General features: G+C 35.9%; 5 protein-coding genes across 5 annotated transcripts; 4 read left to right on the forward strand and 1 right to left on the reverse strand.

Annotated features, from left to right (window-relative positions):
• Positions 1-4,342: 4,342 nt before the first annotated feature.
• On the forward strand, positions 4,343-6,243 carry LOC132609795 (early light-induced protein, chloroplastic-like). Its single transcript, XM_060323952.1, has 2 exons — positions 4,343-4,612; positions 5,639-6,243. Exons 1-2 carry the CDS (start codon positions 4,463-4,465, stop codon positions 6,023-6,025), a joined length of 537 nt encoding a protein of 178 aa, XP_060179935.1. The 5' UTR covers positions 4,343-4,462; the 3' UTR covers positions 6,026-6,243.
• Positions 6,244-10,177: 3,934 nt separating this feature from the next.
• On the forward strand, positions 10,178-11,729 carry LOC132609815 (early light-induced protein, chloroplastic-like). Its single transcript, XM_060323975.1, has 3 exons — positions 10,178-10,491; positions 10,662-10,748; positions 11,255-11,729. The coding sequence occupies exons 1-3, from the start codon at positions 10,339-10,341 to the stop codon at positions 11,609-11,611; spliced, it is 597 nt and encodes a 198-aa protein (XP_060179958.1). The 5' UTR covers positions 10,178-10,338; the 3' UTR covers positions 11,612-11,729.
• A 2,769-nt stretch (positions 11,730-14,498) lies between these two features.
• LOC132609816 (early light-induced protein, chloroplastic-like) lies at positions 14,499-16,020 on the forward strand. Its single transcript, XM_060323976.1, has 3 exons — positions 14,499-14,802; positions 14,924-15,010; positions 15,560-16,020. The coding sequence occupies exons 1-3, from the start codon at positions 14,659-14,661 to the stop codon at positions 15,914-15,916; spliced, it is 588 nt and encodes a 195-aa protein (XP_060179959.1). The 5' UTR covers positions 14,499-14,658; the 3' UTR covers positions 15,917-16,020.
• A 3,821-nt stretch (positions 16,021-19,841) lies between these two features.
• LOC132610006 (aldehyde dehydrogenase family 7 member A1-like) lies at positions 19,842-23,043 on the forward strand. The gene is made up of 7 exons (XM_060324247.1): positions 19,842-19,998; positions 20,515-20,695; positions 21,588-21,764; positions 21,865-22,029; positions 22,377-22,517; positions 22,629-22,671; positions 22,795-23,043. The coding sequence occupies exons 1-7, from the start codon at positions 19,934-19,936 to the stop codon at positions 22,857-22,859; spliced, it is 837 nt and encodes a 278-aa protein (XP_060180230.1). The 5' UTR covers positions 19,842-19,933; the 3' UTR covers positions 22,860-23,043.
• Positions 23,044-33,330: 10,287 nt separating this feature from the next.
• LOC132611120 (endochitinase 3) lies at positions 33,331-34,862 on the reverse strand. The gene is made up of 3 exons (XM_060325531.1): positions 34,337-34,862; positions 33,947-34,100; positions 33,331-33,864 (listed from the first exon to the last, which is right to left on the reverse strand). Exons 1-3 carry the CDS (start codon positions 34,779-34,781, stop codon positions 33,471-33,473), a joined length of 993 nt encoding a protein of 330 aa, XP_060181514.1. The 5' UTR covers positions 34,782-34,862; the 3' UTR covers positions 33,331-33,470.
• Between the last annotated feature and the right edge of the window lie 31,849 nt (positions 34,863-66,711).

Consider the following 66,711-nt stretch of genomic DNA (forward strand, 5'->3'; position numbering starts at 1 on the left):
GACAACATAGGTGTATGATCTTGCTTTGATTTTTATCAAATAATTCGAGGACTCATTTCTGATGGATTTGTCCGATTGGCTAGCCACCATACCCTGTACTCACGAGTCATTAAAGGCGAACTACCTTCTGATGGGCGCACCGGAATTATGACTTTTGAAGAGGGTCCAAGGCGAATTGAAGAATTCCAAAGTTGTGCTAGTGTTAGAAATGTGCCATCGTATTGTCGCTCCATGAGGTCTCCAGGGATGTCTTGACAAAAACCAAATTGTCTGCTAAACCTATAAGGACTATAGGACTCCACGATGAGATCCGTATCATGTCTAAGTGTAACGTAGCTCGAGCGAAGGCTTATGATTGTATCGTTCCATAAATCTGAGAGATCGCCAGTATCGGTGAAGTATAATTCCCTACCTTGTAGTAACGCCAAATGATGGAGGTGGCGGGCATCATCTTGTTGAAATAACTTTCGGGCGTCAGAAAAATTGAAGTATTTGGCCATCTTCTCGCCAGAAATCTTGCATAAAGGTATACTCCGATGTGAGTGATTGGCACGATGATGGGTCTTAAAATATTCTCCTAGCCAGCCATATATATAGTGTATGGGGAAAACTATATTCACCTACTTCAAGTCTGGAGAAGTAGAGATCTCTCTCAAGCCACGATATATGCTCGCAAGGACTGGGACTACCAAAGAGAATTTCTCTCCATGAGTCATCAAGCTCGCCACTTTAAGAATGCTAGCACGCACGTAGTCAATTTTCTTATGGGGGAGAACAAACTTGCAGTGCCAACATGTTAGGAAAGCCGACAAATTTGTCTCATCTCTAAGTGAATCTTCCACTCCTAGCTCGACGAAGGGGGCATGCTCCTCATCGGTTCGTGGTAAGTAATTCATGTCAATATGCTCGGAAGGATTGCAATTCAATCTTGGATTCGTTGCACGACCCTTTGACGCCCTTTGCGGAGGCTCCGTGTACCTGCTTGGTCCTCTAAACCAAAATTTCACCCAATCATAGATGGACACCTCATGACGGCCACCATCGGCAAGTTTGTAAAAGGCTGAAAACAAGTATAGACAGCTCTTGAGGAGCCATGGTTTCCCCTGATTGTCCATTTGCGTCAATTCTTTCGCTGAAGGAAGAACTTCATCATAAAAAGATCCGTGAATGGGAAGTGCTGCAATTGTTCGTAAGTCCCAAAGTGAGCTAGACATCTCCTCGACGAAAGTGGAAAGTGTATTGGTAGATGGACGCCAAAACTCACAAAAAGCATGCAGTACGTTGTCATCATAATCATATGTAAACAAAGAAGCGTAGATGGCATCGTAAAATTTGACACGCTCCAAGACTTCCTTATAGCGAGGAAGCACATCTTCCACCCACTCCCAGTAGCCAGGTGTGTAGCAAACTTTGCCGAAACCAGAAGGCGGGACACTCCAGTTGTTGAAACATCCATTGGGATGAGAAGATTCGGTGGGCGCGACTTCTCGATGAATTGCGGACTTCAACAGAGCGACGTCCATAACAGTGGCCTTGCCTGAGAAGTTTCTTATGATGTCGTTGGTATCCTTTTTAGACCATTCAACAAGATGAAGCGTAGAAAGCTCTCCATCAAGTGAGAAGGCACTGATCACTGGAGGTTGAACCTCCAAGGCAAGGACTTTGGCGTTCGAATTTCGTTTGTCGCTCACTATCTGTAGATGAGGACGTGGCGTATCGCGGTCACAAAAGTGCATCATCTTTGTTTAAAGTTAAAGCCGTACAGATGCGCCCAAAGACCTGCAAAATAAATTTTAAAAAAAAGGGACAGGTAAGTTTCGTAGAGCATGTCCAAAGCCAAGAAAGCAAAACCAGATTATGTGGCTGATTAAAAAAATTATACCTGAGCCAATATAGAAGCAATTTGATTGTGGTTTTCGTATATGACGTAGCTCTATGAGTTTTCTTTCCGACGCCGGAAACCGTTCGTGATTGCAATGTTCCTAAGTCAAGATATAAGATTTTTCGTCAGGACGCACAAGACTAATAAACTAGCGAATCGGAATTCAAGGTCTGATTCTCGATCAATATCTGAGCAAATATAGAAATAATTTGGTTGTAGTTTCTACGTGCGATGTATCTCTACGAGTCTAGTTTCCGAAACATCAAGCGGATCATGATTTCGACGTTCCTACATCGAGATATGAATTTTCTACCACAGACATGTAGGGCTGTGAAGAAAGTGACAAAAAATCATATTGAAAGAAAATTACCTGATAGAGATGGGTTCAAACCAGATAGAGGGTGCTACAAATTGATGCTCAATAACCATGAGAAGACGAGGTATTTATAGGTGTCCAACAAAAGAAATCCTTGTTCTAGTTGGAGCCAAATTATGGAAAGTTTAGGCTTATACATGGAAAGTTTAAACTTATGGAAAGTTCATATTTTCTCCTAATAAATCACAAGGAAATACCATGCAAATATAGAAAGTGTAGGAGAGTTATATATGTTGGTAATATGATTTGCTCAGGACTCAAAGCGTCTTCCTGATTGACGACGCCAAGTGAAAGAGAAGCGCATCTCTATTTTTAAAGGTCTGAAAGGCGGCTATATAGCTAAAGTCGGTATGGACGGTAATTAGCATTGTCCAAAATCAACTGGGTGTCCTAATTCCTTTAGGAAAAAAAAAACGAATCAGCTTTGGAAGTCTCCTAATCATATACAAACTAGGAGAACACAATTCGGGAAAATATATTACTAAGAGGGTTAGTACATTGGCATACAAGGAAAAGTCAAACCCCATTTGAAAAGTATGGTTTAATATAGCATGGACAAATTTTCACAAGAGACATCACGTGAACATTTAATTCAAAGTCCATCATATTCTTACTTGGTGTGGCATAACATTGCAATTACAGCATCAAGTTAATACTTCAAGCCTAGTCTACAAAAGTTTGGACACTCCGACAAGCCTTGAAGCAGGGGGCATTTGTAGATGATGAAATTTTATTAAAAGTAAATTCACAAGAAATTCGAATTATATTAAATCCAAGGTATATTAGTCCGAACAAATATTATGGGCTAATATAATTGGATTAATTGCTTAAGTCCAATTGGTATGGATTTAATTGAAAGGCCAATTCAATTGGGCTAGTCTATCTTGTCGGACTTCACATGATGAGCCCACTCTATTAGCCCAAGGTCTGTGCCACGTATCAAATGTCGTGGCGCTCCAGGTCAAGTCAAGGACTAGTCAAATCACGCCACGTGCATAAGTGACGCAGCATGCCAAGACAATAGAGGAACCAATCAAATGTCGCAAAGTGTTCAAATGACAAGGTTCAATCAATCATATACAAACCCTAGCTCTCCCCTGCAACTATAAATTGGGGTCTTCACAAAGCCAAAAAGCAAAAAAAAAAAAAAAAAAAAAAAGACAGAAAGAAGCTCTCAGCCGCAAGTCTTCGCTCCAAGTGGTGAGATGCAAGTTTCCATACCTCTATGTTTGTGATTAAAGCTCGGCTCCGCAATCGTAGGGAAGTCTCAACAACAAGTAATTCGTCCATTCAAGAACAATCAAAGCCCTTGATTGACGGCCGTATCGTGAGGAGAAGAATCAGAGGATTACATCTTTTTATTTAAGATTTCATAAAGATTGTAACCCCCGCACAAATTCTTGAAATCAAATATTATTCTTTGTCGCTATTTTTCTTGTCTTGATTATTATTTTCAGGAACGAAAGATTAGTCGTTACAGACTCATCGACTATATCTATCCTGCACTCTCAGCTGGAGACACGGGACAATGAACTAATTTGAGAGACGCCCCGAAATGTTGAAGGTTTGATTCAAGGCTTGGAGTTCATATATATAGTAAATAACATGATGACTTTGTTGTTGATTCCCTGCAATTTATATTGTTTGGACTTTTTAAAAATGTTATCGGACTCTTTAAAAATGTTATTGTAATTTGCAGGATTGCCCTTTGCTGGAGGTGGTCTTTGTTTTTTGCCCGTCAAATCAGTGGTTTTTAAATTTTTAACAGAGAAAAAATTTAAACCGGAGCCTAGAAATTTTAGGCAAAGGATAAAAATTAAAGTTTAATAATTTAAGGGACAAAAATAGTGCACTTGAAGGTCACTCCACACCAAAAAATGGACACATATGGGGTGAAAGGGTAAGCCACATCATCCTGTTACTATTGGCAAAAAGCCCAATAAGTCGACATGACTTAGGTATCTTAAAGGCCCAAATTTAATTACGTGGCTCCACAAATATCCACCCCTTTTTGTCTTCTCCCTTTCTTACCCTTCGCCCATGCACTATAAATATATCCACCAACCTAACAAGGCAAGCATATCAAGTTGAGTAATTTCGTTCGGTAACTTAAAAAGTCTTTCTTCAGTGTTTTGCTAATCCTTAGTCTCTGCTAAGATAACAGGAAAACATTTTTTTCTATTAGTGAGTTTTTGTGAGGAAAAATGACTTCATTTGCCATGCAATCCACGATTTTGGGAAGTCCAGTCACAAGTTTTTCACGGAGTAATAATAGCCTGAATAAGTTTGTTCCTAGCTGTTACTTGCCACACCTTGAGAAAAATTCACGTCTTCGTGTTAAGTGTATGTCCGAGGTCAGTATATAAATATAAACTTTTTTTTGGATTGAACAAAAGTAGTACTCTATCTGTATCAATTTATAAGACATATTTCGCTTTTCGAGAGCTAAATAAGTATTTTTTTTACCACGATTAATTCGTATTCCCTTTTAAATATTTTAGATTGTTAATATTGTTACTTATAATACTTTTTATTGTTAATTATTATGACTTATAATACTTTTTATGTAATTTTTAAATATATAAGTTATTTTTAAAATAATTTAAAGATTGTATGTCCGAATTCACGTCAAAACAAAGAAGTTTGACTCTCGGAATTCAAATTATTTCCTCCGTCTCAATTTGTTTGATGCTTTTCGCTTTTCAAGACTCGTTTTCAAACGAGTATGTCATAGAAATTTGGACAGTACCTTTTTGTAATTTACCATGCATAAACAGTACTAAGTATATGGTTGATATTTTAATAGTCTGATAATAAAATTAGTGAATTTTTGAGCGATTAGTGATATTAAACATTAATGAAAAAAGCTGGAGGGTGAGAAATTGGAGCAATCCGCAAGCCCTAATTTGACTGATGCTGCTGCTACCCCACTTTTTTCAGAAGTTTACATATCTCACATTAATTAAGTTTTTTTAAGTGGATATTTCTATAACAAGATCTTTTGAGAAAAAAGATCTTGGTAAGTATTCAATTATGTAAAATAATACACGCAAGTACATGAACAATATTGAAGAGAGATTATTTACTACTGTCATCAGTCCTTTGATTAAAATTTTCCTATATATAGTACGAGTATTCGTTTTCTTAAACATCAGAAAAGTTAAATCTTGCCTTCTCTCTCAGTGAATTTTAACTTGTGATACGAGAATTTAGTTACTACTCCGATCAGTCTTATTTTTTTTTTATTTCAAATTACTAATTAAGTTTTATTAAAAGTTCTGCCTGTTAGTACCTAATAAGTAACTTAATTGTGTAAATATTTTTATGTTGTCATGCATAGAACAAATCTAACCTTTCTTTTCTATTCGTGTATGTAACAGCCAAAGCCAAGCACCAATTTCATCGACGTGCCAAAGCCAAGCACCAATTTCATCGACGTATTCTCATTCAGTGGTCCAGCACCTGAGAGGATCAACGGTAGGCTAGCAATGATTGGATTTGTAGCAGCCATGGGTGTTGAGCTAGCCAACGGTGCTGATTTATCCGCTCAGTTATCAAGTGGTGGATTTTCTTGGTTTTTGGGAACAAGTGCTTTGCTAACTTTGGCTTCACTTATCCCACTGTTCCAAGGAGTTACTGCTGAATCCAAATCTGGTCGGATAATGAGTTCTGATGCTGAGATTTGGAATGGAAGATTCGCTATGTTAGGTTTAGTTGCTTTAGCTTTTACTGAATATGTTAAAGGAGCTGGCCTTTTCCAAGTCTGAATGTAAATTCTTTAGCTTAAGTTAATATTTTGTTTTTAATTAGTAATATAAAGAATATATCGATTGAAGATATCTTCAGTAATGAGATTATAAAATATTTTGTTTCCTAAGTTTTTTAAGATTGGTTCACGTATTTGGACTATAGATTTGAATATGTGTAATCTCAACCTTGTTTCGGGTTCATTCTAAATGAAGCATAAAAAACAAGTTATTTGAAATCTTTAAGGATCCAAAACTGGTGTACTATTGAATCCAAAGGCTTCCTTTTAAAAAATAATTTTTGAGGCGTAATTTTGTTAAAATTGAAAACTCAGGGAAAAAACAAAAAAGAAATATATAGTGAGAAAGCCATGTAAAAATACTGGAGAAAAGAACAGTAGCAACAATAATGAAACGATAACTAAAACAAAAATGAAATGATAACTAAAACAAAGGAAACAACAAGTGGTACTAAAAATCTAAGAATAATATAGTAATAATAATAATAATAATAATAATAATAATAATAATAATAATAATAATAATAATAATTAATAATAATAATAATAATAATAATAATAATAATAATAACAGTACTGATAAGAGAAATTAGACAACGCTCTACTTACTAACCTTCTATCCTAATTTTAGATCACCAAATCCTCCTATTTAGGATCATATCCTCTATAAGCTGCTGGTGCACCATGCATGTCATGTCTAATCACTTATCAACGATACTTTTTCGGCCTATTTCTTCCTCTCCTCAGACCTGCGTGACTCTTATCTTGTTCCGAGTATCTTTCATTCCTAATTCATCTCTCCACGTATGCCTACACCACATCTGACTTAGGAGCAAGTCACTGTCAATATGTGTTCACTCCACCTAGGCTGGAGAAAGGTTAATTTAATTTACAACAAAAAAGTTATTTGCACGTAGTATTTACATCAAATTTTATAAGTACAATTTTTTTTTCATATAAATTCTTACCATTTAATTATGTTATGTAATAATGTTTTCACTTTAATTCATAACTTTAAAAGTTCAATTGCTTGATCTGATATCAACAAACTTAATCCAAGTAAGTATTTTCTTGATTAATCCTCAATCAATATTAGGCAAGAAAACTGCGCCAAGTGTTGAACTCTTTACACTCAATGGGGTGGATGTGACATTTCTGGATGAACATTCAATTTCATTGTGTTACACAAATTCAATTTCAATGTCGACATGACGACATGTACGCATAAAGTTTTTTACACTGCAACACGTGCGTCCCAATACGTAAAGAACAAATAGTTACATGTCATTATGACATTATAGTTCTTGCATTTCTGAATCGTTAACAATTGACAAGTTTCGCGCACCCTTATGTTTGTGAATAGTGATGAAGGGTTGGACTGGCTCTTGATTAAAGAAAAAAAAAATCATTGGATTTTATCTTGGATGGTAGATTGCTTAAGAATATATGTTTACAAAATCAATATAGCTCAACAGATCATGGGATTTTAATTAGGACGTACTCAAAACGTAAATATTCAGTAATATAAAAAATATTACATACTCTTAGCAGTTGATTACAATTAACATGCAAATGTCAAATAAGGAGTTATAAAAGATTGCTACAGCCTACATATAAGGAAATCATCCGTAAATGAAGTCAGCCATAACCCATTACGTTATCTTCCTACTCTTTGGCTCATATATATCTTTTTTTTTTTTTTTAACAATTACTTTTTGGCTCATAACCTTCCTATGTTTTTGCTCATTAAGATATTTTCTATAGCTGCTCCATTACATTATCTTCCTACTTTTTCGCTCAATTTTTTTTAACAATTACTTTTTGGCTCATCACATTCCTATTTTTTTGCTCATTAAGATATTTTCTATAGCTGCTTTTTAGACGTTCCCCCTTTCTACTTCCTATATTGGTGGGTTTCATTGTTCATTGAGGGACAATAAAATCATAGTTTTGATTCAACACAATGGAAAATGGGTAGAGTACAATAAAACTTTTATTATTTTATACATAGAAAAATATCATTAGTATAATTTTGTTACACCTTATATAATATATTTTATATACGTATAGTTTTACTATACCTTGTATAATAAAATTATATACCTGGTGTTAGTCGTGTAATTTATTATACCTTGTATGATGAATTTTATATACCTCGTATAATTTTTTGCGTGAACTAAATTTTATATATGTTGTTATACCTCATATAATAATTATCTTTTGGATGTATTATTTTGAAATGTATTTGCTGGATATTTTTTCTAACAAATGTTGCTTCTTTTTTGAACTTTTAATGAATTTATATTACATAAAGTTAACCTTGCGCAAATCCTCGACACTCACATAGGAAAGATGGAAATGAACAAGGAGATGAGTAGTGGCAGATGAGGTGTATTGGTTGAAGAAGAGAGAGAAGTGAGAAAGATGTAGATATTTATCTTAAAGAAAAGACAATGATAATAAAAAGGAATTCAACCTTTAAAGAAGGAAGATAAATGATAGCGTAATACAGAATTAGCAATTGAGTCCCTGATTTAGGGGGATCTGTTTTTTTGTAGCATATAAAATTTGCTATTTTTGAAGGACTTCAAAAGTTATGCTAATTATGTGCTTAAATCTAAAAGCGTGACCTATGTTGTAATTTTCTCCTTATCTTCTTTTATCAAATTACTAATTTACACTTGTGGAGTTAGTAAATTGACTTTAAGCAATCTGACAATATCCTCAAATAAACTCCAGAGTCCAGATATAAAGATTTCAAGCATAGCGGTATTTTATTGGTTTACCCGACATCTTCAAACATATTTCGCGTGTAGCGGTGTAAGGGTGAATAGAACCTAAATGCAGTTTTAAAAGTTATATGTTCATTATACAAGTCGAGGCGGAGGCAACCTTTTAGCTATATGTCCGGCATCTATTCAATAATTTTAGGTCAAATCATGTATTTATATGTAAAAAAATCATTTAATATATAGTATAAATAATATATTCAGAATTCAAAAAATAAAAAAGTTATGATACAGAACCCATAAATCATAAATTTTAGCTCCGCTGCAGCTATAGTTGTCCTTATTATCAAAAAATAATGATATATCAATATTCTGTATATAATAATTTAAAATTCTAAATTTTCTGTGTAAAAAATAGTTTTCATTGATAAATATTACTCACTGTCTCAATTTATGTATCATACTTTCCTTTTTAGATTGTCTCAAAAAAGTCTTATACCTTAGTATTTAGAAATAACTTAATTTTAAGTTTCTCATTATACTTTTAGTGAGCTAATTTATAGGCCATACAAATATAAATGACTTATTTTTTGCTTATAATTTTTTTAAAAAACAATTATTTGTTTTTAATTAAATATAGTTACATAAATTGAGACAAGCAGAATAGTATTCCATAATATCATAACATGATGAATTTAAGAAAGGTGTTGCGGAGAAATAATGGTGGTGCATTTACGTACCAAGTATTTACACATTTCTAATGCAAGAAAGAAAGGGGACCAATGCTAAAGTATTCCTAATAACCCGCACTACTTTTGTCATGTACTACCTTCATTACCAATTTACCCCTACCCAAGACTTGCCCTTCAAATGGGCTGGTCTTTAATGTTGTCTTTAAACAACCGAACCTGTTCAGTGTGTATAAGTTTTTTATGGTAGCGAGGCATAGCGTATGCAATACGATGATGTGAAAATTATAAATTTATGCCTTGTAAAAAAATTATTTATTATGAGAGGCAAAAGTTAAAGATTGACACAAAATAAGGGTATAAGTGTCAATAATTGTAAAGAAATGGATCATGAGCTTAACTCAACTCAAAAAATTAATTCATGAGGAAAGGAATGTCAAGATCATATAAAGAGATCACCCATCTCATTAACCACCAATGGTAGTTTTTCATTCTTGAACAATGACCCAAATCATGCAATACAAGTTGTTGTTCCAGGAGGTTCTAGACATCATACTGGGTGAATTGGCAGGCCACATCACCCTGTTACTCTTGGCAAAAAGCCCAATGAGTCCACGTGTTGGGTAGCTTTTAGAGGCTCAAAACTGAATTACGTGGCTCAACAAATATCCACCTCTTTGTATTCTCTTCTTACCCTTCCACCACGCACAGTATAAATGCCCACCGACCTCGCAGTGTAATTATATCAAGTGAGTTAATTAGTTTGGTCCACTAAAGAACACTACTACACTAGTCTTTCTTCACCAGTTTCTTACTTCCTCGGTGTTTTGCTAAGTCCTTGCTTTTTATCAGGAGTAAAGCATTTTCTATATTTTTTGAGTTTTAGAGACGTCAAAATGACAACTTCATTTGCCATGCAATCCATGATTTTGGGAAGTCCAGCCACAAGTTTTTCACAGAGTAAAAATGGCTTGAACCAGTATGTTCCAAGCTGTTACTTGCCACGCCTTCAGAAGAGTTCACGTCTTCGTGTTAAGTGCATGTCTGAGGTCAGTGTACATAACATAAACTCTCTTCATATTGATTTTTGTACATACGTAGTAGCCTTTTTTATTGGTATAGTTTGACCTTTAAATATTTTGGTACTGCAAAAAGTTTGTTATTATTACAAGTATTCTTGAATAAGGAGATATCTTATTAGAACAGTTGAAAAATGCAGGAGGGTGAGAAATTAGAGCAATCCACAAACCCTAATTTGACTGATGCTGCTGCTACACCCAAGCCAACACCTCCTCCTATTGCAAAGGTTGGTATCTTTTTCAGAAGTTGATGTCTCACATTAAGCATATTTTTTAGGTGGATTTCAGATTTCCATTTCAACTTTTGACAAACCAATTAATTTAGATCTTTGTTATAAGTAATGTTCGATTATGTAAAATAAATTTATAATACTACTCCAATCGCAAGTACATGACGGAAGACATATTGTTTGCTACTCTCTGGTAAGCAAATTGAAGAATCACTACCTTAATTTCGTTAAAAATTTCCCATGTATCTTTTTTAAACATGAGTCGAAGTTTAGTTATGCAAGTATATATCTTGGCGGGATCTATATTCCTAAATTTCAATAAGTGAACTGATTGTGTAAATATGTTTTGCATAGTGTCATATAAAACATCAACTCTAGAAAAATACGAGATAACTCTATACAGTTATAGGATCTCCTAAATTTCTCATTATGCAAGAAGCTGTGCTCTGAATCATGTGTACATTAATTTTGACATTTCTTTTCTATTCCTGTATGTATAACAGCCAAAGCCAAGCACCAATTTCATCGATGTATTCTCATTCAGTGGTCCAGCACCTGAGAGGATCAATGGTAGGCTAGCAATGATTGGATTTGTAGCAGCCATGGGTATTGAGCTAGCCAACGGTGCTGATTTATCTGCTCAGTTATCAAGTGGTGGAATTTCATGGTTTTTGGGAACAAGTGCTTTGCTAACATTGGCTTCACTGATCCCATTGTTCCAAGGAGTTAGTGCTGAATCAAAATCTGGTGGGATTATGAGTGCTAATGCTGAGATTTGGAATGGAAGATTTGCTATGTTGGGATTAGTTGCTTTAGCTTTTACTGAATATGTTAAAGGAGCTGGCCTCTTCCAAGTTTGAATGTTTATAAATTTTGCTCGAGCTTATTTGTTGTTTTTGGATTTTTGATGTAAAGAATATATCAATGTAAGATATCTTCAGTAATGAGAATTATAATTCAGAAATATATTTAGAAATATATTTTTGAGTGAATCTTCTGTTTCCGAAGTGACTTTTCAGCTCTTCTAATGGATAAAGTTTTCACAAACTGTTCTCTCTAGACTATTCTTATGTCCTAGAGATCGAGAAACGTATGTTCACTTGTTATTGCATAAAAATAAAAAGCAGTGGTGCATCGTTAAGAGTTAAATTATATAATACTGTTTAAATTAAACAACAATAATTTCCGGGAACAACAAACCTCAAATTAAAGAGTTTGATTCCTGAAAAAGAATTGAAAAAGTTTTTTTTTTTTGAGTATTAATTATAATCGTAGAAAAATTGCATCAGCTATTCGCTTTGAGTACTCCTATACGCAATCTATCCAAAATTTAAAATTAATTAAACTTTAGTCAGAAAAAACATGTTACTATTTGAAATAAAGATCCGAAATTGATGTACTCTAAAATGTAAAAGCTTCCTTTTAAATGGACCTTTGACAGCACTTAATAACAAAACAGAGTAAAGGCAAGTCCAGAAAAGAAACTGAGCCTTAATTTTGTTAAAATTGATAAGTTAGGAGCAAGTCACTGTCAAAAAGTGTTCAATCTTAGCTAGTTCCTCCATCTAGCAGGGTTAATATTTTTGAACACTCACACATAATCTTTATACCAATTTTATGAATATAAAATTAGAATTTTTATGTATAAACTTTTACCACTTAATTATGATTAAAGAATTATATTTTGCTTTAGTTTATAACTTTAAAGATTTAATTACTTGTCTTGATGTAAATACTTAGAGCCTGTTTGGATGGGCTTATGCCTATAAGCTGTTTGCAGCTTATAAGCTTAAAAAAATAATTTGGGGTAGCTTATAAGCTGCTTTAGATAAGCTAAGTCAAATGGGCCCAATTATTTTTTTGAACTTATTTTAAGCACAAAATGACTTTAAGCTGGCCAGTCAAACACTCAAAAAAATTGAAAACAACTTATAAGCAACTTATAAGTCAATCCAAACGGACTCTTAATGCAAAATTAAGCAAGAAAACCGTGCCAAGTGTCTGACTCTTATTATGTGTACTGATCAATGGTAATGTTGCTGAAAGAACATTCAATTTCATTGTGTTACGCCAAAGTGCCAAACCATTAATAGAGCCAAACATGTTGGCATAATGTTTTACACTGCAACACGTAAATACCAATATGTAAAGCGGACAAATATTTAGTCATAAGGTTCCATGTCATTATAGCTTGCATTTATGAACCGTTACCTTGTCAAGTCTAGACCACCCTTATATTAGTGAAACGTGGTCTTTTTCTTCATCATCATTGAAGAGAAAGATCATTTGATTTATCTTGGATGCTAGATTTCTTAAGAATCTATGTTATGTATTATAATGTAGCTAAACAGATTATAGGATATATTAATTATACTAATACACACTTATGGAATTATTGTAAACCGTTAAAAATCGATTTAAGTGATCTGGCAATATCATCAAATAAACTTCACAGATAAAAGATTATGGCAAAGCGGTACTTTAATGATTTACACGACAGTTGCAAAATTGAAATTATACATTGTATTTCGTGTAAGGGTGAATAGAACGTAACTAAGTACTTTTTCAAAAAAAATAGAAAAAAAAGCGGTACTTTTTTTTTTATTACATAGAGGTAGGAGATTACAATGTGGGGATTCGAACCCTCACCAATAAGGTGAGAGTTCAGGTAGCCAACCAACTGAACTACTAGATCCCTACAGTAACTAAGTACTTACTAATTACCATTACAAATATAATGATATACTATCAATATTATGTACACAATATTTAAAATTCTAATTTTTCCGCCTAATCCCATAGTTTGCATGCATTCATAAATGTTATACTATAATATCATAACATAAAAGAAGTGGCTGTGGAGAAATAATAGTGGTGCAATGCAACATGTACAAAGTATTACATTTCTAATGTAAGAAGGGGACCAATGCCAAGTTGCCAATTATCACACAATCAAAATTTCAGGATAGCATTTTGAAATTCGAATCCAAGACAATTCCGTATTTGAACACTAATGATATTTTTATTTGAATTTTATTTCCGCAGTAAAGAAAGTGATTATCTTTCAATACTGACAATAATTAACGATTACTATTCAATTACAAATTCGAAAAATGGATAGGCATGCAATTTTTACATTCATTACCATTGAAGTTTTTGCACGGATTTCCCTTCAAACGCATTAGCCTTTAATTTTTGTCCTTCATATTTGTGGTCTTTAATCTTTATCCCTGCTTCGCTTGGCATAAATTTTATACCATATTTTTTAAAACTAAGTTTTTGTTTTGCACGATATAAATTCTGTAGAAATTAAATTCCCTCGACATAAGTCCTGTTTTTGTGGAGTTTGAAAGTTTTGCCGTATTCAACATAACTTATGTGATATAATTTAAACTATCTTGAGCCAAATTTATAGTTATAAGTGGTGAAAGATAAAAATTAAATAACACAAATTTTGGGGCAAACATTAAAGACAACCCGAAATAGGGACATTTGCGCGAATGATCTTTACCATTTACCACTACCCAAAACATTCCAAAACATTCTAGGACGTTCCAGACATATATGGGGTGAATCAGCAGGCCACATCACCCTGCTACTTTTGCAAAAAAGGCCAATTATTCCACGTGAATCGGGTATCTTTAGAGGCCCAAAACTGAATTACGTGGCTCAACAAATATCCACCCTTTTTATTCTCTCCTTACCCTTCCACCATGCACCCTATAAATGCCCACCAACCTTGCACTGCAATTATATTAAGTGAGTTAATTAGTTTGATCACTAAAAAACACTACTACGCTAGTCTTCCTTCACTTTCTTGCTTCCTCAGTGTTTTGCTAAGTCCATAGTCTCTGTTAAGAGAAGAGTAAAATATTTTCAGTATTTTTTGTGTTTCAGAGAGGTCAAAATGACAACTTCATTTGCCATGCAATCCATGATTTTGGGAAGTCCAGTCAAAAGCTTTTCACAAAGTAAAAATGGCTGTGTTCCTAGCTGTTACTTGCCACGCCTTGAGAAGAGTTCGCGTCTTCGCGTTAACTGCATGTCTGAGGTCAGTACATATATAAAGTTAAAACTCTTTTTATTTTGATTTGTACATACGTGGTAACCGTTATTATTATGACAAGTGTTCTTGATTAAGGAGATATCTTAAACATAGTGGACAAATGCAGGACGGTGAGAAATTAGAGCAATCCAAAAGCCCTAATCTGACTGATGCTGCTGCTACACCCAAGCCAACACCTCCTCCATCTGCAAAGGTTGGTATCTTTTTTCAGAACATCACACATCTGATCACATTAAGCATATTCTTTAAGTGGATTTCATATTTCCATCTCAACTTTTGACGAAACAATAAAGGTCTTCGTTATAAAGTAAAGTTCGATTATGTAAATAAATTTATGTAATATTAGGAAGACAGATTGTTTACTACGCTGCAGGAAACAAATTAAAGAATCACTCCTTTAATTTCGTTAAAAGTTTCCTATAGTATTTTCCTTAAACATGAGGGGAATTTGAACATGCTAATATATGTCTTGGCTGGATCTATATTTCTAAATTTCAATTTCAATGGGAATTGGTTGTTGAGTTTGAACTTAATTACTTAACAGACAATGAATTTTAACTTGTGATGGCGGGTTGGCTACTGTTTTACCTGATATTCAATTAATGCTTTCTTAAAAAATAAGAAATGACTCTTATAGTTTTATAGGATCTAGCCTACATTTCTCACTATGCAAGAAGTAGTGTTCTGAATGATGTGTACATTAATTTAACATCTCTTTTCTACTCGTATATTTATGCAACAGCCAAAGCCAAGCACCAATTTCATTGACGTATTCTCATTCAGTGGGCCAGCACCTGAGAGGATCAACGGTAGGCTAGCAATGATCGGATTTGTAGCAGCTATGGGTGTAGAACTTGCCAACGGTGCAGATTTATCAGCTCAGTTATCAAGTGGTGGACTTTCATGGTTTTTGGGGACAAGTGCTTTGCTAACTTTGGCTTCACTTATCCCATTGTTCCAAGGAGTTAGTGCTGAATCCAAATCTGGTGGGATAATGAGTGCTAATGCTGAGATTTGGAATGGAAGATTTGCTATGTTGGGATTAGTTGCTTTAGCTTTTACTGAATATGTTAAAGGGGCTGGCCTCTTCCAAGTCTGAATGTATATAAATTTTGCTCGAGCTTATCTGTTGTTTTGGATTTTTGATGTAAAGAGTATATCAATGTAAGATAATCTTCAGTAATGAGAATTATGATTCAGAAATATGTTTGTGACTGAATGTTGCGACTGGAATTTTTTTAACTCAAAAAATATTTTTTGGAATTAAACTAACCCTTTAAAAAAAATAAGAATCCTTTACGAACAGAAGCGCGTGAAAAAATTAAATTGTAATTTTTTGAATTTGGTCCTTTCACCCACAGATTTTGTGCGTGAAAGGGGGTATTTTTTTTAAGCTATCAAAATAACATTTTTTTATACATTGGCTAAAGATTAGTCATGTTTTAAAATTTTGAAATATCAATATTTTGTATAGAATTTAATATATTTTTTTGTGTACAATAATGTTGGCTCATTACATCATGTATTGTAACAGTTCAAGCCACCGTTTGTAGAAATTGTCCGTTTTGGGGCCTTCGTCCCTCACGGTTTTAAAACGCATCTACAAGGGAGAGGTATCCAAGCACTTATAAAGCACTCTTGTTCTCCTCCCCAACCGATGTGGGATTCGCCTAAATCAATGTGGGATTCGCCTAAGGCAAGCCTTACACTCACCCCCCCCCCCTTCTTGGGACTCAGCGTCCTCATTGAGGTTTGCCCCACCACTGAGTTTGCCCCACCATCGGTCCGGCACCGACTCTGATACCAACTATAACAGCTCAGGCCACCGCTTGTAGAAATTGTCCATTTTGGGGCCTTCGCCCCTCTGATGTGCCGTGAATTTTGGCTCATTTTATGCCTTTGTAACTAGAAATATTGCTTGATTTTAAGTGTTTTTATATTGTTTCTTATGTTATTTTTGTGTTTTATAGGGTTGATTAACTAAGGATCGGAAATGAGAAGTAATGCTGGAAAAACGGACAAATTTGAGCTAAGCGACGGTCCGTAACTCATGTTACGGACCGTAACGGTGTCCGTAACTCATGTTACGGTTCGTACCTTTGAACCGTAACAAGGCCTGAATTTCCAGAAAGTTTCATTGAAACCATCAGTGTTACGGTGAAGTGTTACGGTCCGTAACTCATGTTACGGTCCGTAACATGTCACCGTAACATGAGCTAAATTTCCAGAGAGTTTCAATAAAATCTTCAGTGTTACGGTTTAGTGTTACGGTCCGTAACTCATGTTACGGTCCGTAACATGTCACCGTAACATGAGCTAAATTTCCAGAGAGTTTCAATAAAATCTTCAGTGTTACGGTTTAGTGTTACGGTCCGTAACCCTTCACCGTAACATCATCCAAATTTCCAGAGAGTTGCCAAGTAATTGTCACCACTTACGCTTCAGAAGGACGGACCGTAACACAGGGTACGGTCCGTCGCATGGTGGCCGTAACGTCGAAGTGGTCAAATGACGAAATGAAGGACGGACCGTAACCTGAGTTACGGTCCGTAACAATGCGGCGTAAGGGCATTTTTGTCCAGAAACTTGGCGCGATTTTTGGCTCTATAAATACATAATGTAGGGTTTTAATTCACAATTCAGATTTTATTTTAGAGGCATAAACCCTAGATTTTTAATCTTGAAGTGATTGGAGCATCTAAGGCAACAACTTCACTCTCATTCCATCTTGTATTAGTATTGTAAGTGTATTATGTTAATCTTTAAGTTTTTTCTGTCAAGAAACATTATGAGTAGCTAATTTCAATTCTAAGGTTGTGAATCCCATGATGGGTATTATGTGAATGGGTTTCTATTATTGATATATGCATAATGGTTGTTGTTATTTATTCTATCTTTGTGTTGTAACGTTGGGTAATGATTGCAAGCATTAGCCGAAGCCATTATATTGACTTTTCTTGGGAAAGAGAGTCAATATTGGTAAGATTGAATAACAATGACTCGAGGCGTTAACCCTCGTTTAATAGACTAACTTAGGAATAAGAATAAGTCTAAATTGGCATTATTGGTCGCTCTTCGATGGTAACTCTTTTATATTCGGAAGAATCATAAAGAGGAAATACTGCTTAACTGTTGGGAAACATTAAGAAGTCTTTAAGAGATCAAGTGCATATTCTTAGAACAACCATTAGAAGTATATCACATTGAAATCCGAAGCATAATATCTAATCAAATTGGGAAACACAACCTTAGTCTCTCTCTCATATTAATTACATTCTAAGTCAAAGTATTCAATTACATTATTCAACAATCAATTCAAACTATCCGGAATAGGATTAAAGCCTTTAAAGATTGGTATCGCATACGATTAGTACTCTTTTCTCTCCATATTCCCTGTGGGATTCGACCCCAACCTTGTTGGGTTACTATATTTGACAACGTCCTCTTTACGCCATTAATAGGTGTAATTTGAGCGTATCACCCTCATGATTTTAAAACACGTCTACAAGGGAGAGGTATCCAAGCACTTATAAAAAATTCTTTGTTCTCCTCCCCAACCGATGTGGGATTCGCTTAAACCAATGTGGGATTCGCCTAATGCAAGTCTTACACTATTGTAACACCTCGTATCTTAGAACTCATGTTAGACTCGTAACGTTAGAGTTTAGAGAAAAATTTGAAAGTTTATACGTATTACGAAAGTAATTGATCAGCCTATATTCGGGCACCTGTAACTCCTTTATTAGTTGATAATTTGGGAAAACTTAAAAAACTAAAGTTGTAGCCCTTTGGAATATCTTTCCAACGGTATCTTATGGAGCTCAAACGGAGCCCTGTGCTAAGAGTTATGCCTGTTTTACTATCACTGGTTGGAGCAGAATTTTCAGATTTTGGGTTACGTTTTTAGCCTTTTCCTACTCGAATTGGGACTCTTTATTTTATTATTGTATGAAGTAAAAACGTCCCTAACACTATTCTAAACCCTAAGAGACTATTCTTTTTCTCTCTACCTCCATCCCTAAAAAATCTAGACACTTCAATCTTGCAAGAAACTCATTCTTGCAATCAAGAAAAATCAAGAAACCTTCAAGAATTTGGTTTGGCAATCTAGTTTCCTAAGGTTTCCTCCAAGGTAAATATTTTAATCAAGAACCTTTGTATTCTACAAGATTTATCATTTATAAAGATTATAATAAATCCATCCACCCCGGTACCTATAAAATCAAGAATTGTGAAGAGTTAGAGAAACCCCTAGTATTTTTCTGTTGACTTTCACTTCGACCAGCCATATTTAATTGGTAGTTTCCTGTAATCTAACCGTTGGATCAAGCCCAAATTTTAACTGAGTGTTCATAACACATAAGAATAAAATATGAACGGTGGAGATTGGGTTTGGAGGTCCGGAGAATTACCCGTTGAGCCATGAACAGTAACTACGAAAATCAGTGAAAATCCTGTCAAGGTTTCTAAATTCAAAGCTTTTGGAAGTCTTCTTCAAAGATTCAGACTTTTCTTCAAGCTTTGGAGCGGCTAAGGTATGTAGAGTTACTATCACTACTAAAAAACAGGATTTCCCGACCTCAAAAAACCGACCTCATTTGAGGTAGGAAAAAAACCGACCTCATGAGGTCGGTAAATTCATAATATTTATTTTTCAATTTTTTTAAAAAATAAACCGACCTCATGAGGTCGGTAATATTGTACCAAAATTTGAAAAAATAATTTACCGACCTCACTAGGTCGGAAATTAATTTAATGCTAAATATTATAATTTTATTTTTAATTTAAAAGAATACCGACCTCGTGAGGTCGGTATTCTTTTAAATTAAAAATAAAATTATTAAATACCGACCTCATGAGGATTTATGCAACACTATGAAAACTTGACCTCCCCATTAGCTCCAGGAAGGGTAAATACATATAAATTAATTGATTTAGGATGCTTATAATTTACCTTTAGCTGTTTTGGTATGGTTTGAAGGATAAAAGACATGTAATTCCTTTTTCCTGCCCAGTTTTTATGAGCTGAAAAGCTGATATGGAGGGGCATCTAACCCCTACTTTCCAAGTAAACGTTTGAGAAGTATCGATATCCACCTTATTTTGTTCTAAATTTATGTGTCATGTTCTTTCAGGATGGAATGCATGTATTGCGCTGGTCTGTGGCAATTGTGTTGTCTGGTAAGTCCATCACTTTATTTTCAAGGTTTAAAGAGGTGGTGTCCATTGTAGAAATGATTGAAGGGCTTTTGTCAATGATAGTTTGCTGACGGTTGAACATATTTTCAGATTGATAACTTGAACTTATACCTAATGCTGAGCTCAAATTGATTGGGTAATTGTTGCCACACTATAGTTTGAACATCATCATAGACACATTTATGTTGAAAGTAATCATTGCCTTGGTCTTTCAAAGCAAGAGTATTGAATCTCTCTTACCCTGGAACCATGTTAACCTGATATTTTTGCATTCGTGCTGCAGCTGAATCTTTAGCTAAGTTATATTGCTATAACTGGCTCTAACACAGAATTCTTCGCATCCAAATAAGTTCAAAAAATAGAAAAGCAGAGCTTCTTTCTTCAATCTCCAAAAGAAAATTTGCTCTTCGAGGATGTCTGATGTCTTAATGCTTGAAATCTAAACTCAAGTTTGGTATTCGGGTGTTCTAATCTTGGGATTTTATGCCACGTTCGCAGGAAAGGTGCTCCAACAACACCTTTGGTTACCATAGCAATGACAAAAATTGTGGCTAGTGTATTGGAGAAAAACAATTTACCTGGTTCAATTTTTACTGCCTTATGCGGTGGAGCTGAAATTGGTGAAGCAATAGCAAAGGACACACGAATTCCTCTAGTCTCGTTCACTAGGAGCTCAAAGGTGACTTTTATGTCGTTATGCTAACATGCATGTTTGCAGCTAATAATGTGTCATTATTTGCCTCTTACTTTAACTTGGATTTACCTTTTCAAATATTTTTCCAGCTTCTCGACACTACACATACCTAAACGTAGGCTGCCTGGTTTCGTAGGTTCATCTCTAGGAAAATTCTATTGCACTCTTGGATATGAGATGAAAAATTAATAGATTGACGGTTATTAATTTTCCTATATTTGTTATTAACTTGATATCGAGCCTCCAGAAATCATGATACAGGTACATAAATGTCTGTATCTCTCTTCTTTTCCTAGTGGTTCTTGAGAAAAAGTTTATTTTGCAGAAAGAACATACTAGTTTATGGATAGTAGTGATAAGTTAAAATTTTCAATTGAGGCTAATAACAGGTAGAGGTGCTTATGCTATTTTATCCATCTTCTTGTTTAGTTTACTTTTCTACTTTGGCTTTACATTGTCTGGCTAGTTGAATCAGAGAATATTAACAGGACTTGAAAAGAAGATGGTAGAGAGTTTATTCTGAAACTAAATGGATATGTAGGTCAGATTTGGCGGTTTTGGATTTCATTGCTTCTGTGTGCAAGTGACACTACAAACATTTCTTTTCTAGGACAAGTAAATATTTTTTTTGTGACAAAAACACCCAGAGGATCTGCAAACATGTACAACAACTCATACAACCTAAAGTCTCAAAATAAAACAAGCAAAGCAAAAGAAAGGGAAGAAGAGAAGAATGTTGGAATTTTATCAAATTCCTTCTTATTCCATAACTTTGATAAAGCTTGTCTTTTAATTTAGTTAACAAAAAGTTGCATATCGAAATACAACTTGCTTTAATGATTTTCCATGTGTGGGTTTATTTCTTTTGTGCCAATAGGTTGGTCTTGTAGTTCAGCAAACAGTAAGTCAGAGATTTGGAAAATGTCTACTAGAACTAAGTGGAAACAATGCCATCATAGTAATGGATGATGCGGACATTGAACTTGCTGTTTGTTCTGTTTTATTTGCTGCTGTTGGTACGGCTGGTCAGCGCTGTACAACATGCCGAAGACTGGTATTGCATTAATTGTTTAAAATTCCATTCAGTTTTCGGTTTAAAGATTTCACTTTCAGAACTTCTTACTGTTTCTTCATAAATATTTTTCTGCATGAAGCTTGTTCATGAAACAGTATATGAGAAGGTTCTTGAACCACTGGTGGAGGTGTACAAGCAAGTTAAGATAGGGGATCCTTTAGAAAACGGTACCTTACTTGGGCCAGTGCATACTCGTACTTCTAGGGAAAACTTCGAGAAGGGAATACAAAATATCAAGTCCCAGGTATGTCCAGTTTCTCGAGACTTTCATTCCCCTAATTATTTCTGCATTGGCATTTATTTCCCTCTCCTCCTTGGTGTTGCCCGACCTCTTCGTATATATGTTGATGGTGAGAACAGTTGTCCAAATGCACAAGAGTTTGTATAACAATTTGATTAGCAATATAAATGTCAGATCATAATGATCATAATATTTTGAAAAAGAAAATGGAGACCACATTTTGTTTACTCAGCTGGACTTAGGAGTTAGGACTTAAGACTACATCCATATATTGGAATTGAATTTTTTCCCTTCTCAATAGAGGGAAAAGTGTGAGTTGAACTTTGTTTTCTAAAATGAGTGTTTTGCAGGGTGGAAAGATCCTTACAGGTGGTTCAGTCATAGAATCTGAGGGTAACTTTGTGCATCCAACAATCGTTGAAATTTCTCCAAAACCTAAAATTGTGAAGGAAGAATTGTTTGGTCCAGTTCTTTATGTAATGAAGTTTAAGGTATTTCCTTTCGAAGGCATTGAATTTTCGAGATGACCAATAGTGTTCTGTCCCATATTTGGTAAAACTTCTCTGGGATTCAATTTCTCATTCCAAACTTTTTGCTTGCAGACTTTCGAAGAAGCAGTTGAAGTTAACAACTCTGTCCCTCAAGGTCTAAGTAGTTCCATCTTCACCCAAAATCCAGAATTTTAAACTAAAGTTTTTTAGAATTTGATATCTTTTTCTGTTGAATATCTAATTTAAGTTGGTTGCTAATTTTACCTTTTTATTTCAGAATCAATATCAACATTCAAAGGCGGAGTTTCTTCGGACTCAGCCAATGGAGGAAAGGTGGCTTGAGAGTGTTGGTGGTCCCAATAGTTTAATGTTTTGTGGATGTTTGCAAAGGTTGTGAAGTAGTTTAATGTTGTGTAGATGTTTGCGAATGTTGAAGTAGCTTAATGTCTCTTCGGAATGTTTGAATGACGTTTTGATTCAACTTTGAAGTAGTTTCGAATTGAATTTGACGTATTGTTGGTTGTAATATTATGTGTTTGTTGAAGTAGCTTAATGTTTTATGTTTTTCAGTACTTTGGTGAATTGTTGGCAGCTATTTGAGCCGGTTTTAGTTGAATATAAAATTGTTTCATCTTGACAGGGGGTGGATGGAATAGCAGCTGGATCCTACCAATTTTTTTTGCAGAATACCGACCTCATGAGGTCGGTTTTCTGCAAAATTTTCCAAGAAATTGCAAATTACCGACATCATGAGGTCGGTTTTATGCATAATATTCCCAGAAATTGCAAATTACAGACCTCATGAGATCAGTTTTATGCAAAATATTCCCAGAAATTGCAAATTACCGACCTCATGAGGTCGGTTTTCTGCAAAATTATCTAGAAATTGCAAATTACCAACCTCATGAGGTCGGTTTTCTGCAAAATTATCTATAGAAATTGCAAATTACAGACCTCATGAGGTCAGTTTTCTGCAAAACTATCTATAGAAATTGCAAATTACTGACCTCATGAGGTCGGTTTTCTGAAAAAAAAATCAAAAAATTACAAATTACCGACCTCATGAGGTCGGGTTTCTGCAAATATTTTGAAAAAATTATAAAATATCGATCTCATGATGATGGAAATCTAAAACAATATATCATATATTCATATAAATTACCGACCTCAGGAGGTCGGTAAACTCATATCATTATATTATTAATATAATTTATCGACCTAATGAGGTCGGTATTTTATTTAATTAATACCCGGCTAAAAAAACATGAGGTCGATTTTTTGCGACCTCATGAGGTCGGTAATAATTCCGACCCACTATTTTCCGATTTGATTTTGAGGTCGGTTTTGAGGTCGTTCTTTGCCCAAAACCGACCTCATGAGGTCAGAAATTGCCTTTTTTTTTGTCGGAAAATCCTGTTTTTTTAGTAGTGTATCTACGTGTGGGAACATCGTTGTTCTTCCCCACGCCTCCAAATTCATAAAGTATGAAACTTTACAAAACTAGGGTTTCTATTCTATACTATGTTCATGATAACCTTAGGTCCATGTCTATGACTATATTATGTTTGAATTGCTATTATTCTATCATTATGTTCTTGATACTCATTATGATTATTGAGAATCTGTCTGTAATCCATGAAAACCCATATTTTGTATTCCATGGGTTCTTGCATGCATGTTTTTGACTAAGGATGATTATTTCATGAATCTCCTATATGTCTACAAGTTTTCATGTAATTAAATCATATAATTACTTTCATGCCATGATACAAGAAATATACATGCTAAATACAAGTTATTTCATGAAACCATGTTTACAAGTTATTTCATGAAACCATGTTTACAAGTTATTTCGTGAAATCATGATTATAAGACAAGTACAAGTTAATTCACGAAAATCACGGGCTTCTTAGCCAACTATATTATGTTCATGTTTTTGGGAATTGCACGAATTACCGAGAAGGCTCAGATAGCCTGAAACTACGTAGCCACCGTAGGACAAGGATCGCTCCGCCCAGTTAGGACGATACCTTAATTTTACACTGAATGTATCCATCAGGCACGTTACCACCTTATACCCTGGCAAGGTATGGGGGATCTACTGGTCCGGCGAGGTACCAGACTCTAGGTACCCACGTTGTGATATCACATGGTCGGTTTATGAAATGTTCTCCCTACTTATCATGTTATACTTATGTTATATATATATATATATATATATATAATGCATGAGGAGTCAATGAACTGACATTGGGCTTTTCGGAGTGACATAAGGTCTGTAACCTCCGAATGAATTATGGAATTTGTACCGAATCCAAAGAAATAACTTAATGATGATAAACATGATAATATTTCAAGAATCAATCAAATAATTAAGGCATTAAGATTTGAAATATATAACATGGGAATGGAGAGAGTTGTTATAGAACTCTCGTATTCATATTTTAGTTGGATTCGTGCCAAGGAAAGAGGGAAACAAACACCTTACATAACTTATTCGTCAAGCCGCCACCCAAAAGAATTCTTTATTTCGATGATTGCCCTTCATCCAAACCTATATTGAAAAATATATCCTTAATCATATTTTCCATCATGTTCATACATCAACTTAGATAAGTTGTATATCGAAGGATAATTCGGGTTACGAGAATTTGGGCAGCATTTCCCCTATATCATCTACTTCCTCCAAATTCCAAAACAACTCCCAAACATCACTAAAAACATCAACAATAACATAATCAAGATACTACATGACAAACATATACAAATCCATCCGAAACTCCCTTCGAAAATCAATCCGTAAGCCAACAACATCAACATATCAAACTACGACCTTTATACTATGTTTTCCTTCACTTTACACCCTTAAAATCCTCCAAAAAAAACTCAATTCGAAATATACAACAATCACGTATAATCAACATTCTTGTTACTTCAATATGGTATTTCATACAAGACTTGTTTCACCTTTTGTCCAATTCAACGTATTACACGATAATCTAGCGAATATAACTTCGGATTAACTCAATTCCATAGTTATAGAGGAAGGATCTTACCTTATTAACTTCCAATTGATCCTTGATGGCTTCAAACCCAAGATCCCGCCATCTTTCAGCTTGCTTCGCAATAATCACGATAATACGATGTTGTCACGAGCTTTTCGAGCCTAGATTACATAACCTCCTTATGATTTCTTAGTTTTAATAATATGGAATGTTGGGAGAGTGATCCCTGAAGTTTCTAGACCTTTTTAGGTGTAAGAATGAGGTAAAAATGAGTGGGGATTGGTATTTATAGGGTAGAAGGTCGGTTTCCACCGACTCAATAATTGTCGCTCGCGTTCGCGACGCCTTGGCTCGCATTCGCGAAGAAGCTTCTGACAGCCTATCTTGGAACGTCCATAACTTTCTCCTCCGATGTCGTATCGACATACGGTTTGTTGCATTGGAAACTAGACTTAATGAACTTCCATTTACACAGGTTATTCATTCCATAACTCCTCATATTTTAGAAGATACACCTCTCTCAAGTTGGACCAAAAATTCTGTCAGAAATTTTGCCAAGTTTTCCCAAAATTTTAACAAATTAATTTCTCTATTTCACTTGATCCCGAAACCTTAAGACACTTGCTTAGCACTCATTAAAAGTATTCCTTAACGTTATAAGAGTTTCATGACCTCTCCGAGCTTGCGTTAGTTTACTTACGATGTGAGTGACAAGAAAATTTTGGAGATGTAACAAGAAATCTGAGAAAACAATATATAGAAGCCTGCACTTCATAACGATAGACAAAAGTTTGTGATTAATATTGGATATTTATATCGGCAGCCATAGAAGAGTGATTCACTAGCAAAACTTCCCTTCCGTATTAGAAATAAAACATAAGGAAATCTCAAATCAAGTTAAAACGACCGAATTACCCCAAACCCAAAAAAAAAAAACCACTAGAGTTGAGAATCGATTCCTGACAAAAGAGTATTTGAGGAATTTCCTGTCAATAAACAGCAGAAAAAACATAAAGAGGTACAACAACATGATAGTCAAGAAGTGGACAAAGCAGTTGCAATTTATGAAAAAAACTCAGGAACTATGCAGAAGCAATATGAGTTGCTTGCTAGTGTTGTTAATGAGGAAAATAGCTTGGTTTCTCCATCTATAGGTGTTGAGATATATGGGAAAGGCCAGAACAATGTCAAGGGTGATATAGCTAAGGATAGTACAACAACAGCTAGTCAAGTTGAAGGACATTTGGCTATTACAGATCCATCAATAAGAATTGCAGGTCAAGAGGTGTGCGAACACATAAACACACTAGCTGAACTTAACCAAGCTGATAGTAGCAATGTCAAGAAGCAGCAATCAAGTAAAGCAGTAGCAGCAGCAGGAGGTAATCTTACGGCAACTACACAACAACAACAACAAGAAGGTATGCTTGCAAAGCCTCAAAGTAATTTACAAGTAGTAATACCATCTAGTGAAGGTCCTAGGATTGACATGGATGAGGAGTCGTTTACACAAAACTTCCGCAATGCTGCAAAGGATGGGGATTTATCTCCTAGACAGGTGGAAAGTGTAAAAATACACAAAACTCATGCAAGGAAAGGCAGCTGGGATGGGAAAATGACTGAAGAATTTGTCCCAAAGCAGATACCAATGAGACAAGCAAAGAAGACTGTGGCAGCTCCTGCCACTTCAACAAAATCCACAAGATCCAAGAAAAAATAATAAAGTTTCAAGATTTTTTGGAAAGGCAGGAAGAACAAGACAAGTTGGAAAATTCAATGAATATAGAAGATTTTACAAGTTCAGAGATTAAGGATTCTGTCTTTATTCTTGTATTATTTTCTCATTATTTTAGCATTATCATGTGTAATATCATCATAGAGTTTGTTATAAATTCTGTGGTGATCATAGCTTATTTGATCATTTCGAGTTCATTTTTTTCTCCATTCCTGTTAGTTTAGAGGTTCTTTGCCTCATAGGATTAGTAAGGTAAGGCCTAGTCCCTGTTACACCTCGAAAAAAATTTCGTTCATGCACAGTGAATTGACTGACGAACGGCATGATGCATACAATGTTTTGACAAGTAATAAATAATATTTAATGATTCTAAATGAGATTTCAAGGACATTTGAGGTAGAAGACGAAAGTTGTTAAGGAAAGCAAGGTATATGTTGTGTGTCGGGCAAGAATTACGAGTATCGAATTAATGATGTCTTCATGACATTTTTGAGAAGAATTATAATGTCCCTTTTATTGGTAATGAAGTGTAAAGTAAGTTTCAAGAAGGACCCATGAAGCAAATATGGGCATAAGCCATCCAAAAAGGGCGAGTTAAGGAAACATTTTCGGATGATCTGGTTTGGAGGGGCCAAAACGCTATTATAAAGTTGGAATTTGGAAAAATGCCAAGAATGGAAGTTGTAGATAATTGAAAGAGCTTTCCAACCATAGGTCGTGGGCCCTCACAGCATATCGGAATCAAAAGTTATGGCCATTCTACGACAGACAGTCTGGGGCAAAAATATCACATTCTGGCGCACTTTGCGGCGCAACATGTGGCTCGCAAACACGACATGCGGCCACGCAGTTTCACCGCAAAGTGTGCCAGTGGAAGTTGATCAGCTGGAAAGCTTTGCGACACAACATGCGGCTCGCAAAGCGTGCCGCATGTTGTGTCGGTCTAGAATTTTCTGAAGCACTTTAAATATACCCAACTCGACCAAAATCACATTTTTCATCATTTTTTGCCAAGAAAACCTCTAGAACCCTCTCTAACATTCATCCACAAGAAAATTCAAGGGAAATCCATGATCAATAACACCAAATCCATGAACCCAAGTGTATGAAACCTAGCCAAAGTTCATCTAATCAAGAAAAGCCCAAGGAAGGTGAAGTAGGGTTTTGGTACTAGAGGAGTAACTCCACTCAAAGCTTGTTCAACCACTATCTAAGGTAAGTTTTATGAATTTCTCATGATGATTGAAGTATTTATACGTTGAAACACTTGGATTGTAGAAGAGTGTAGTAAATGGGTCATAAAATGTGAATAGTGCCATAGTTGGATGATAGTTGGATTGAATTATGAGTGTTGGTGTGTTGTGAGTATAAATATGTTATAAATGACGTTTAGACCATGGAATAAGTATTATGTATGAGAAAACGTGATGATGAGCTAAAACCAATAAATGTAGGGAAATTGGAGAAAAATGGTGGAATGTAGTAAATGTGGATAAATGACGATTGTTGATACGATATTGTGAGTATTGTTGTGAACGTTTGGGAGTTGAAATGAAACGTGGGAAAAATAGTATAAACAAAGGAAGTGCTGCTCAATTTTCCCTAGGAATAGTAACACGTTCTTGTAGTTGATTAGCTAATGTTCATGTGAATTCTCTTGAGGTAGAGACGTGAGCGTTGAAGGAGAACGAGCAAGCAATAGAATAGCTAAATGACAAAGGTATGTAAGGCTAGTCCCTTATTTCTAAGGCATGAATCCTATGATGTGATATTCCTTCCTTCTTCATGATTTTCCTACTTATCCAAAACTATGAGTCTACGATTATAAAGAGCATCACAAGATAAAGAAAAGAGACATGTTACGAGCATGACGATGTTGATGATGAATCCAAGTATAGAAGTCATAAAGCTCATGATATGATATTCCTACGAAGTTAATGATCCTTATATGATTCCTATGATAGTATTTTCCTTACCTCTCCATGACTTTCCTACTTTCCGGAAAAACTAAGAGCCTATGTTCATGAATACCCATATGGGATAAAATAAGAGGTATGTTATGAATGCGATGATGATGATGAGTCTAACTTTAAAGATACTAAGGCCTATAATATCACGGTTCTACAAGGCTAGTGGTCCATATTACGATCCATTGATATTGTTCATTGACTACACTCACCTTATATGCTAATTCCTTCAAGGTGAGGCATAATGCTTATGAATGCTCCATATTGGACTCGGGGGTTCTCGACCTCATGTCACCCCGACATTGTTATAGATTGTCCATAAGCCTTAATGTACGTCCTATGACCAATGTTTCAAAAAATTACAAGTGTATGTTCATAAAAGATTTCATATGAGATAAAGGTGAGAGATATGCCATAGAAACGATAATGGTAATGGTGAGCTTAAGCCAAAAAGATTATAAAGACTATCATACGATACGTATACGAAATTCGTGCTACGAATATGATATGATCTTCATAGATTGTCTTTGAATTTAAATATGTGCATTAATGAAAGGTTACGATACGCTTATGAGATGTATGTGATGACAATGATGATGATGAGATATACCGATCCATGTTAGGATGTATGTAATATGGTCGAGCCACTACGTGGCCGAATATGGAAGATGTGTATGTGAACTTGTCGAGCCACTACGTGGCCGAATACGGATACTGTCGAGCCACTACGTGGCCGAATACGGATGTTGTCGAGCCCTACGTGGCCAAATACGAATAATGTGTTATGTGTATGAGCAGATACGGTATTACGATGATGAATTATGTGACATGATGATGTATACGCTATGATGATTCATGTACGACGATTATGTGTATGTGATATATATATGAAATGTATTCATCCTTAAAGGTCGCGCATGTTTTTCCTTCACCTTATGACTTATGATTTCTCTATCATGTTTATTTCTTTCATGCCTTACATACTCAATACAATATTCGTACTGACGTCCGTTTTCTTTGGACGTTGTGTTCATGCCCACAAGTAGACAGGGAGACAGCGCAGACCTATAGGAGCTATCAGCAGATTTTCAGGAGCACTCCATTATTCCGGAGGTGCTAATCGGGTTTATACTTTTGTGTGTGTCTATATATATATATATATATATATATATATATATATATATGTATATGTATATGTATTTTGGGCACGACAGGGTCTTGTCCCGTCCACGTGTCTAGTACTCCAGTAGAGGCTCGTAGATACGTACGTGTGGGTAATATGGTCTCACGATACTACTATGGTGTATATGTTATTATTTTGATAGCCGAAGGGCGTATGTATATAAAATCAATTATGTCTTCAAATGAAAAACGATTGTCTAATGATTATGATTTGAATATAATTGATGAAAGAGCGTAAATGAGTATGACGAGTAATAGAACGAGCGGTACTCGGTGGTTAGCCCCGGGTACCTGTCGCGGCCCTAGTCGGGTCGTGACAGTCCCCCTTACTTGTACTCTCCCTTTGGGGTATTTTTTGCTTTCTAGAAAATTAATAAAACTAGCCCTAGGCCCAAAAAGCCTAGTGCACTTTGCTTAAAAAAAAAAATCCCGACAAAAGAAATCTTAGAAAACAATATAGAGAAGCTTGCACTTTGTAACGACGTGATCTATTCATCTAGTAAATCCATGAAGAAATTAATTTAAATCATTTGCTTTACTTTATCATCATTGATTGGCAACGTAAATTGACAGACAAAAGTTTATGATTAATATTGCATATGTATATCGGCAGCCAAAGAAGAGTGATTTGATTCACTGGCAAAACTTCCCTTCCGTTTTAGAAATAAAACATAAGGAAATCTCAAATCAAATTAAAAATACCGAATACCCCCAAACAAAAAAATTAAAAAAACCCACCAGAATTGATAATTACTAACTCATAGTCATTAAAAGTTTAAACAGATAAAACGTTTTTGCTAACTAAAGAAAAGTAAACTTACAAATCCATAGACATAGCAGATGATTTAGCGACGAAAGTAGCTGGCCCAAATAGTGGTAGATACAAATACATGAGAGAGAAATTGAGAAAAAACTAAACGGTGTAACTATTATGTTGTTGCCGAAATACGTGAATGTTGAACTTTTTTATGTTGTTGCTTCTTTGCGTTTTTTTTTTTTTTTTTTTGAGTAAGTAGATTATTAGATTTTTAAGAGGGGTATTTGCGTAATTTAACTTTTAAGTTAATGAGTTCATGCATTTAATATAGTATAGATATAGATAGATCGGCAAAGGCTCAACTATGCCCCTAACGTTTGCGAAATTGTACACATTTGCCCGTCGCTAAAAGGTTAGTGCAAAGATGCCCCTAACGTTTTTTTTTTTTTTGCCATACATTCCCTTGAGTTAATGGAAAATATTGGAGGGCATATTTGTTCAGTTTCGCAAGCGTTAAGGGCATATTTGAGCCTTTTAAATTCCTGAATATTATGACACAAATAGTTCTCAATTTTTTTTTTTTTGTATTGCACTTTATGCTAGCCAATGATTTATTGCAACTGCATTTTGAAACTCCACACCTATCGTACAACCCCTCACTTTTCTCTCTTATTCTTTCACTTGTTTATGAAATGTCGGAAGCTTCGAGTTCTTCAAATAGCTGTGAAAGGGTTTGTGGATGTGGAGTTCTGGAAGGGTTTGTGGACGTGGAGTTACTGCACTCCATCTCACTTATGGACTTCAAATAATTCTATTAAATTTCGGTTATGCGTGATATTCGCGAAAGGCCCCACATTGAATGTTATGTAAGAAACCGTATGAATGCTTAAAATGTGATACTCTTTCTATTATTATTAGTATCAAAATTTGGAGCATTGCGGGAGACATTTTTTCATGCGTCATAAGTCTAAGTAAGTTATCTCCTTTTTTATGTTTATGTTTTATTGCAGCAATTGTTGCATCCATTTTCGTGTAGATATTGGGACTGAGAAGACAAAAAATTATCTAGAAAGAACTATCCAGATCATCAACAAATTGAAAAATAAAAAAGGTATTATCATTAGTAAAAATAAAAAAATAAAAAAAAACTTTTGAAAGGGGAAATGGTGCTCTTATTTGTGAAAAACAGTCTTTAAAAGATGGTTGTAATTGCATTTGCTCTTTTAGTTGTATAATTTTGATGTAATGCAATGGTAGATGAATTGTAATTGCAAATGTTTTTTATGATTTGGAATGCAATGATATTTTGTGCCATAATATTCAAGAATTTCAAAGACTCGAATATGCCCCTAACGTTTGCGAAACTGAAAAAATATGCCCTCCAATATTTTCCGTTAACTCAAGGGCATGTATGGCCAAAAATAAAAATGTTAGGACATCTTTGCACCAACCTTTTAACGACAGGCAAATGTGTACAATTTCGCAAACGTTAGATGCATATTTGAGCTTTTCCCGTAGATAGATAGATAGATTGAAAGTTGTTTCTATATCATTGCATGCAAGTAATATATGGATACACCATATTATTATTATTATTATTTATTTATTTTATTTATTTTTTGTTGAAAGGAAAGTCATCGCTCCATGCTCAATTCATTCAGGGGTCTCTGTTGCAAATTGATATGATCCATTGATACAAACCGGATTGCTGACTTGACTCGACACGAATTCAATGACTTTGCCAAGTAAGAACATACTACGGATCTTTTTCAAACCTATGATCTTGAACTCCTAATGTGTGAAGGCGAAAACATTGTGAACATCGGCCTAGAAATGAACTTAAGACTTGAAGTTTATGGGTTCAAGATTCTAATTATTTTAAGTTATCAAGTTTCAATAGTTTGTATATATTTAGTGAGTTTTTTAAAACAAATACTATATTATTTGAACCAAAGTTACTAGGTTTGACCGCACCCGTAAATTATACTTTGGTTCCGCCCAACACGAAAGTTAGATGAAAGATTTCAAATGAACTTTCCCCATTTTGTGCGCATAACATGTTGCTGCCTCATGGACCATAAAATCAATGAGTAATTGCTTGATAACTTAGAGAAGAAGACACACATACTCTGGCGCGTTCTTCAATTAATTAGCACTCAAACCAGTATAGAAGAAGAAACATCCACTGTACTTGTGGAAGAACTCTCTTTGCTTATTGTATGCGGTACAGTAGCGATCATATCACATATTAATAATATTATTACACCAGGGTGGGTGTGGATGAAAATAAATACAAAAGTGAGGCGATTACATGTTGTCAAGTAAGAGGCCAGAGTTGAAGGACCTCTGGTTGGCGCAGTCAATGTTGTCTCCAGGACTTACTCCAAGAATGGAACAGTACCTCCTATAAAATCCAATACGGTCTTGGACCCTAGGGTCGGAGCCGCGCCCACATTCCAATCCCCCGTTGATGATATTTGTTATGACGCCATATCCTGGGAGGCGGTTGGCTGCTCTATCTGCAGCTGATGGTGTCCATCGCCCCGTGATCACATCGTGACAAGATGGCTTTGGTGGTTGAACTGTCATCCAAAACCAAATTGCTGACTTAAATGAGACGACTGGGTTTGTGGCCACCAGATCTGGGTTGTTTAGGAGGTTCACCCCAATGGCTCTCCCACAAGGCCCGTAATTGTAGTTGCTGAATTAAAAGAAAGATACAAATTAATGTTTAATTGGTCAAAATTATGAGGAGCATAACATTATGGCAAGCAGAAACTCACTATGAAATTTGGATGGGGCCTCTTCCGTAATATTTCTTGCCAGGAGCACATGGCCATTGAGAACTTTGAACACAGTAGCTAGGAGGGTTACCCTGTTCTCTAAGGTAGCAGTAACCCCATGCGTATCGCCCATCCGGTGCTGTAGCCCATCCTCCTGCCAAGGGGTCCATTTTTGTCAATTAATAAACACAAATTAATTGTCTCAATTTTCGAAAGACGTCAAAATTTACCAAGCATTTCAGCTCGAATTCTCATGATCAAACAACGTTTCTACCCCTTCTTTTTGCATGAATATAAAGTCATTACTAGTTTATTTACTTATATATAGACATATATTTGGGGAATTAAACATTAAAGTATACATTAAGGTAGCATAGCGAAGGGGCGTACCGGTAGTTTCATGGGAGGTTTGGGCAAGGAAAGCAGCAACCTCCCTTTTACGCCTGGTGGGGTCACCGGTGGTTCCAAAGCCACGAAATGATCTTGCAGCAGTGATAAAGGCATTGTAGGAATAGAAGCCCTTCCCTTGGCATGCGTTATCATTGCGATGCTTGAGCATCTGATCAAACATGGAACTGCTGATGATGTTGCTTATGTCCCCAGTGCTAGGGGTGGGAGGTTTTGGAGTAGGCCCAGGACCAGAAGAGCACTGGCTTTGACAATTCCCAGGACCACAATAGGCTTGAGTGTCTCCGCACCAACCAAAGTTGCTGCAGCAAAGTCCCGAGGGGCAACGTGCACCTCCTGCCTGTCTACCACATTGTTCTGCGGAGACACTCAGGAGCAGAAAGGAGAGTAGTAGAGGAGAAAGAGCTGTAAACTCAAAAGGCTTCATTTGACCTTTATGATTACTTGCTGAATTGGTGAAGAAGATGGCAACCAAAGGGGGTATATATATTACGATGATGGGAACATCGGATGAAGTCTAGTAGTAGTTGTGATTTGTGACTAGATATTGTACAATAATAAAGGATAATCTCATAGCCTGCCTTATCCAAATTTTTTATTCAGTAGCTTATGTTGACAAGTTACAAATATTAATAGGCGGCTCTTAAGTTTATAACATAAACTATCTTAAAGTCGCTGAACTACTGGCAAATCATAAACTATCCAATTTTCTTGTATTATTAAAAAATGCGTCTGGTAGCGTGGTGTCGATGGTTAGGTTTAACAGGTAACTTTTAAGAAATTTATACTATATCAATTATTCGTTAATAACTAAAATTAAAATTATTCCAATCATTTTGATTTTTTTTCGACATCGATGTGGTTCGATTAATTTTTTTATACGTCTTTAAGAACCGTATTATGATGTCTCATTTACTATGTAAAATAATAATAAATGTTTATATAACGTATAAATTAAGATAATAATTGACTCACGCTGAATATGATATGTCTGACAGAATATGCAGTAAACTCCTTTTTCTATAAATAGCTGTCGATATCACTTATTTAATCCCTAAAATTATAAACTTTTCTTGCTAAATTCTTCGCTTGAAACTCATTTAGAAACTTCACTTCCCAAACAATACTGGAAACTAGCTTTCTAAATTACAATGTGTTGTTCAGAGCGCAGCTTCATCATTGCTTTTCTGTAGACTTGCAAAAAGTAAAAAATAAATTCTCACACAATGACGAAGAATAGTATATGTTCGTTGCATACAATTTTTACTAGAAGATCTTGTATAATCTAATGCTCAAAAAGAATAGTACACTTTCGTTGCAATAATGTAGGTTGTGCACTCTCGACACGGTCTTTACCGAAAATACATATTACTTTATTTTAGAACGATTATTGAGGTGCTAACAAAAAGATTGCGACAATCTGAATAAAATCATGTCTATATAACTACAATTTAAAAAAAAAAAATTATCGTCATATGGTAGCGTGACCTTTATATAAAAAAATAGAAATTACAAAGCTGAGGGGAGCAATCGCTCGACCCTCTATTCCAGTGTTTTTTTTGGGGGGGGGGGGGGGGGGGGGGGGTTAAATTTACTCCTTTGAGGTGACGTGGACTTTCTATTTCTTCAGAATGGAATGTACAGCAAAACAGAGGATAAGAATAACCTCTGGAGCAGAACATTTGCAATATCCATATGCTTGCTTGTGTCCCTCTATTCCAGTTTGTAGCTAAGAAAACTACTTGCAAAAATTAATGCATCGGCTAAGACTTTACAAGTTTTGCACAACTATACATGTCCAATGATAGGCCAAAAAAAATTTAGCTTAGCATCTCAAGTGGACCATTTCTATACAAAATAATTCTTCCTTTCTTTATGCCATAGGGACTCCATTTGTATGAGATCTAAGTCCGATGACCCTCGAAGGGAGATGAGCTTGTGCAAAAATAATCAAGTCTATCATTTATAATACTCCATTTTGCTAAGGCATCTGCGACTTGGTTGGCTTCCCTATAGCAATGTCAAACTACAATCTTTTTGGAGACAATATAGACTCGATGTTTGATTCAAATATCACAAAGGAATAAAGGTGAAATGAAAAAAAGGGAGAGGAGGAGAAAACATACTCTGTGATTTTAATTTCTACGGAAGATTGCCAAAACCATTATTGTTTCAAAAATTGTAACACTTTAGTAATTTTTAAACCTAATATGAAATATGTTGTACACACATAAATCTATTCGGTTCGATAAGATTCGATTCGATCAGTTTAGTCAATTTTTGAATAACCAGTAATACTGTTACACCTCCTAGTTTTATACGTTAAGATTCGTTAGGCGTTAGTTGTTCAACTGTAGACACTAAAGTATTTTCTAGACATATGAGGTTATATGCGCCTATTTTTTTTTTTATTATTTTTTTGGTTATGAGAGTTTAAGTGCACGTAATAGGTCATGGAAGGATTGGAGGATAGGTGAATTAAGGGAAGTAAGTTGTTGGAACTTTGGGAAAAAAAAAGATGGGCAAGGTTTGTACGATAATTTCGGTCTAAATTGAGAAAGGAATAGCTCCTAGTATATTAGGAGTTTTGAAGCGAAACAAAAGCCTATATTGAAATTCGGGATGTCTAGTTTCCAACACAAAAAACCACTCGTCGATATGACATCGGAATAGAGAGTTATAGACGTTAAAAGTTAGCCCGGCGGAGCAGGGATTACTCTGCGCGAACGCGCCACCACAGTGCGCGAACGCGCAGAGGCGCGTCCAGCTACAATGAACGAACACGCCCGCACAGTGCGTGAACATGCAGAGGCATGTCCAGCTACAGTATGCGTATGCGCTGAGTAAATTTTAGGTCGGTGTAAACCGACTCTAAATTTACCCCTTATTTTCATCCAAACACCCCTAAAAATTATCCCCAATCCTCTGGAATATTCCCCCAACTTTCACCCATTCATTTTAGCCCAAATCAAGTGCAATCTCGAGATTTAGGTCTGGATAGTGTGTAGTTATGATTATAGTATCGTGTTATGGTGAATCTTGGCTTGGATTCAAGGCGAATATCGAAGATATTGCGGTCCTAGTGAGAACAAGGTATGAATCTCTCCTTATTAATATTGATTTAGGTTTATTTACGGAGATAGAGCTATTAAATGGTCGTATAATGAACTAGTTGGTTGAGAAACCGAATAAACATTGTGTGGGATGTTTTATGGAGTACTTTGGTATTGATGATGATATTGTTGATGTTAGTGTTGTTGTTGTTGCTGTTGTTGTTGTTGATGATTGTGGTATTGTGATTTCGGACTAGGGATATATAAACAGGGGAGATGTTGTCCAGATTTCGGCAGATTCTAAAGGAATTTAATTTGAAGGCTTAAGATAACCGTATGATGATAATCCTAACAATAGTATAAATTCTCTTGAATGTAGATTTAGGAGCTTGGGAGGATAAGCGTTAAGTAGTTAAGGAGATCAAAAAGGTATGTTAAGGTTAATCCCTTTCTTTCTAAAGGCATGATTCTTTTCCTATGAACCTATACATGACTTCCATAATATCCTTGTTCCCAAAAAGCTAGAAGTCCATGACTTTCGAAAGTCTGATGATGCTAAAGATAGATGTTTTCTATGATGATAACGATGACGATGATGATTCCATTTCTAGAGATTCCAAAGCTTATGGTCTTGATGCTAGTATTAGATTGTTGAGATTATTTCATGATTGTTCTTATTTTATTCATTATTGTTGATCTCACCTTATGTTACTTGTTCCTTCAAGGTGGGATATGACGATAATGATTATTCCATAATATAATCGGAGGTTACCGACCTTATGTCACTCCAATAGAGTCATACCTTTAATTGGGCTCTCATGCATGCTTTATGTATATGTATGTATTTTCTTACACCGTGTCTATATGGACGGGCAGCATCACTACGGTGGGCGGCTTATGGATAATGATAATAACATCGTGCCTACATGGCCGGGAAGCACCATTAGTGGGCGGCGTGAGATGATTACCTTGGACGCGGGCTAATGATGATAACACCGTGCCTATAAGGCCGAGCAGTTTGCTTATATATATTTATGATGTTATTTTAAGAATAAAGTTAGCATGCATGGTATTCACCTTATGAGACAATCAGATGTACAGGTTGTCTTTATTTCATGCTATGTTCCATATCTCGTGTTATGTTATTATTCATGCCTTACATACTCAGTACATTGTCCGTACTGACGTCCTTTCTTATGGATGTTGCGTTCATGCCCTCAGGTAGACAGATCTAATCCTTAGGAACTTCATCAGCGAAGTTTCAGAAACGCCCCAGTTGTTTCGGAGTTGCAGTTATTGGTACTACTCCTTTGTATATATATATACTTGGGCATGGTGGATTCCTGCCCCATCTTTAAGGATCCTTGTATTCTATATAGAGGTTCGTAGACAAATGTATGTAGCCTAACCTTATCAGTTCGTACTGTTGTATAATGTTTGGCAGCCTTGTTAGCTTATGTTTATGGCATAGTTGTTGATGATTATAAGGAGATGTGTCGTTATCTTGTGATGTATGCCCTTACAAATTATGATACCTTTGAGCTATCTTGTGGTCCACCTAGAATTGGATATGCGACGTATATTCAGAGGTGCTCGGTAGGTTAGCTCTGGGTGCCCGTCATGGCCCTCTGGTTGAGTCGTGACAAATACTCCTTCCTACTGGTGTGGTGTAGATGAGAGCTGAGATTTATACGTTGGTAAAGACTGAATATGAATACATGGTGTACTTTTTTTGTTTCGCTTTATGTGTTACGATTTGGAGAGTCAAGAAATTTTCTTATCAATGTTTTTTTTTTGTCAAATATATTTAAATTGTTAATTATTGTGATTTATAATAATTTTTATATAATTTATTAATAGTTAAATTTAAAATCTTAAAAAATTTCAAACTGAATTCACACTAGCTAGCATATAAAATGGAATGGATGAATCCTTGTAATCGGGATCTTGTTGTATAAAATGGAAATTTATGGGTGATATGATTACTTACGTTGATCAATCATATATGGATGCCCTTTGAAAGGTCTCCACAATTTTTGTTTATCAACTCTGGAGCAGACTTTTAGAAGTACGAGTCATCACGTGTTTGTATACGGAAAAGGGGCTAAAAATCTCATAATCTATTAAGATTGGCTAAAAAATAAGCTCCTTTCATCTATTGGATAAAAAACACACTCAACGTTATTATTTGGCTTAAATATGCCCTTAACCTATTAAATTCGGCTAAAAATATCCTCCTTTACTGAATGTTATTTTTAACTTAAAAATACCCTTAAAACTAATGGTTGACTAGTTGAATCAATGAAGCTTTATATAAAGTCATGTTAGAATGTATGATTGGTCAAGGTGTTAGTCCAATGAAGAGGACCTCGTCGACGTGGAAGGAAATACTGCAATGATGGGTTAGAAAAAAGGGATCGAGACCAAAGCCAATCGGAGCCTCGTGACAATCGCACGCCTTCAACAGAGAGACTGGACGAGGATACCTCAACAAAGGCATTTGGACAAAGGAAAAGGCATAGAGCAGCCACATGGAGGAACTCATGGCACGATAACAAAAATAACCTAAAACTTGACAACAAGTTGTTGTCCTTAGCCAAAAACTTGAAAAAAGAGATATCCGTCCAAGCGAGGATGAATCCAGTTGGGAGTGTACCTGACCGTGTCCCAGAAAGTTCTGGCATGGAAGGAGTTCCTGATAATTCAGGAATTCCAGTAAATCTGGGACTGTAGTAATGGTGCAAGGAACCGTGGCAGACACAGTTGCCTCTCGAGCCACATAACGCTCTCTTTGAAAGCCTCATGAAGCAACTTAAGGAGCAAGTTCCTCGGGCTCCGCCGGTAATCAAAGAAATTGATATGGAGATGTACTCTTAACAGTCATGCAGGCTGAGTGTGGCCCTTGTACTGATCCAATAGAAGTTTAGGATCTCGAATTTGGCAAAATATGATGGTACAATCGATCCTTGAGATCACATCATGGCCTACACAACCAGAATTAAAGGCAATGACCTCACTTAGCAGGAGATAGAGTCAGTGCTGGTTAATAAGTTCAAGGAAACCCTTATGAAGGGAGCATTGGCCTAGTACTCACTCTTGACGTGTAACTTGCCATTGGGTCATTCATGGAACTGGCGGACGCCTTTATAAAAGCGCATAGCGGGGCTTAGAGGTTGGAGAAGCAGATGGAATATTTGCAGTCAAGCAAAGGCTAGATTAGTTACTTCATGTCTTTGTAATCTATTCCAAAGGCAGAGAATGTTGCTGTCAGGGGTCCCGGATAATTAGGATGCAATGGCTTTTACTAATAATTTGAACATCAACGGCTTAAAGGGTAATACAGTGAGCAAAAAGTAATTGAACGATTCCCTGCTAAGGTAAGATCTTAATGAATTGCTAAGAATTTTGTTGATTTGACTGTCTTATGTCCTGTTTTATGTTTAAACTTCTCCATTCTTTTGAAATACATTCATCCTAATTGAATAATTTCCTCCAAGGTAAGATCGTAGATAATTGCTAAAAAATTTAGTTGATTTAACAATTTATTATGTCCTGTTTTAAGTAAAATAATACAATGACAGTTATTAGACTTCATTCTTTTAAAGTCCCCAAATTAGTTTTCCAATTTACTACATTGAGAAACTATCTATCTCATAGTTTCATACTCAATATAATTGTGTCACGCCCCGTGGGAGAATCGGCACCTGGTGCCTGAACTTGACCGAGTGAACCACATGCATGGCTTGATGTAACGTGAAAGATACACATGTGGGAAATATAAATCATAGACATGTTTTCCTTTTCCCAATATATGACTTGAATTGCCTATTTCTTTCTTTCCTTTCTTAAGGCACTGGCTTTGGTCCTGGACTTCCTGGCTTGCAACTGGGTTTTGGGTTAGGTGCTGGCTGTGGAATTGGTCTTGGTTTTGGCTACGCTGTTGGAAGAGGTTTTGCTTATGATGACACCCGTAGATACTCTAATGTCGGCAAGCTTTTTCATGGCCCTGCCAATTTGCCTAATCGGTAAGTTTTGCTTGCTTAATTCTTGTTATTTCATGACGGAGGGTAAATTTCACGGGTGCTAACTAAACTAATGATTTATGACACACCACTACTTCATTTAGATTTTCTAACTAAAATATACTTATATTACTCATATATAATTAAAAGTAGGCATAATGCATAAACTGACTCTCAAACTTGGCTAGTGAATTGGCCTAAGCTGACAACTAAACACTTCAACTTTGAAAATACACATTTAGACACCATAACTCGTCTCGACTGTGTCAGTTGAACACTCCAACTTACAAAATGATCATCTAAACACCTCCAAAATTTATGTGTCACCTCAGCATCGGGTGTTCATGAGACACAATGGGGAGAAGTTGAGGTGTCTATAAGTGCACTCCCGAAGTTGGAGTGCTTACTTGCCGGCTAAGGCCAAGTTTAAGTTTCTGTTTATGTATTATGCCTTAAAAGTACTAGTAATTAGAATTGTCATTTCCAGGCCTCCGGTTACTACCCAAATACAAATACCCACGCCAGAAATGACAATTCTGGTAACTATTATTTCTAATCATATATAGGAATGGTATAAATATATTCTAGTTTCAAACAATAGTTTAGGCTCTTTTCTGTAATAAATCATCAGCTTAGGTACCATCCATGAAATTTATACTCATGACGGATGAAGTTTCATTGTTTTGCCTTTAGTTCCTTCTGAAGTTTCAGGGCTGCTTAATAGTTAGCGGGGTTTTGAAGAAGCATAAAAAGTAGTCCTAGGAATTAGTCGAGATGCCCGCAAGCCGGCCTTGACACCTAAGTTATCCAAAAAAAAGTAGTCCTCCCTTTTCCCATTATAGTATCAGTACATTAATATACAGTCATATCAAGTGCAATAGTGTAGAGTTTGCCATCCACTACCCAATCTAAACCGGAATCCTCTGGGAGGTAGGTTTCTTTAAGTGATATCTTAACACCATTAAGCAACCTTAACAAAATAAATAATAATCCTTTTATGCTAGATAAAGGATTTACATAGTAAATACTTAAAAAAGATCACAATAATCACATGTTTCTTCTAGTAGGTTATGAAGACAAATAAGTATAGTAGGATACTTGTTTACCTAAACACTACCATACTGTTTCTGGAATATTGAATGGCAACTCACATTTTGGCAGGGTGCTAATGAATTGTTGTTATGTCATATCATAATTGCAAGTTATTGCCTTAAAAGACATCAAAAATGACTTGCTACAGCCTTTCTTATTTTGAGTTTTGTGTACTCCCATGGGCTTCCCGGATCCTTTCTAATTTTGGTGCCAAATTGGTAATGACTGCTCTTATGATTACGTGCATCTGTAAGTGAAGTTCTCTATAATTTTGCTTGCTAAACAGCACCAGTTCTTATATGTTTGTGTTTTATATAGAGACACACAGAAAATCTTTGCTTCCTGTCTTAATTTATTTTCAGTAATGTCTAATTGATAGGGAACTAGTACTTCTTGTTTATGAAAGTTACTCCAGGCGCTTCATTTTTCAAGAAATGTACTGTAAAGTCATTTTAGTTGACCCATGTGCTTTCTAAACTCATGTCCGTTATTTGATAATGGCTTCTTGTGGTTGATATTACCAATTCAAAACCAAAAGTATAAAATCTTCATCGGATTGCAGATTTTGAACACTTGAATGTACTGACCTTAAATACATGGTCCTTTCCTCAAGTCTAGTTGACATTCTTTCATACTCTCCCGTGCTACCTCAATGAGACTTTTAACCATCATTCTTGTTTGCATAAGGCCTTTTAGTGTAATGCATGACTAATCTCCCTGAATTCTGATCCTGCATACGATTTCGTCATTTCTGTTTTAATCCCCCTTTAACATCAAATTTCTATAACCTTTATCTGTCGAATAAATAATGGCACTATAGGTTCCAAAATATATACATATAAACACAAGCAATTTCAATGGAGGGATTTAGTATACCTTTACGCAGTTTGTCCTAGTCCTGTACATAAGAGCTTCGATCAGATATACTGCAAAGCGGAATCCACCTATCTTCCTCAACCACTCTCCTCCTCTTGGCCCGGCTATCGTCATCCTTTTGTACCTACCTCATAACATATACTAGTGATTGATAACGTCCAAATCCACCCTATTAATTAGAATGGGCACGGTCGTATGCAAATATAATTACCCAACTATGAGTCGGGGTCGAATCCCACAGAGAACAATATGTAGGCGATTAGGAAAAGTAGGAATTTTCACCAATAATAGCTAAAGCCAAACGATGGATAATATTTTGGTTTTGGAGAAAATTATAACTAATGCAAAAATGTAAACTAACCTAGAAAGCAAGTAAAATGATCAATGACCACAAGCATGGATACAAGGGAAACTACGCTCAAGTAACGATCCAATGTACTTCATGATTTACAAATAATGGTGAGTTTATATTACTTAGCCTCGGATAATGACTCTAAATTAGCTTCTTCCGAAGACTAACTAGACTACCTAATTGAATATCCCTAAAGCAATTAGGAGCATTAAGAACACCCGAATATGGCTACAAGTGGCGTCGCCTATCCCTAGGTCGATTTCCATTAGATGAGGGTTAACACCCCAAATTCTTGTTAATTAATCTTTCCCAATCCCGAGTTTTCCTCTTCCAAGTTTAAATCGAAATAAATGGGCAAGTCTTAGGGTTAGCTACTCCCTTAAGAATCATTCAAAATGAGATTAATTAAAGAAACAATAACCCACTTCATTAGGAATAAAATCATTCAACACATAAGCAAAACAAGAGATTCAATCCAAACTTAAACAATATATACTTCCATAAACAAGGTTCAAGTATTGAAATGAAATACTACACACATAAATATTCAATACAAAGCAAGAGTAGAAGAAATGGGTAAAGAATTTCTCATTGGGTGCTTCCAAATCTTCTCTTCCAAGGTGTTGGTGATGAACCCTAGCCTCCAAGAACTTGTGTGTTGTGCCAAAGATGATAATGTTTTTGCCCTAAGCCTCTCTTTTATGCCTCATATTTCAGATTTGCAATTCTGCCCGTTTTTTGCGAATCTGTCCCGTTTTTGCAAAACTGTCCACTTTTGACAGTTTTGCAAAACTGTGCAGTTTTGTCCAATTTGACCTCTTTTTGACTTTATTTTCACTTGGTTTCTTCCGATCACTTCTAAATCACATAAACCTGTAAAATAGATGTAAATGATATTAAATGCACTATTTTCTCAAGCAAACATAGCAAAAATATAAGATTAAAGAAGAGATAAGTTGGTAAAATACTAACTTATCAAACCCCCAAACTTAAACTATTGCTTGTCCTCAAGCAAATTCAAAACATACACTCTCTTTCGAAGAAATCGACTCAATAGTACACCAACATCATACCAAGTGAAAAAGTCTACTTTAAGCACAAAAACGTGACTTTGATTGGTACCAACAATTAATTCAAAACATATGAATCACCAACTTCTTCTTAAAAACTTCATTTTCCTTTCAAGTGCTCAAACACCAAGTTAATCAAAGTAGCAATCAAGTCATGACACTAAAGCTTCAAAATTTTCCTCCTTATCACAAAACAACTTTCTTTTGTTCATTCCTCTCAATTGGAAAATGAAACAATTTCACAACTTAAATTCTCATGTGCCCTCACACTCAAGAGAGAATCCCACACTTAGAAAATGTAATTCAAAACACAAATGGGTTATTAAATAGAAAGAATTAACTCTCTTCTCTCACAAAGATGTTCAATTGCACAAGTAGTACCATAAGCTTGCCCTTCATGTATTTCTCCACTAATATAGACACACTTGGTTCAAAATCAATTAGGACTTAAAGGGTTGTAATGTAGGCTTTTAGTTAAGGTAGGGACATAATTTGGAAATAGTGACTCAAAAACCTCCCTAAGCACTACAATTTTCAACAATCAAAGCACACTTCCTTTCAAGCTTTTCCACCATTTTTTTTTTTCATTTTTCATTTCGCCAACTAGTCTTCCCTTTATTCACAACTCTTTATTATTCCTTCCTTTATTTTTATTTTTTTTTCTTTTTCAAAATAACAAGGAAGTTTCCATTTATTTTTTTTTACTACTTCATTTTTTTCTTTCACCTTAAAGTAACTCCCACATCACAACTTTTTCCAACTATCACCCTCAAACTTAGGCTTTTAGCCTACGTTTGCACTTTCAACGCACTTAAGGAGGTAGGGTACCAAAAGATGGATCAATGAAGAACAAAAGGTTAAAGCTTGTAACATGGTTGTCAAAGAAAAGGTTAAAGGCTCAAAAGGGGTTGACTAGGGAAAATATGCAAGGGTAGGAAATTTAAGGCAAAACGATCCAAAGAAGGCCTAACATCATTTTTCAAACCAAGTGTAACCTAGAATTTCGCCTTGAAACACATTCCGGGCAAGTTCTAGACCACAAGTAATGTAAAAGAACTCACAAAAACCTCACCACACATGGCACATGATAATCCAAGTAGAATATGTATCCAAAACCCAATTGAAACAAATGAACTCAAAGAAAGTCACTTATAGCCTAAAGAGACTAATTAGTGAAAGTAAGAGCCAAAAATTGAGTCTAAAAGTCCCAACAAGAATCCTTCCTTCAATCATTTTTCTTTTTCAAAAGTCAAGAATTCATATGCCAAGGTTTAAATATGTTGGTACCAAGCAAGCCAAAAATTAGCCAAGGGGTAAAAATCACATCCCAACACCATTTTTACTCCTAAACTACCTAACTAAGAACGGAAATAAAATAACAAAAGTGACTAATCCACAACATGCAAAAAGAACGAAATTTTCAAAAATTTGAGCAAGTTCCATTTATAACAACAACTATCCACAGCTAAACCAACAGTCACAAAATAAGCCCGGCAAGGGCACACAATCAAGCATAACCAAAATATAATGTGTTACCACATACCACCCCCAACTAAAAATATTGCAGTGTCCTCATTGCACATAATCAAAACAAAACATAAAAATAGATTTTTTTTTTGTGTGCAACTGGACAGTTTTGCAAAAAACTGGACAGTTTTGCAGAAACTGGACAGTTCTGCAGAAACTGGACAGTTCTGCAGAAACTGGACAGTTCTGCAGAAACTGGACAGTTCTGCAGCTGGACAGTTCTGCAGAAACTGTTCAATTTTGCAAAAACTGGACAGTTTTGCAAAAACTGTGCAAAACAGTTCTGTTAACAGTGCTGCAATTTTCAGGAGCTACTGGTTTGGGGCTGTCCGGAAATCCGACCTGCTCAAAACAACTCCAAAAATTATGAAACTTTACAGATTAGTCAAAAATCATAAACTAAACTATTCTAAAAAATAAAATTTCAAAAACGATTTAAAATTTTTAAAACGATGGGTTGCCTCCCACCAAGCGCTTAAGTTAACGTCGTGGCACGACGGTTACCTTTACCGCTTTTCTCGCCATTTGGAGCTTATGAATTGGGCACCCAACTTGGACTCAAGTTTGTGACCACGAGCGGTGGGGGGTGGTAAGTAGATGAACAAGCCAAACGTTAATTTCTTCATTCTGCACTTCTTGGCTTTCAAATGAGGAATGTCATTTTGCCTTCTTACTCTTTCGAATTGCAAGATGTAAGGCACTTGTCTTTCTTCATCACCATCCAACATGGATGTATGTGGCTCAATTCCCATATCACCATACAAATCCAATGTTGAAAAATGCTTGGAGTGAAACTTCAACCTTCCGATTTGCAAATTTTTCCGGATTTTGACATTCTCATTTTCCCCCAAACTAGAGTCAACTTCCACCATTTTTCTCAAGACAACGGTTGACTCTAATTTCTTTTCTTCTTTGGCATCTCTAATGAAAATAGATTCGTTTGGAGGATTTTCAATTCTTGATTCCTTCTTTTCATGATTGGCCTCCAACATGGGCATTCTCTCCTCATATTGAGCATTTGAGAATTCTTCTTGATTTTGTTCAAATGCCCATTGAAGATTTTTGTATTCATTCATCAAGCCATTTTGGAGACTAGTTTCCAAGTACTCCTCCAAGGCTTTTTGCTTTTCATTTCCTCCTTCAAGTAGGCATTCCATCATGAGCTTGAACTCTCCATTTTGTCCATTCTCAACGTCTTCCACTTCCATTTCCCTATCATTGTCACAACAAAAAGTAGAATCGTCATAGTGGGGGTTCGGGGAAGGGAAGGACACATAAGCACAATTAGCTCAATAGCCATTTTGACCACCACATCTATCACATATAATCCACTCATGGGTTCGAGATTGTGCGCACAATCCTCCCCCGGGAGACTTTAAACAATTTTGCCAAGAGTGAGGTCCTCCACAATAGGGACAAGGGTCATCAAAGTATGAACAACTTCCATCCGACCCATTTTCATTACAAGATGCCATTGTTTTTTTTAAAAAAAAAATTATTTTAGCAAAAGCAAAAACTGGACAGTTTTGCAAAGGCAAAAACTGGACAGTTCTGCAAAAACTGGACAGTTTTGCAGAAATAAAAACTGGACAGTTTTACAGTTTTTTTTTTTTTTTTTAAAGATAAAATAAAGCAAAGAAAGTTTGGACCAAAGCAAGTTAGCTTAAATCCCAAACTAAACCAAATACGCCAAATTGTTCCCCGGCAACGGCGCGCCATTTTTTGATAACGTCCAAATCCACCCTATTAATTAGAATGGGCACGGTCGTATGCAAATATAATTACCCAACTATGAGTCGGGGTCGAATCCCACAGAGAACAATATGTAGGCGATTAGGAAAAGTAGGAATTTTCACCAATAATAGCTAAAGCCAAACGATGGATAATATTTTGGTTTTGGAGAAAATTATAACTAATGCAAAAATGTAAACTAACCTAGAAAGCAAGTAAAATGATCAATGACCACAAGCATGGATACAAGGGAAACTACGCTCAAGTAACGATCCAATGTACTTCATGATTTACAAATAATGGTGAGTTTATATTACTTAGCCTCGGATAATGACTCTAAATTAGCTTCTTCCGAAGACTAACTAGACTACCTAATTGAATATCCCTAAAGCAATTAGGAGCATTAAGAACACCCGAATATGGCTACAAGTGGCGTCGCCTATCCCTAGGTCGATTTCCATTAGATGAGGGTTAACACCCCAAATTCTTGTTAATTAATCTTTCCCAATCCCGAGTTTTCCTCTTCCAAGTTTAAATCGAAATAAATGGGCAAGTCTTAGGGTTAGCTACTCCCTTAAGAATCATTCAAAATGAGATTAATTAAAGAAACAATAACCCACTTCATTAGGAATAAAATCATTCAACACATAAGCAAAACAAGAGATTCAATCCAAACTTAAACAATATATACTTCCATAAACAAGGTTCAAGTATTGAAATGAAATACTACACACATAAATATTCAATACAAAGCAAGAGTAGAAGAAATGGGTAAAGAATTTCTCATTGGGTGCTTCCAAATCTTCTCTTCCAAGGTGTTGGTGATGAACCCTAGCCTCCAAGAACTTGTGTGTTGTGCCAAAGATGATAATGTTTTTGCCCTAAGCCTCTCTTTTATGCCTCATATTTCAGATTTGCAATTCTGCCCGTTTTTTGCGAATCTGTCCCGTTTTTGCAAAACTGTCCACTTTTGACAGTTTTGCAAAACTGTGCAGTTTTGTCCAATTTGACCTCTTTTTGACTTTATTTTCACTTGGTTTCTTCCGATCACTTCTAAATCACATAAACCTGTAAAATAGATGTAAATGATATTAAATGCACTATTTTCTCAAGCAAACATAGCAAAAATATAAGATTAAAGAAGAGATAAGTTGGTAAAATACTAACTTATCAGTGATCCCTGATTAACAGACGCCCAAGACTGAGGACTATCCAGTTCCCCTGTCACGCTAACATCTGTAGCGAACCTAACATAGTGCTGTACCATGGGGAAACCAAATGTGTAAACTCCTGCTTTGCTCCCCTGACATCTTGCTCAACAAGGCCTGAAGGTGAGACTACCACTTGTGGTGGGGTAGTATCCGAAATCGCTAGGACAAGAGTCTCATAGGAGCCCTCAAATGGATCCTCCTCAATAGAGGTCGTAATCACAGAAGGGTCTGACTCAATGTTGATCTCCGAGGGGTCCGTATCGATGATAATTTATGAGAGGTCTGTCTAAATTGTATAACTTACATCCCTCCTCTATTTTGCAACCTCTCGACCTGCATCGGTGGGTGGCGTTGATCTAATATCAACCCTTGAGGCCTTCCCTACGCTCTTAATAGCTGAAACTTTTCTCTTCATCCGCAATAATGCAAAACGGAAATAATGGATCAGGAACGAATTTTCCTACGTTCTTGGTTTTATCGCACAATCTAGATCATAAAGAAAGGAAGTATTCCTAAATGTATTGTAGCCTTTTGTTTATAAGTATGGAGCCCTTCAAACCCATAAACAAGACTCTACTAGACACGGCTCATAGACATCCCTAGGACTGACCTGTTGTGATACCAAGTTTGTCACACCCCATCGAGGAGCATGACGGGCATCGACCCGTAGGTCGGATACCACCTAGCGTAACATATATCATGATTATCATATAATATAACTCGAGGGACACCTGCACGGAGAAAAGGCCTAAATACAGAAATATGCAATATATACATATACATAGGCGAGCCGACAAGGCCGTTGTAATATCATGAGTGTCATAAAGCCGGCAAGGCTATCAAGAGAATATCAAAACCAAAACAGGGCCGACGAGGCCAGAAATAACATCTATATACTCCACTGTGTCTATGAGCCTCTAAGAGTACATATACATGACATACTGGACGACACATGGACTCCTCATATACAAAAGATACAAAAGATACATATGCATAACATGTGAACATAGCATGTACCAAAATAAGCAAGTCCGGAGAAATGGCACTTGCTGACATGCCGAGCTGTCAATCCTACTGAAGAGGTCCTCTACTCTGTCTGTCAGGACCTGCAGCACGAAATGCAGCGCCCCAAGAAGTGGGACGATCAGTACGGATAAAAGTACTGAGTATGTAAGGCAGGGAAGTAATGGCATAAGTAAGACATAATATAACATAAATGAGGATTGGAGAAACCTAGACATCTACAAATTGTACGAGATGCAATGCATAATAAAAATCATTTTTCATATGCAAGTGTATATATATATATATCATCCTCATCCCGCGTTCGGGGTATCATCATAACCTGCCCACTGCAGTGGTATGCGCATCTATGCGCTTGCCCAGCCGACTATAGCGCGGTGCGGTATAGTAAAATAGTGTATATATATATATATATATGTACCCATGCTCATGCTCATGGTCATGTCCAGGTTTTCAGTTTCAGTTCTTATCATGTTATTCCATGTCCCATGTTATTTCTTTCAGTTGCTTTACATATCGGTACATTCAATATGCTGACGTCCCCTTTTATTACCCGGGGGCCTGCATTTCACGATGCAGGTACGTATTTACAGGACGCCGCATCTGCTCAGTAGGATTTTCTCATATCAGCTCATTGGTGAGCCCCATCTCATTCGGGGTTTAGTCAGTTATCTTTATTTTACTAGTCATGCATTTGAAGGTATGCTGGGGGGCCTTGTCCCAGCAAGTACGTTTTCCAGTCAAGATTCACGATTAGAGGTTTCATAGACTAGTCAGTTTAGTTATATTAGATATGCAAGGTGTTTAGCCATCTTTGGCTCGACTCATGTTATTTCTGCATTTATGATTTAAACAAGTATTTCATTAAATTATTATGACATCTCATGTTTTATAAAAGCTCATCATGTTCATGCTATATTTCCGCTCATGTATGCCTCATGATGATTCAGCAAGCCATGTGGTTCGCTCGGGCACATGCAGTATGGCACCAAGTGCCGTGTTTCGCCCAGGCCGTGTTTCGCCCAGGCCATGGTTCGGGGCGTGACAAGTATACCTAACCGCTTGAATCGTCGTTTTAGGGGTTGTAAAGTGCCCCCAAGTAAGTTTTGTTTGCTTGAAAATTTGTCAGATCTAATTGTCATATTTTATAGGATTTTGATTTAAGTGTTTTGAAATAAAAATATTATATTAAAAAATAATTCATTTAATACGAGAGGTTCAACTAAGGTATAATATATCTCATTCAATGCTCCCACTAAGGTTTGATCTCATGTTGTTGGCGTAAAAAAGAAGTAAGTAAAAAGGAGAGGCTAAACCACCAAGTTAAATTGGTGAATGCAACAAAATAGACACTTTTTATTTTTTATAATGTTCACTAATGCTATCTAACTCGTTTTTATAAATTGAATTTCGAACCTCGAAATTGACATTCAAAACATCATTATCACGGGGTTATCATCTCGACATATATTTTTTATCATTAGATTTTTATTAGAGAAGAATGAAAATTGTGCACCAATTTGTGGAAAAATTCAAATTGAATGGGATGATAAGCGTTTTGGATAATCCACCCGGCCAAACCGCCTACGGCCGTTTGACCCGCTAGATCTCGAAAAAAAATACCCTTGGTCAAAAAAAAAAACGCGTAAATCGGACATCCGAGCGCAAAGTTATGACCATTTAAAGTTTCAACAATGTATAACTAGTTTTCTACCTATGCTCCTATCCTTATTTTTTATTTACCTGAGTGAAGAGGCATATGTATACTTGATGTAATGAACCGATATTATTGTACGCTAAAAAAATTATTAAGTTCTATATAAAATATTTATATTCCGATATTTTGAAACGTGAATAATCTTCGGTCAAAGTATGAAAAAAACTTAAAGATAACAAGTTTTCAAACTTACTTCGAGGCACTTTACAACTCCTAAAATGATAATCCAAACATATATGTATACTTGATGTAATGAGCCGACGTTATTTTACGCTAAAAAAAAATATGAAGTTCTATATAAAATATTTATATTCCGGTATTTTGAAACGTGACTAATCTTCGATCAAAATACGGAAAAAAACTTAAAGATAACAAGTTTCCAAACTTACTTCGAGGCACTTTACAACCCCTAAAACGATGATCCAAACATATATGTATACTTCATGTAATGAGCCGACATTATTTTACCCTAAAAAAAAATGAAGTTCTATATAAAATATTTATATTCCGGTATTTTGAAACGTGACTAATCTTCGGTCAAAGTACGAAAAAAAAACTTAATTTTGAGTTCGATTTCCAAAGAAAAAAGATGACAAATTTCCAAGCAAACAAAACTTACTTCGGGGCATTTTACAACCCCTAAAACGATGAACCAAACGTTTAGGTATACTTGATGTAATGAGCTGACGTTACTGTACACAAAAAAATATATTAAGTTTTATATAAAATATTAATATTTCGGGATTTTGAAACATGACTAATCTTTACTCAAAATATGAAGAAAAAAAAACGTAATTTTGGTAGCTTAAAAAAAGAAAAAAAGAAAAAAAAAGTACCCTCTTTCACGCACATATTTTGTGCGTGAAAGGACCAAACTCAAAAAGTTACAGTTTGATCCTTTCAAGCACAGATTTTTCTACGTGAAGTTTAGTTTGGTTCTTTTTTTTTTTTTAAAGGGTTAATTTGGTTCCAAAAATTAGTTTTTGGGTTAAAAAAGTTTCGAGTCCGTGAATGTTCTGTTTCCTAAGTTTTTACGTATTTGTTAAACTTTTTTGCTCTTCTAATAGATAAACTGCTCTCTCTAGACTATTCTTATGTCCTAGAGATCAAGAAACGTACGTTCGCTTGTTATTGCATAAAATAAAATAAAAGCAGTGGTGCGTGGTTAAGAGTTAAATTATATAGTACTGTTTAAATCAAACTACAATAATTTCCGGGAACAACAAACCTCAAATTAAAGAGTGTTTCCTAAACAAAAGAAAATGTGAAAAAGTTTTTTCTTTTTGAGTATCGATTATAATCGTAGAATTCGCTTTGAGTACTCCTATTTGCAATATATCCAAATTTAAAAATTATTTAAAGTTTAGTTAGAAAAAACATGTTATTGAAATAAGGATCCGAAATTGATGTATTCTAAAATCTAAAAGCTTCCTTTAAATGGACCTTTGACAGCACTTAATAACAAAACAAGAGTAAAGGCAAGTCCAGAAAAGAAACTTTGAGCCTTAATTTTGTTAAAATTGATAAGTTAGGAGAAAGTCACTGTCAAAAATCGTTCAATCTTAGCTAGTTCCTCCATCTAGCAGGGTCAATCTTTTTAAAAACTCATACATAATGTTTATATTTTTATGTATAGACTTTTACGAGTTAATTATGATAAAGGAATTGTTTTTTGCTTTAATTTATAACTTTGAAGATTTATTTACCTGACTTGATGTAAATATTTAATGCAAATAAGAATTTTCGAATTAATCCTTTGATAAATAGTGTAAATATGTAGTAAAAGAATATTTTATAAATCTTCTATTTTAGGTTAGTATAGTTTGTATCCTAATAGGACATTGTAACTATGGTATATTTACCAACTCAATCAATGAGAATGATCACGGAATTAATCTCTTTCATGCTATCAGATACTAGGGTTTCTTTTCCTTCTCTTCCGCTGCCCTAATTCTCCGACGTCCTCTACCCACTTTTCCGACGTCTTCTTCTTCTTCTTCGATTTCCGTCCATTTTTCTTGCCTTCCATCAATGGCAGACACCAAGTTTCATCCTGCTTTGGCTGTCTCCAACATCAAGAATCACATCCCAATCATTCTTGAGATGGAAACGGATCATTATTCGGCTTGGGCCGAATTATTCAAACTTCATGCCCGGTCTCACCGTGTCCTTTCCCACATTCTGCCAACCGGAAAGGAGAAGGCTCCTACCACCGACGACGAAAAGGAGTTGTGGTCCACTTTGGATGCCACGGTACTTCAATGGGTATATGCAACCATCTCCACGGACTTATTGCATACAATCATCGAAGAAGACCTATCGGCAAAGGAAGCCTGGGATCGCCTCCGTAATCTTTTTCAAGACAACAAAAACTCCCGTGTTGTTGCTTTGGAACATGATTTCTCTCATGTCAAGATGCGGGATTTTCCAAACGCTTCGGCGTATTGCCAACGTCTCAAGACCTTGGCCGATCAACTTAACAGTGTGGGGGCTCCGGTGACCGACAACCGCCTCGTTCTCCAACTGGTGGCTAGACTCCCAGAGGCATACAAGAATTTGGGTACCTAAATCCGCCAAAGTAAGCCTCTTCCACCATTCTCCGAAGCTCGGTCAAGTTTCTGCCTTGAGGAAAAGGCGTTGGCTGAAATGCACGATGACTCGCCCGCGGCTATGGTGGCTAATTCCAAACGTGATTTTGATGACTCTTCTCATCTGAAAAATTCTGGTCGTTCTCACCATCATCGGGGAAAAAATAACAACAAAAACCGCGGCTCTAGCGGTGGGAATAATAACGGCGGTGGCCGTGGTTCGGGCGGCGGCAGTGGCAGCCGACGCCGTGGAGGACGCCCCTCAGGTGACCAGCAGCAGTGGCAACAGCCCTCCTCACCGTGGCAGTGGGGTTGGATGCCTCAGTGGGCTCCCCATTGCCCGTATCCTACCACGCAGTGGGCTCGGTCACAGCAGCAGTGGCAGCCGCCATCTTCTTCATCTGGCCCGAGGTCGCTGGCCCAGCCTGGCATTTTGGGCTCGCGACCACAGCAGCAGGCATATGCATCCGCGGGCCCCCCGACGCAATGGACTCCGACGGATATTGAATCGGCCATGCACACGATGACGTTGAACCAACCCGATTCGAATTGGTATATGGATACCGGCGCCACGTCCCATATGACATCCACAAAAGGTACTCTCTCGTCTTATTTTAATTTGAGCAATCGTAATACTGGCATTGTTGTTGGTAATGGTAATTCAATTCCAATTCGAGGTTGTGGTCATGCTAAATTGCCTCCCCCGAACCCTCCTTTATTGTTAAACAATGTCCTTCATGCGCCAAAACTCATAAAGAATTTGATATCGGTTCGTAAATTTACTACTGATAACTATGTGAGTGTTGAATTTGATCCTTATGGGTTTTCTATGAAGGATTTCCGGACGGGGATGGCTCTCATGAGATGTAATAGTAGGGGTGCTCTCTATCCATTGTCCACCTTCAAATTTTCCACCAATTCACCGTCGACTTTTGCTGCCTTGTCTTCTACCCGTTGGCATGATCGTTTGGGCCACCCGGGAGCTTCTATTTTGGATTTTCTTAGGCGTAATAAAAGCATTGAATGTAATAGTTCTAGTTCATCTAGTATTTGTCATTCTTGCGTTCTTGGTAAACATGTTAAGTTACCATTTGCTAGTTCTATTTCCGAAACTTTGTTTCCATTTGACATTATTCATAGTGATTTGTGGACTTCTCCAATTTTGAGTTCTATGGGCCATCGTTATTATGTTCTGTTTTTGGATAATTTTACCAACTATTTGTGGACTTTCCCTTTGGCTAGAAAATCTGATGTTTACTCAAAATTCATGGATTTTAAGACCCATATTCTTACTCAATTTGAACGTCCTATCAAGAATGTCCAATGTGATAATGGGAGGGAATATACTAATAGTTAATTCGGAAAATTTTGTGCATCCAATGGGATGTCTTTCCGTCTTTCGTGTCCTCATACATCCTCTCAAAATGGGAAAGCAGAAAGAAAAATTCGTTCACTAAATAATGTCATTCGGACTCTTCTTGCTCATGCCTCAATTCCTCCGTCTTTTTGGCATCATGCATTGCAAATGGCGACGTATCTCATTAATATTTTACCAAGTAAGCTATTGGGTCACAAATCACCTTTAGAGGTCCTTTACCAACGGAAACCATCTTATTCTCATCTCTGAGTCTTTGGGTGTTTATGTTATCCCCTTTTTCCGTCTACTACTATTCACAAGTTGCACCCTCGGTCAACTCCATGTGTCTTTTTGGGATATCCACCAAACCATCGTGGCTACAAATGTTTTGATTTATCCTCAAATAAAATCATTATTTGTCGTCACGTTTTATTTGATGAGACTCAATTTCCGTTTTCCAAAATCCATACTCCGGCTCCCACCTCTTATGACTTCCTTGATGATGGCCTCTCTCCTTACTTGATCCATCATATAGCCGCCAGCCCTCCACCGCTGCCCTGTCCCCCTCCGTCGCTGCCCGTGACTCAGGACCACGCCGACCCCTCCCCACCTGGGCAGCAGCCTCCATCGTCCTCTACGCAGGACCAGTCCGCCCCTCTCCCCCACCAGCTTCCCACCACCCCGCAAAACTCGACCATTTCTCCACCTGTCCAGCCCAATACCCACACACGCATGGTCACTCGTAGTCAGCGCGGGATTTTCAAACCCAAGCACCCATTTAATCTACATGCGACGGTTACCAAGTCCCCCATACCTCGTAAACCGTTGGATGCGCTACGTGACCCGAATTGGAAATTGGCCATGGATGATGAATATGATGCTCTTATTAAAAATAAGACGTGGGATTTGGTATCCCGTCCACCTAATGTGAATGTTATTCGGTCTATGTGGATTTTTACTCATAAAGAAAAGTCTAATGGTGATTTTGAGATGCATAAAGCCCGTCTTGTAGGTAATGGCAAAACACAGCAGGTTGGCATTGATTGTGATGAGACTTTCAGTCCGGTCGTGAAGCCAGCAACGATCTGCACTGTCTTAAGTCTAGCTCTATCTAAATATTGGTCCATTCATCAGTTGGATGTCAAAAATGCATTTCTTCATGGCGAGCTCAAGGAGACGGTTTATATGCATCAGCCTATGGGTTTTAGAGACCCATCTCGTCCCGATTATGTGTGTTTGTTGCGCAAGTCCTTATATGGGCTTAAACAGGCACCGAAAGCTTGGTATAAAAGATTTGTTGACTTTGTTTCTTCCATTGGTTTTGCTAATAGCAGGTCTGACCACTCCTTGTTCATCTATCGCAAAGGGCACCACTTGGCTTACATTTTACTATATGTGGATTATATTATTCTTACTGCTTCTTCAGATGCTCTCCGCTGTTCTATTATGGGCCTTCTTGGCTCAGAATTTGCTATGAAGGACTTAGGTCCTTTGAACTATTTTCTTGGCATTGCGGTGACCTGTCACAAGGGTGGTATGTTTCTATCACAACGAAGTTATGCTACTGACATTATTGAACGTGCAGGAATGTCCTCGTGTAAGCCTTCTTCCACTCCCGTTGACACTAAACCGAAGGTCAGTGCCTCTTCTGGCGATCTGTGTGACGATCCCACTCATTTCCGGAGCCTTGCAGGTGCTCTTCAGTATCTTACCTTCACCAGACCGGATATTTCTTATGTCGTACAGCAGATTTGTCTTCATATACATGTTCCACGAGATACGCATATGCTTGCTCTTAAGCGGATTATTCGGTATATTCAGGGTACTCTTGATCATGGTTTGCATCTCTACTCATCTTCAGTTACTGATTTGGTTTCATACACTGATGCTGATTGGGGGGGATGTCCAGACACCAGACGCTCGACGTCGGGTTATTGCGTGTTTTTGGGAGATAATTTGATATCCTGGTCATCTAAGCGTCAACCTACTCTTTCCCGCTCTAGTGCGGAAGCAGAATATAGGGGGGTTGCTAATGTTGTCTCTGAATCATGCTGGATACGTAACCTCCTCTTGGAACTACATTGTCCGATCCCTAAGGCTACTTTAGTTTATTGTGATAATGTCAGTGTCATTTACCTGTCAGGAAATCCAGTCCAACATCAGCGCACCAAGCACATTGAGATGGATATACATTTTGTTCGTGAAAAGGTGGCGCGCGGTCATGTCCGTGTCCTTCATGTTCCGTCCCGATATCAGCTCGTCGATATTTTCACTAAAGGACTGCCACAGGTATTATTTGAAGATTTTCGGGACAGTCTCAGGGTTCGTAAACCTCCCGTTTCGACTGCGGGGGTGTGATAAATAGTGTAAATATGTAGTAAAAGAATATTTTGTAAATCTTCTATTTTAGGTTAGTATAGTTTGTATCCTAATAGGACATTGTAACTATGGTATATTTACCAACTCAATCAATGAGAATGATCACGGAATTAATCTCTTTCATCCTTAACTAAATATTAAGCAAGAAAATTGTGCCAAGTGTCTGACTCGTAGTAATGTTGCTGAAAGAACATTCAATTTCATCGCGTTACGCCAAAGTCCAAACCATTAATAGAGCCAAACATGTCGGCATAACGTTTTACACTACAACACGTAAATTCCAACACGTAACGCGGACAAATATTTAGTCATAAGATTCCCTGTCATTGTAGTTCTTGTATGTTTGAACCCTTAGCTTGGCAAGTCTGGAGCCACCCTTATCTTAGTGAAACGTGATCTTTTTCTTCATTAAAAAGAAAGATCATCTGATTTATCTTGGATGCTAGATTTCTTAATGTAGCTCAACAGATTATAGCTATATTAATTATACTAATTTACATTTATGTAATTATTGTAAACCGCTAATAATCGATGTTAAGTGATCTGGCAATATCATCAAATAAACTTCAGAGATAAAAGATTACGAGTTTACGACATAAGTATTTTATTGTTGATAATTACAAGTCATTACTTAGTATTACACATATAATGATATACTATCAATATTATGTACACAATGATTTAAAATTCTAAATTTTCCGCATAATCCCATTGTTTGCATGTTATACTTTAATATCATAAGTGATCATAACATGAAAAAAGTGGTTGTGGAGAAATAATAGTAGTGGTGCAGCATGTACCAGGTATCGGAATTTTCTAATGTAAGCAGGGGATCAATGCCCAATTATTACACACTTGAAATTTCAGTATAGTATGCTGAAATTCGAATCCTAGACAATGTCGTATTTTAGTAGCCAAGAATATTCTTATCATTCAATTACAGATTCGAAAAATGGGCTGTCGTGCTACTTTTTAGAGATTACTACGTAGCATAACTAACATTATTACATATTTATATTTAGTAGCTATAGTTTAAAATAATTACATTCCATAGCTAATAATTATATGTTAAATACATCTTATAGCTATATATATATATACAAAGTAAAATACCCATCATCACATTATTCACTTCCAACCCAATCCTCCCATCTCTCTCTCGGATCCGGAACCAAAATGCCCTAAAAAAAAACATATTGAACCAAAATACCCCAACAAAAAAAAAGTTACCAAAGTACCTTTAGCGCAGTATTTTACTGCACTATAGCACTTGACGGAGACGGAGCCGTTAAGTGCTATAACGCAGTATTTTACTGCGTTATAGAAGCAAAAAAAAAAAAAATCTATAACGCAGTAAAATACTGCGTTATAGAAACGGTACCAAAAAAAAAATCTATAATGCAGTAAAATACTGCGTTATATAAACAGTACAAAAAAAAATTGGCCAACTTTATTTTTTGCAACACTTAGTGTTATTTTTCATACTTTGACGAATGATTAGTCGAGTGTTAAGACTCCGAAACGTCAATGTTTTATATAGAACCTGATATTTTTTTCTGCGTACAATAATGTAGGCCAATACATCAAGGATACGTAGACGTTCGGATCGTCATTTTAGGGGTTGAAAAGGTGCCCGAAGTAAGTTTTGTTTGAAAAAACTTAGTGTTTTTTCCATACTTGACCAACGATTAGTCGTGTGTCAAGACTCCGAAACGTCAATATTTTATATAGAACATGATATTTTTTCTGCGTACAATAATGTAGGCCCAATACATCAAGGATACGTAGACGTTCGGATAGTCATTTTAGGGGTTGAAAAGGTGCCCGAAGTAAGTTTTGTTTGAAAAAACTTAGTGTTTTTTCCATACTTTGACCAACGATTAGTCGTGTGTCAAGACTCCGAAACGTCAATATTTTATATAGAACCTGATATTTTTTCTGCGTACAATAATGTAGGCTCAATACATCAAGGATACGTAGACGTTCGGATAGTCATTTTAGGGGTTGAAAAGGTACCCTAAGTAAGTTTTGTTTGGAAACTTTAGGGTGTTTTATTTTTTAAAATTTTGATTTAAGCGTATTATTTTTTAATCAAGACATAACTTTATTTTGAATATAAATATAATTCTAAAAACCATAGGGAGAAAAACTAGTTGTAAAGTCGTCAAACTTTAGATGGTCATAACTTTGCGCTCGGACGTCCGTTTTATGCTCTCTTTTTTTTAACTTGCGTATTTTTTCGAGATCTATGCGGACAAACGGCCGTTTGGCCGAGCCGATTTTTGAAAAAACACCTTTTATCCCATTCAATTTCAATTTTCCCCCAAATTGGCGTGAAATTTTCAGTTTTATTTACTTATAAGATGATGATACGCAATAAATTTCAACGTAAAAATCCCGGGGTAATGTAGCTGTGAATGTCAATTTCACTTTTGCGGTTTCAATTTTTGAAAATAAAGCTGACTAATTTTCTTGATATATTAAGTTGACTAAAATAACCTTACAGTCAAACACTAAGTTTTTTCAAACAAAACTTATTTCGGGCACCTTTTCAACCCCTAAAATGACGATCCGAACGTCTACGTATCCTTGATGTATTGAGCCTACATTATTGTACGCAGAAAAAAATATCAGGTTCTATATAAAATATTGACGTTTCGGAGTCTTGACACACGACTAATCATTTGTCAAAGTATGGAAAATAACACTAAGTGTTGCAAAAAATAAAGTTGGCCAATTTTTTTTTTGTACTGTTTATATAACGCAGTAAAATACTGCGTTATAGAAAAAAAATTGGTACTGTTTCTATAACGCAGTATTTTACTGCGTTATAGAAAAAAAAATGCTTCTATAACGCAGTAAAATACTGCGTTATAGCACTTAACGGCTCCGTCTCCGTCAAGTGCTATAGCGCAGTAAAATAATGCGCTAAAGGTACTTAGGTAACTTTTTTTTGTTGGGGTATTTTGGTTCAAAATGTTTTTTTTTAGGGCATTTTGGTTCCGGACTCCTCTCACTCTCCCCTCTCCCCCACCCATGCTCTGTCGCCGACCACCAAGATCTGCTTTGTCACCGACCACCACGACTTTCTCCGACCACAGCGAGCTTTTACGATCAGATCCGGTCAGATCTTGGCCGGATCTGACCGGATATACATCAGATCTTCACCGAGTGGCCTCTCGTCCTTCTCTGGCGAACTTTTACGGGCAGATCTTGGCCAGATCTAACCGGATATAAATCAGATCTGATCTGATTGTCCTTCCATCCTTGTCCCGCGAACTTTGACGGACAGATCTAGTCCGACAGTGGCTTTTCCGGTCAAATTCCGGTACCAGATCTGAAAAATCACGTTTCTTTTTCAGTGTATTCATTAATTTTTTAGCATACAATTCATTGTATTCATTAATTTTTTTCGTTGTATTTGTTGTATATTTACCGTGTATACAATGCTTTTCGCTTGTTTTTGTTAATTTTTTGGTGTATCTATGTTGTATACAGTTTTTTTCGCCTGTATCTGTTGTATACATATCGGAAAATATGATGCATTTGTGTAGTTATTGGTGTATATGCATTCAGTTTTTTACTTGTTGTATTCATGAATAAAATAAGCCAATTTATGAATACAGATAATTATTTCATGAATACAGTGGGGAAAAAATTATTTTAGTCATGAATACAGCGAAAATAAAAATTGAATACAGACGAAAAAATGAATACAGCAAATAAAAAAGTAGTTATGAGCTGTAAATAAGCAAATGTTGCTATGTCAGATTTTTAACCGTTAAAATGTAACCATTTATGAAATTTTCCCTACTTTTTACCTTCATTCTAGGAGTTCCTATACATATATGGGGTGAATGAGCAGGCCACATCACACTGTTACTTTTGTAAAAAGCCCAATGAGTCCACGTGACTTGGGTGTCTTTAGAGGCCCAAAACTGAATTACGTGGCTCAACAAATATCCACGCCTTCCCCTTTATTTATTCTCCTGACCCTTCCACCGTGCACACTATAAATGCCCACCAACCTTAAAGTGCAATTATATCAAGTGAGTTAATTAGTTTGGTCACTAAGGAAGACTACTACGCTCGTCTTTCTTCACTTTCTTACTTCCTCTTAGTGTTTTACTAGCCCTTAGTCTCTGTTAAAAGAAGAGTAAAGCATTTTCTCTATTTTTTGAGTTCTAGATTTAAAAGTTAAAAAATGACTACTTCATTTGCCATGCAATCCATGATTTTGGGAAGTCCAGCCACAAGTTTGTCACAAAGTAAAAATGGCTTGAATCAGTTTGCTCCTAGCTGTTACAAGCCACGCCTTCAGAAAAGTTCCCGTCTTCGTGTTAAGTGCATGTCTGAGGTCAGTGTACTACGTAACTTAAACTCTTTTTGTATCAATTTGTACATACCTAGTAACGTTTTTTTTATACCAAAAAATAGCACTTTAGTATGTTTTGACTTTTAAATAATAATATGATACTGCAAATAGTTTGTGAGTGAATAAAAGCCAACAAGTTTATTATGATGAAAAGTGTTCTTGATTAAGGAGATACCTTAAACATAGTTGACAAATGTAGGAGAGTGAGAAATTAGAGCAACCCACAAGCCCTGATTTTATTGATGCTGCTGCTACACCCAAGATAACACCTCCTCCTATAGCAAAGGTTGGCATCTTTTTTTAGAAGTTCACATATCTGGTCACATTAAGCATATTTCTTTATTAGATTGATTTCAGATTTCCATTTCTTTTTTTGACAAAACAGTAAAGATCTTGGTTATAGGTAAAGTTCGATTATGTAAAATAAATTTATAATAGTACTCCCATTTGCAAGTACATGAAGGAAGACAGATTGTTTACTACTAGGCCTGTCAACCGGTTCCAACCGGAACCGGACCGGGAACCGGTTAGGAAACCGGCCGGTTCCGGTTCCAAAACCGGAACCGCCTAACCGGTTCCGGTTAACCGGTTTTAAAGTCCAAACCGGAACCGGTCCGGTTTGGATTGGTTAAAATATTTTTTTTGTTTTGTTTTTTGTATTATATATATATATATTATAGTACTTATTTGTATATTGTAGGTATATTTACATATGTTATACAACTTTATAATTAAAGTTTAAATATTTACTGACTAACAGCCTAACAGCAAGTCAGCAATACAGAATAGTGCTTTTCGTACACATATATATGTATAACTTACATATACTTATATATATGTATAACTTAATATATATACTATATGTACTATATACTCTATATACTTATATATATATGTATAACTTAATATATATACTATATATATGTATAACTTAATATATATACTAAATATATGCATAACTTAATATATATACTATATATATGTACTATATACTATATATATATATATATAGGTATAACTTAATATATATACTATATATACATATCTACTATATATACAATATATACTTAATATATATACTATATATATGTATATATATGTACTATATACTATATATATATATAGGTATAACTTAATATATATACTATATATACATATCTACTATATATACAATATATACTTAATATATATACTATATATATTTATATAATATATATACTTATATATGTGTATAACTTAATATATATAGTATATATACTATATATACTTATATATATGTACTATATACTATATATACTTGTATATATGTACTATATACTATATATACTTACCTATATACTATATATACTATATATACTTATATTCCTAACTTAATAAAAGTAAAAATATGAACACAAGTAAATAGAAGAAAGCTCAATGAGCCATATATTTTATTCATTCTTGGATAACATTTATTTGCAAGTTGTATTTTTTTTTAACTTGCAAATAATACATGAGTTATACAAAAATAGTAGAATAATAAAATCACCAATTTTGAACCATTTCGTTAATTTCCCCCACATCATATTCGGTCATGGAAATATCTTCAAAGTCTTCCATTTGGTCCGGTCCACTAGCTATCAAATCTTCAATTTCTTCCTCTTCGCCTTGCTCCGCTTCTGAGTTTTGGTTGCGTCGCTCCGATCTAATCCAATCTCGAATGCACACTAGTACTTGCAAGCTAAAGCCGGATAATGAATGTCTATGGTCTCCAATTTGTTGTCTTCCTTGGCTAAATGCGCTCTCCGAAGTTACGGTTGATACTTGAACCGTAAGGATATCTCGAGCCATTCTTGAAAGTACCAGATAGCTTGCCTTGTACTTCTTCCACCATGCTAAGACGTCCAAGTCACCCAGTTCCTTGATATCTACATTTGGCTGCATCAAATAAAAGTTATATTCATCAAAGTTTGCACTACAAGAAGAAGTTGGCTGTGAATGTAAAACTTTTAAATGCGACAAACCCGACAAGACCTTTTTGGTACTTTGAGAAGTAGTAGTGTGTGGAGCAACGGGTGTAGCACGTTCTTCCAAATTAGAATAATGAGTAAAAACTTTTCTAAACTCGTCATCAATAGCGAGTTCGGCTTCAGCTAAAGATGGTTGAACTCCCTCTTCAATTTCTAAAAATGTATAAATTTGACTAACCAATGCTTTAGTATAAGACACTTTTAAACAAGGATTTAAAAGAGAACCCAATATAAATAAAGTTGGGATGGGAAAAAAAATACTTCTTAAATTTGATTATCACTTCAAAAATAGCCACTTGATAACCGGATTTATATTTATACTCTTGTAAAACTCTAGCTATTTTCGCTAAGTAGGCTAAAATTTCGGTTACCGTGGGATAGAATTGTCTAGAAAAAGCAAGAGTTGCATTATAAAAAAATTCTAAGAGTTCAACACATTCTTTAACATCTTCCCAATGCGTAAAATTTAACCAATCATCACTATTAATATTATATTTGTTGTGAACTTGCTGTGTGCGAATCCTATACTCATATGCTTGTTGTAGTATAATGTAAGTGTAGTTCCACCTAGTCTCAATTTCTACTTGAATTTTCCTAGGTCTAAGGTTATTTTCCACACAAACATTCTTAAAATCTCTAATTCTTCCCCTATTAGCATTACAAAAAAGAAACGCAACCGCATCTCTAACTTTTTGAACAGAATCTTCAAAATGCACAAGACCATCTTTAACAATTAAGTTTAAAATGTGACAACTACATCTTACATGAAAAATATTTCTTAGCGGAGGGTTTAGTTCTCTTTTTATAAGACCAATCGTCTTTGTATTATTAGAAGCATTATCTAAAGCAATACAAAGTGTTTTTTCTATAAATGTTAAAAAATCTCATAATAGTAGACATTAAATCAGCTAAAATTTTCCATCGCGACGACCTTTTCCTTAATCATATAAAAAAATTATAATTCTTTTTTGCATAACCCAGTTGTCATCAACCCAATGACATGTAATAGCAAAAAAATCTAACTTGTTAAGACTAAGACCCAAATCAGCTGTAAGACAAACATTACAATTTAAAGAATTAAATACATGGCGCAAATAAAATCTATATTTTTTAAACAAATCTATAACATCGGCTCTACAAGTACTTCTAGGAATACCCTCAAATAACGGATTATAACAACGTTGAATGTAAGTAACAAACCCCAAACCCGAGGGAAAGAAAAATGGTAAACAATCATAAGCTACCATTTTAGCTATTTCTACACGCTCTTTTTTCTTGTCATACTTAAAATTTCTACCGGTTCGTGGGACTATCGTCATTTGAATACCCCCCCCCCCCCCCCCCACATTTGAACCTGTTTGCTCTCCCCAAACATCCATATGTTTGCTTCTCATATGACCATTTAGTGTACCCGTTCCACCATCCTTACCGGTTCCTTGCTTAAAACTAAATACTTGTCCACATAGGGTACATGTAGCTGATTGGTTTTCCCTATTCTTAGTCATAAATTTCCAAACTTTAGCTGTTGGCTTACGAGTTCTAGGCAGTTTGTCATGTGTATGTGATTGTGCAGGACATGTATCTCCTATGGGATTTTCGGGGGGTTGTGTTTCATCATCATCATCATCTTCATTAATTTCATTAAAAGTGTCGGTAAAATGTTGTTGCATTGCCTCATGACCTAAAAGTGGATTATTTCCACCAACATCAATACCTAAATTAGGTGTTTCTTCCACAAATGTTTCCTCATTAAGCCCACCCCTAACAATACCACTACTACTACCGGCACCATGTCTTAATCTCTTTGACATTATTAAATAGAATTAATTTAAATCACAATCAAATAAATCACAAGAAAATAAATTACAACAAATTAAATTGCTAGAATTAAATTGCGTAAATTCAATTGCGAAAAATAAAGATAGAGTTGGAACGAAGGTACCAAATTGCCGGATTAATTTCCAACAAAGTGAAG

The sequence above is a fragment of the Lycium barbarum genome, chromosome 9, assembly GCF_019175385.1.
Source record: "Lycium barbarum isolate Lr01 chromosome 9, ASM1917538v2, whole genome shotgun sequence".
In the NCBI taxonomy this organism is placed as follows: Eukaryota; Viridiplantae; Streptophyta; class Magnoliopsida; order Solanales; family Solanaceae; genus Lycium; species Lycium barbarum.

Excerpts from the sequence above, each read along its gene's own strand:
- LOC132609816 (XM_060323976.1), top strand. The coding sequence starts at position 14,659 with ATGACAACTTCATTTGCCATGCAATCCATGATTTTGGGAAGTCCAGTC. Across the intron at positions 14,803-14,923 it reads GCGTTAACTGCATGTCTGAG|GACGGTGAGAAATTAGAGCA; the intron begins GTCAGTACATAT and ends GGACAAATGCAG. Across the intron at positions 15,011-15,559 it reads CACCTCCTCCATCTGCAAAG|CCAAAGCCAAGCACCAATTT; the intron begins GTTGGTATCTTT and ends TTTATGCAACAG.
- LOC132609795 (XM_060323952.1), top strand. The coding sequence starts at position 4,463 with ATGACTTCATTTGCCATGCAATCCACGATTTTGGGAAGTCCAGTCACA. Across the intron at positions 4,613-5,638 it reads GTGTTAAGTGTATGTCCGAG|CCAAAGCCAAGCACCAATTT; the intron begins GTCAGTATATAA and ends TGTATGTAACAG.
- LOC132610006 (XM_060324247.1), top strand. The coding sequence starts at position 19,934 with ATGTGTCATGTTCTTTCAGGATGGAATGCATGTATTGCGCTGGTCTGT. Across the intron at positions 20,696-21,587 it reads CGTTCACTAGGAGCTCAAAG|GTTGGTCTTGTAGTTCAGCA; the intron begins GTGACTTTTATG and ends TTGTGCCAATAG. Across the intron at positions 22,030-22,376 it reads TACAAAATATCAAGTCCCAG|GGTGGAAAGATCCTTACAGG; the intron begins GTATGTCCAGTT and ends AGTGTTTTGCAG.
- LOC132609815 (XM_060323975.1), top strand. The coding sequence starts at position 10,339 with ATGACAACTTCATTTGCCATGCAATCCATGATTTTGGGAAGTCCAGCC. Across the intron at positions 10,492-10,661 it reads GTGTTAAGTGCATGTCTGAG|GAGGGTGAGAAATTAGAGCA; the intron begins GTCAGTGTACAT and ends TGAAAAATGCAG. Across the intron at positions 10,749-11,254 it reads CACCTCCTCCTATTGCAAAG|CCAAAGCCAAGCACCAATTT; the intron begins GTTGGTATCTTT and ends TATGTATAACAG.
- LOC132611120 (XM_060325531.1), bottom strand. The coding sequence starts at position 34,781 with ATGAAGCCTTTTGAGTTTACAGCTCTTTCTCCTCTACTACTCTCCTTT. Across the intron at positions 34,101-34,336 it reads AACCTCCCATGAAACTACCG|GAGGATGGGCTACAGCACCG; the intron begins GTACGCCCCTTC and ends ACCCCTTGGCAG. Across the intron at positions 33,865-33,946 it reads GGCCCCATCCAAATTTCATA|CAACTACAATTACGGGCCTT; the intron begins GTGAGTTTCTGC and ends CTTTTAATTCAG.